We start from the raw sequence: 72,089 nt of genomic DNA, 5'->3' as shown, positions 1-72,089 counted from the left end.
CTAATTAATGGTTATTAAATTGATTTAATATTTTTTGTGATAGCCAAGACTGCTCAGCTTCCCAAAATATTTTAAACCCATTCATCAAACCTTTTTGGTTTTTTTGTCACATGTAAAAGTCCAGAAAAAACACACACTACTGGATATGAGTTTATTTGTCCAACCACTCACGGACTTAATATTATTTATCTTTTTGTGACATCATCCATCCATTTTTGCAGATCATACTTTAACAGATGGTACAATATGTTCTGAAAGACCAGACATTTGGTCCTCCAACATCAAATTTGGATTGCTCACACCAGGAAGGAGGGCGCTTCCATGATTGGATCCGTGAGGCCCTAACTATGACCTCTACACAAATCTTAAATCTTCTAATAATACTTGAGGTATGCCTAAATACAGGAGGTTCTATGAACATTGTGGTGATGTAATATCTTTAAGTAGGTTTTATAATGCATTGGTTCCAACCATGGTGTATATTGTGAAGGGAATGGAGCACAAGCCAATGTAATTGGAGTTCTTTTGGCTTCCTGTGCCATGGATGGAAACAATGACAACAATTTTTTATGCGCAAGTCTCCAATACTTTTACATTGAGGCTGAAGTTGTCATAAATGTAGGGCAAGGATTAAGTGGATTTAAGATGTGCATGGACTGCAAAAGTGTAGATGTGGGCGTTCAGTCGGTGCTAACAACTGAAGGGCTCACATAATAAAGATGGACGGAGAAGCTCAACTTTATAGTTTTTTGACACAGAAGTGGATTTTCACTCCGGTCCCATCCCACTCTTACAGAAAAAAATCCTGTCCCATCCAGTACTGGTGAAAACGACAGAATGACTCCCACTTCCATACCTTTCAAACTATACTACTTCTAATAAGATCAAGTTGTATTTTATTCATTTATTGAATAACTGGTCAACCCATTTCTCCAATGAACTTATTTTTTTGTTTTCATACTGGACAATCCCATGCTTGTCTGCTCCTGTGAACCTTTTTATCCCAATCACATGATTGAAGTTGACTCCCATCCCATGGGAATCCCACAGGATTTTCTTGACCCACGGGATTCCCGAAAAAATTTATATCCACATATAAAATAGTTCTAGGTCCAATTTAAAAAAAAAAACATAAAACAAATCAGATATATGTCGCACATTGGGCATAAAAATTGAGCTGTTGTGTAGACATAGCATTCGTCTCATTTGCGCCTTTGTTAATAAAGTGACAGATAAGATTGCGGTTCACCGATTCATATGCAAAATATTCTGCTTGAAGTCACGTGACATAAAGTGGAAAAACTGGTTTAAAAAATATCTGTTTGTGTGGACATGGCCTTTTATTACAGTTTTAGACTTGAGGTACCTGTTGTTACAGTCAAACAACCATCAGCTCTTTCTCAGTTGAAAAGAAAGAAAGAGCTTTAAAATGCATTGAATCTCCATCACACCATACGCAACCAACAAGCTCACGTGTTGCGGTGTCTTGATTTCACTATGACTGAAAACGGATGGTTATAATTACCACACCAAGAGCAATCGCTTCACAGATCCAGACTGGGGAATACACTCTCGTTATTGGTGGGAAACAAGGCTGATTTTGACAGGAAATGGAAATTTCAGAGACATTGTGGAGCGGCTACAGTTATCAGATTGCAGAACAAAATGAAACAGAACTTATCAGCCTTGGTTGCCGGGGAAATTACTGAACTGGCTTAAAAAACCTGGAAAGTATGGTGAGCAGTGGGGAGGCTTTCCATGTTCGTTTGGATTTCATGGTTTTCAACATGTTATGTTCATCACAGTCAAAATGAGGGAATGAGATTCAAGTCACTTTTTCCACTCTCTCATTACATTGACCTCAGGTTTAGTGAACTAGGGGCCTGTAATGTAAAACAAGATTAGAGTGAAACAGCTGGGACTTGAATAATATCTGGGAGGATTTTGGGGAGTGAAGCTTTCTGTTCTGTAAAACTAAATGAATGCATCAATGACAAAATGCGGATTTAGTGTCATAATTCAACCATGATTTTTTTTTTTGTAAAACCATGGCACCAATGTCTGACAAAACTTTAGTGGTTGAGTCACCATCACTCACCTTCACTATGACCAAAGTGTGATGATGGGACTTCCACAAAAATATGTCCCTATCATTCTCCTCAGTTTTACACAGCTAAAGTAACAACAAGACTACATTGATAAGCACAGTTAAAACGGACCTGTAAACTTACGGAAGGATGAAGGACAAGTCAGGGCCATATCGGGCAACACCTGTGGCCCGATCCACACTGAGCTGTGACAGAGCGTCCCGATGTTTAGGCTTCGCCTCATTCAACTCAACAGCAGATGATTCCCTTCAGGCTATCGGTTGTGCCTACCATGACACTGCAAACTACAGCTTACAGCAGCGTGGGCCACAACTAGTCAGTACATGCCCCTCATCACCAATCTCTTTTATTTTGAAAATAAATAAATAAATAAAAGGATACATAAAAAAAATTATAAAAAAAAATAAAATAAAATGAAATGTTACGTGATGAGATGTACATATAGCAACCACTACTACTGTCTAACATGAGCAGCTAACCTTAGCGGTCCACTCTGGTGTCTGGACTTTGTTTCCTCATCCTGAAGATGCTTGCTAATTTCATGACGACCAATGTTTGTCTCCTGGCTCGAGGTTTCATCATATCTGTCTGACTGACTGCCATAGTGGAATGGAAATAGTGGCTCAAGTGTTTCTGAAGTGCCACAAAACACTCATTTGAAGAGCAGTTATTTTGTTTCTTGTTAAGTGAGCAACATTCGGTTATGACATTTGGGTCAATGCATGCCAATTGAGGTTGTATAGCTATAATTTACTGAATATTTCGTTAATATACTGTATAGTAAATTTTAATAGAAACAAAGAATTATATTTACATAATTCTAAATCAATTTGTAGTCAAGGGATTTTTTTAAATGAAAGAAAATAAAATATTCTTGAGCAGGGGTGAGCAACAAAAATAATGGCGTGCGCCAACATTTTTTCATCTGTGCTACTGAAGGGCCACATAGGACCAAATATTTCCCAACCAAAAATGCTGCTTTAAATAACAAAATACGCACAAAAAAAGGCTCATAATAGATTAAATTTTTTTGTTGTTAGTATAATATTTTCGAATGCATGTATGAAAGATGTACTATCCTACCCCAACAACAAAGGGTTTGAGGCAAACAAGATAAACCACATGCTATGTTTTTTTTTTTTCATTCCAGAACAAAGCGTTCTCTTGCATAAAATTGACACTCAAGGATTGCACAAAATGGCTGAACAAGAAACCAACATTATGCAAGAACTTATTTTGTATTTTTTTCTTCACAAAAATCAACTCAAAGTTTTAATATTATTGAGGGACTATGTTTGTTGTGTATGCCATACCCAGTATGAGCACAACAAAGACATGTCTACCATCTACTGGTGATTGTTGATGTTACAACTTTAAACTACAGTCACAAACAGCCCATGGGCCACCAGTTGCCAAGCCTGCTGTTGAGTATTGACAGCTGCTTTTATTTTTGAAGCGTGGGAAATACCGTGTAGATAAGATTCTGTTTTACAGTTTAAATTTCTATTTTCCTACTCAGCCAATGTGTAACTAGGAGTACCGTGTGGAAGTGGTGTGGGTGGGCCATGGGACAGGGCTTAAACCTCAGGCTAAATCTACTATAAACTACATGTGCATGAGTTCAGGGATGAGAACATGGAGATTAAGTAACCGCTATTGTATGTAGGGTCACTGACCCTCTGCAACCTTAGATTTGTGTATGTAAAACCTCATGAAAGATAATAATGGATAGCAATTAGGAGGAAATCTGGGCTGAAGCAGAGCTGGAGAGCCTCATTGGTGCTTTGAGGTGTGGGGAGAGATTGAAACAATGTTAAGGAGGATTATACTCTGCACTGGGGGCTCATAACATTTGACATTTGAGATCTGGTATTGACATCATGGGATACTGGCCCACACATCGATTGGCTAACCACAGCATGCCTTTAAAAGTTGATTTTGAACTGAACAGGCGGAACAATGTGCATTTCTCGATCACACAGTCATAGTTCTTGAAACAACAAGCCGTTGTTTGAATGCACCAAGAGAGAGTGACCTTGTAGTTTAGTTCAATTTGTGAATATTTAACAGATGTAATAGCTATAATATCTAAATATAACATCATCAATCCACAAATAATTACCAATTGGCATTGGACAGTGATTCTGTAGCTATGAATGAATGATTTATTTCGAACATGTGAAAGTAAGAAAGTAACAACCAAGCAGACAAAATAAATTTTAATAATTTCATAAAAATAAAATAAAAATCATGATTGTACATATTCTAAAAGGAGTAGGAAGAAGGAAAACTTATCCCCCCCACCCCCCTTATATACACTTTTTAAAAATAATATCCAATAAATGCAATACTAATTGGTTAGAAATTTTATATACACATAATTATTCCTCTACTGTTGTGGAGTCAAAACTACGGCCCGAGTGCCATTTCGCCTGGAGGAGGACCCAAATGCAGAAAAAGCAAGGCAGGAGCAACTCAAAAGCGTATTTTAATGTAAACAAAAAGGCAAACAAGGCACTGGGAAAAACTAAAATATCAAAGTCCAAAACAACATGGATAATGTAACAAAACTAAGAAAGTAGCAAAATAACTATGACCTCGACTAAGACTATGAAACACCGAGGAACGGTGGACAGACACTTGACAGGTGAAATCAAAAACTGACATGAACAACTGACATGGAAAATGAACCGACAAGAAGTGAAACCAAACAAGGAACTAAATACAAACAGATTAACAGACAATGAGGAACACCTGGACAAGACACAAAAGGGTTGGAGGGAGCTGATTGGTTAACACGAGGGCTTGGGTAAACGAACACAAGTGGACACAATAAGCATGATGAGACAGAAGATGCAGGAGGGCAAAACATGAAACAAAAATCAAAAACCGAAATCACTAAAACAGATCGTGACAATTTGTGACCGATTGGAAACTTTAAACAATTGCAAACAATCGCTAACATGATGGCTTTGGTTTATTTGTCGTACAACATGCGCAACATTGCTTATTCCACAAGATCAGTCGATCAGAAATATCTACCGAGCACTGCGACATGCTTTAGCACTTACGGGGCAGTTCAAATACAATATCTTTGAGTGTTTCTGTGATATTTGAGAAGAGATTGTAGTTTTCCCCAGTCACAGCAAGCAAAAAAAACAAAAACGGAAAAACACTTCAATTGCATAGCGGATGGATGACATTCACGGGTGGGACTTTTTGAGTGACATATTAAAAAAGCTAAACAAATTAAATGTAGCAAGGCAGAGAAAAAAAATGACATTGACATCATGGAACAAATGCACACTTTCCAGTTGAAACTGGATGTTTTCTTAACTTACTTGGCGAAGTGCCCTAAAAATGTTGGACTTAACCTTTGCGACATTCCATATCGCCCGTCACACTCATGAGAAAAACACTTTTTCAGAATTTAATTTTTTTTTTACTTCTGGTTGTGACTACCAGTATCAGAAGACACTTAAGACAGTTTGGCTTATGTCGGTGTACTAAAATCTTATTTGAGTTGGAATTGAAGATGGACTTCTACATTTAGCAGTAAATCTCTCCACCACTCTGACCACAATACTTCAACTTTCCACCAGAATGCTTCGAACACACACAACTAACTCCTTTCGTCATACCTTATTGACGTTCTGTGGTAGGAAACTGTCTCTGTTTTATTTATATAGGTCATGGGGCAGATATTTTTCAATGGAAAATGGAACACATTGAACCCCCTCCATCACGGATTTGGGGTTCCCATTCCGGGTATTTCGTGGAATATTTTGAAAGTGTTATTAATTTAGTATTTTTGCCGGCATTTTGCCGCGTTGTTTTGGGTTAAAATTCTGCACGTCACCATAAAATACCTCTTTGTACTGACTATGTGAGCGCTGACTGACAGTTGTTTTCTGTCAGTAGACACAGCATGCAGCTCGCCTTGCTGATTCACTTTTACATTTTCCCTTCCTGTATGGAATGTAATGATTGCGGGGAAACTGAGTAGTATGGATACAAGAAACACACGGCCATTGAAAAGAAAAAGGCGCAGGGTCCCCACTAATTACAGCAACTGCATTCAGCGTAATTATGAGTTGTATTTATTTTCATTATTTGTTTGTTTGCTGGTTTGTCAAAAAAATCGCTTGATGTGAAAGTGGTCCATAGCACAAAAACATAAAAAAAAAAAAAAGAGGATTTCTGCTTTACACTAGGTTTTAACCGTGGTGGCTTATAAACTTAATTCCTCATCATATAGCTACATTCTACCTGTGCTTCATTTTGTGCACATTACAAAAGAATATTGACATTTTGGGGGGGAAAAAGTCAGAAGTCTGAAAGGGGAAAAAAAATTCCTGTTCTTATGCCTCTGGATCTCAGTTTAAATGTTGCCCTGCCTATGACCCGAAGTTCTGTTTATTGAAAGGAGGATGAGAAAGAGTCAACTAAGTACTGCCAGCCTTGACAAGCAGCTCCTGTCTTTTGCTGAAACAGAACAATGTAAAGACATAAATCTCTTTGATCGCATGTGCTGCTCTTTCTTCTTTTTTTATTTTCTTTTGTTCTGCAGAATAAAAGAGGCTACAGCAGCATCCATGTCTATTCTCAATTGATGTTGATCTCAATCTCGCAAGTTACCTTTGATTGAGCAAATCAGGGACCCAGACAACAATCTTGCTTTCATGCCAACAAGAGGTCTACAACAACAAAAACATTTCAAGAATTCTGATCATATGTGTGCTTCTCCAATGAAGACATGTTCTTTTCGAAGAAATTGTTTTTTCCCCAATGAACTGCCTTTTTTTGTTATACATATTGCACATGCACACACAGAACTCTAATTTACACAACAAACAAACAAAACACAATCAAATCGATTCAATGGCAAGGGGAGGGTAGAGAAATATCAGCGAAATATTTTCCTGGTCCAGAGGAGACCGTTTGATTTCATACAACAATGACAGTCGTGCAGAAACTTTGTATTTTCATTTGCATATGTCCACATGGGATCAATGCAATACATTGTTGTTTTGAAACTATTTCAGTGTTGTTTGGGCAAGGCTACGTGAGAGCTGCAAAAGTGAAGTGAATAACGCTCAACAATCCCCTGTGGCCTGAACCCCGTTATTGAATGGCGCATTGTCCCTCGAGATGGCCTTGATTTGCAGCCAGGAAACCCAACTGTCCTTGTCCATCAGTGTGACAAACTGAGCGGTAGTCGTCGCCTGTAACCCGACAGAGGAGGGCACATGATTTACAAGTGGGGTGTGCAGAAAGTTGATATAATGCTAGCGTGATGGGGTGCAGAAAGTATTTATGCAAAAATAGAAATATGACACTTTTATCTTTGCTGACTATTTTCACGAGTCGAAGGTTTGAGACTTTTTCCATCGAGTGGTACAAAATCAGGGAACGGATTTTGACACAAAAGGCCCATTTTTCAAATAATGTAGACAAATTTGTCTACACCTGTGTTAATGAACCAAGATAAAGAATCCACCTCACGGGTGGGACATGGGGGGGGGGGGGGGGGGGCACAATAACAGGGCTCTCTAAAAAGTGCAATTTTACAGTTTATATAGTCCCACACTGTGTAGCCAATTATATTGGTGTGAGGCACATCCTGCTTAGGACTCAAGAGGGATTCATAATTAGGATTTGAAAAAGGATTTGTTTGACACTTCCAGAGCAGACAGCCTATCTTGCAAGTAGGAGCAAAGAAAGGTGGTGCATATTTTTTTTAATCAGCATCTCTGGTGACTGTGGTGCATTTAATTTGTCAGTTTTTTTGTCCTTTCAACAAATTGACTTAAAAGCCGACCAACATCAACCTCACAGCCTCACAACATGCTTGTAAAGCGTTATGTTTTTCAAGTCTCCCTATAATGGTTGTCAAGGGTCAAAACAAGACAACAATATATATTATTGTCATACTCTGAAAACACTCATAAAGTCACTTACATTAACAACAGTTTCCTGCCTCATGTACAAAGGTTCCCCTCACTGAACCACAATGGTTTCCTGACTTGTAAGCTTTCCGCTGTTTTGCCAGTTTATCAGTGAAAGCGGGATAAAGAAAGAGCGGAAGGGCTGGAGGAAAGCAGGGTATAGGAGCGATAGAGACGGGCTGATTAAGAGGAACAATAGTGAACTAATGGAGGATGTTGACTCTATATGTATGGTGGTAAAGCACAACACAATAAGTTGACATTTGGTCAATGACTAGACATATTTCTGTGGAAATTCTAAATGATTACCCTGCTTTTGTGTATATGTCCCACCTATCTTTGGGCAATAGGCGGGATACATGCTAGACTGGTCGCCATCCAATCGCAGGGCACACAAACACAGATAGGGGCAATTCAGGGTGTCCAAGAAACCTACCATGCATGTTTTTTGGAATGGAGGAGGAAATCGGAGTACATAAGCCTGGTAACTATCCTGATCATTTGAATCAGGTGTGTTGATGGAGGGAATCGTGTAAAACAGGCTGAATAGGGGGTGTTGAGGAGCGGACCAGACGTGGGAACCCCTGCACGAGCCGATTGGCAAGAGTCGGACGGGAAACTTCGGTTGATGTGGATCCGTGTATGGGGGTTGGAGGGGAACGAGTGCTAAAAATCAACTCCCTACCTTTTCCCTTTTTTTGTATTAAGGAGAAGCTCCTGTGAATGTTTAATTATTAATGAGGGTCTACAGCAGGTTTCCTCAATCTTGTTCCTCAAGGGCCGGTATCCTGCTGCAACACACCTGATTCAAATGATCAGATAATCAGCAAGGTAGAAGCTAGATAACGATCGATGGAAAACAGGCAGGACACCGGCCCTCGAGGAACAGGATTGAAGACCCCAGGTTTACAGATAAGTGTCTGAGCACCCAAAGCTGGAAGTGCGTCATTAAATGATACAACAAAAAAAGATTTTTTACAGAGAATTCATTGGCTGTGTACTATTTGTCCTGCTCAAACAGATATGCATATATGTTGAAACATTTCCATTATAATATTTAATTTCCATTATTTGATTTTGGCCTTATTCCAAGTACCTTCATTGAGCGGTAGGGCGGCGCTATTGAGTCGTCACCACTGGTTGGTATTCTTTCATAGCCCCAAATAACACTTGATTCATTTCTCAACAATGTGGCTTTAAGAAATAAGTTTCCATATTGCATTTTGTCCGTCATTCCTAAAATAAAAGGTGATTTAAGGTTAGCGCAGAAGATGGATTCCCTTTCAAAGATAAACATGGAAAATATGAATGCGACATAATTTGTCTGAACTTTTAACTGCAGATTTATGTACTGTCATTTACTCTTCTATAAACCATTCCACCATATTCATCATACTTGTATGGTTAAGCAACTGATTACAACTTCCAGCATTGGCATGCAACTTTGATTTGTGAGGTATAGAGCCATCAAGTTAACTAAACTTAACTGCAGTTTCAATCACGGATTGGCAGGAAGAAAATACATGACTGTTCAAATTGCGGTTGGAGTGATGGAGGCCAACAAAAAGGATTAACTGCACCGCAATCTTTGTTTTCACATTTTCTGCTTATTTGTGTGCAAAATGTGAAGGGAGAAAACTAGAGCAGTAGTAGGTGCAGTGGTAAAAGTTTTGTATGTGCTAAAATGACTTCTTCCATGACTTACCAAGATATAAAACCGAATGCATTTCGCTTTCACAATGCACTGTAAATAATCACACAACAGTGAATTTCTTGAATTATAAATAATTTATTGACCACTAGAGCCCCACAGCATACCGTATTACAGTACAGTATAGTGGGTCACAATCACATCGTTAAAAACAAAAATACAACTAAAATACAACAGCTCTAGAATGACAAAAAGGCGTGTCGAAAATCGAGAGCGAGTCAGGATGTCCACTGGCATTGCCCAGTTGGGCTGGTTATCCATACTCCTCGTTTGATAAAGGCAGGGGAGGGCGGGTTTAACTAACTAAAATATAAAAGGAGGAACTTTTTTTTTTTTGAAACACATTAAAAATAAAATTAAAACAACATCAGTGCAATTTGTTTTAAAAACTAATGATGGACAGACGAGGGTGAGACAGAAAGTTTATATTGGCAGAAATACAGCATGCCTCAGTGATGACATTATTGTAACCTCCAGCAAAGTGGATCACTTGACCACTGAGTGAATGATACATTTTGTAAAATTCTTGGATGGTAAAACATTTGAAAGGCCTCTTCTTTTAGTAAGTAACATTGCGAAATTGGTCAGATCACACTTTTCATGTGCACTGTCATCACAGCCTCGATTTTTCCTAACCACTTGTGGGCTAAACACATGACTCTAGTGAGAGCATGACATGACACCAATATTCACCCCGTGTGTAAAAAATGTCATCTTTTTATAGTTCCTCCATTTTAGAAAGTTTCTTCTTCTCACTGCAAAATAAAAAAAGGGCTGGAGGTTCAACTTTTAGTGATTCGACAAGTCCACAAACAAAACCACCAAAATTGAAAAACAGTATAAAGAAACTGTCATCAATGGCAGACGCCATTTTTTGTCATTTTAGGAATATACTGCATACTTATTCAGATTTTCTTCCTGAACAGTTTCTTAAAAAACTTTTGAGTTTTATTTCACAAGGTAGGAAAAACGCCAGTTGTTGGTAGCAAACTATTGCAAATGTGTGGCAGACTTTTTCATGTGGCAGTCACAGACAGATCATATTGAATGATTTGCCAGGTTACAAAGGGATGGAAACCCTCATCTAAATTGTGTTAACGTTTCCACATGTTTTGTAAGGGAGGGGTTTTGAAATACCATTTTTAAAATTTCCTTGAGAATAAATGTCCAAATGAACCGGACATTTTCCACAATTCCTACTGTATGCAGGACTTAAAAAAAGATGACACCATCCAGAAATTTTTTTGTGCTTTAATGCAGAGTCTTCCAATTTCTGTGAGGTCTCAACACTTTACCATCTTGAACAGTAATGAGGAATTTCAAATAGAATTAACTTTTTTAGATGCATATTTCAGCTATTTCTAGGTGTTTCAGATTTTTTAGGAAGGTAAGTAAATAACTAATAACTGTTTAGTAATATCGTTGAAAAAAACTGCTTTAATAAGAGAAAGAAATAGACTAGAATAAAAATAAAATTCACGATAGCTCCAGATTTAAAAAAAAAAATGCAACAAATTGTTCCTCTGCATTTGTAGGGGTACAATTCACCAATAACAATTAATCAGCAAAGTTTCAATTTATTCTTATTGATTAATTTGGCGTTTACTCATTTCCATGAATTCCCAAGGAAAGTTTTTATATTTGATTCTGGACTATGCAGGCCTATTTCTTTTGCCGTTTTGAAGTTTCCGCCAAGTTGGCCTACTTGCAATGTTGTTTTTTCCAGAAAAGAAAAAAACCGACATTTCCTGGAACCAACGAAGAACTGTATGTTAAATTGATTGCTGCTTACATTATTTCGGACTGAATAGTCGGAATATCAGTAGCTTCTTCCATTTTTCCATTCGGCGAATGCTGCAGCACTGCCTATAACAGATGTTGGCATGCATCATAATAATTACTTTAATGCCCATATTATCAACATGCTCACAACAAGAGGTGGTCTGAAATATTTGCTGTCTCTTCTTCAGAAATGAAGAAGCTATAGCAAATTTATGTCATTAGGCTTTTAGAATAAGATGAACTCGACCTACAAAGGTCTTGGGCCTGTCCGAAAATGAACCATCTTAAAACTGCTTATTGCTTAGTAATACAAAACAATCATACGGAATAGCCATCTATTTGCTACACTTGCAAACTTAGTTTCACTCCCAAATATTTTTTTGGAGTGACAGACATATTTTATAGAGTGAATTGTTTTGAAAAGAAAAAAAAAAAAAAGGTTTGGAAATCAAGCTGCACCTCTAGAACACAAGCAGAAGCTGCTTACCCTTTCACTCTATAAGATGACAGCAGTTATTTCCCAAACGATTAACATTTTACAACAAAAATAATCTTTAATAGAGCACCTGACAGTTATAAAAAGGTTGGAGAGGTTGCATCATTATACAAACTTAAATGTCCACTTCTCGGATATATTCAGTTTCATGGGTGTAGAGCACCTCAGCACGAACGTCTTAAATAGCAAAACAATGAATACATTAAAAATACAAAGGATACAAAACAAAGACAGATGCAAATGAGGACGTGACTATGAATAAGAAAAAGACGGCTGGCAATTGAGGGCGGATCTGTGTAATTTTCAGAACTCATTTCACATATAGACACTTATCACATAAACTTCCAGTGTTTGCCTTAATCTGTCTCGTGTGACAAGTGCGTGAGGTGATTCATGTTGACTGGGCCTTCCATAGAAGGCGAATGGAAAAAAGGGGGCATATTCACTTGCATATTGTGGCGATGACATTTTGTCATTCCATTACTAACATTAAGAAACTAATATTTCATGTTAAAGATGTTTTTGTTCTACCAGGGTTTTCTTGATTCATTTATTCAATCACCTCTTAGCAGTGTTAAGAAGTTCATTCCCAACCAAGGAGGTTGACATAGCACACAAGTGCCCCGTGAGAGAGCATCAGAGCATCATACCCAATTTCACTAAATTTATTCATTAATTATTGTTTTATTTCTAATTCTGAATATATATTAGTTCATCTATGTATGCCAGTGACGCCCCGTGACAGGCAGAACAATTAAATGCTCTTCCATTAGATGGCAGAAGGTAAAATAAACCATTCCTATTAAACAGCGCAATTAAAAAGACCCAAATTAAGTAAGTTAGTTTGCAACCAGATAACCATTTTTTAGAATTTCATAGTTTTCATGAGATTTTTCTGTTATGAATTGGGTGGCATGGCCCACTGAAGGTTGGGAAACACTGGTCTAGGGTGTCGTATATTGATACACGTCGCGACAAGTCAACAGTCATTGTAATTTCTACCTGTTCTGTTTTGTAAATCAGCTAAATTTGACCAAAAACACCCCACTTTGATCAACTCAAACTTTGCAACTCTCCTAAGCTCAAATAGTAAATAAGGGACAGAACAATAATTGGTTGGTTTGTTATTTTGAGCAAAACCAAGGAAAGTCAAGACTCAGGGATCTATTTTCGTGCCCGGCGCACAAGTATAGCGCAAAGCACAATCTAACTGTGCTCATGGGAGGAGTTTTCTTTCTTCTGAATTTTTTTTTTTTTTTTTTTTTAGAGGCTTCCAGTTAGAAACGGGCAGTTCCCGCCGTTGTGGGTGTGAACATAGCCGACTTGCTTCCTTGCCAATGGAAGCGGCTCCTCTCATTCCCTTTAAATTCTGCGCAGGAGAGGCGCACGGTCTACACGGCTGGAGTCCATCCAGTAGATCGATACCTGTGAATACATTTATAAGGAACTCCATTTGCACCGAAAGTTATCCAGGACAATCACAGATTGCAGCTGTGAAATGGGCACTTGGAGACAACCCCTATAGTTGTGTTGCAGCCAGGGGGGTTGATTTAAAAAAAAAACAAAAAAAAAAAACATAATAATAATGCATTCAATTAACTATGATGATTGAGAAATTTGGATGCACACTTTTGTTATATCTATGAATGAAATTTGATGCCATCCACTACACATGTGCCTGGAGCGCAGAATCGGTATGCATGCAACTAGATCATATTCACAAAATTCCACCTATGCCACAACTTAGACCTGCTTCTCGCAGGTCCACTGGAATGCACGGCATGACAAAGTACAATCTGTCAAAGTCCCATGCTAAACGAGTCTTCCACCAGCAATGTGTGCTGAAAATAGAGCCCTGAGTATGAGTTGATCTCACTAAAACTGCATCACTAATTAATTCCACTGTGTTTCTCTGAAAGGCAGTGGCAATTCATCATCTTAATGTATGGCAAACACCGCACAAAACATGTAACGTCTTTGCCAGTGACTTGTCTCAATATCGTTTCACGGTTGTCAATGTCATTAAGAAATCCTGAGAATTTCTTATTGATCTCGCCTTTCGTTTAGCGTGTTTAGCTGCACGGGAACAATACCCCAGCCTAACTTTGTTAGCACCAAAATAACTGCACTGTTACCCTTCCAGGAGAAAGCGGCTTGATTGGATACGACAGGTTGAATCTTGACATCTGATAGCCGAGAGGGGCTGACGCTTACTTGGAAAGCCAAGCAGGGCACCACAAACTGAAGGCACACTTCAACTTGGACTAATGTTCAGCATCAAAATATTTGCCCAGGAGCCAGATTTGATGTCTGTTAAAGAGCATGGAAAAAAACAAATACAAGGCACATGATGTCAAAGTCTTTATGGAATCAAGGTCTGTGTAGTGTATTCGTAAGAGCATTGCAGTGCCATTTTGGAATGAGGTTTATTTGTTCAGTACCTCTAATCTTGAACACATGACACTGGACCGTGTGAGTGAAAATAGAAGAGATAGCATGGTTGCAATTGGTGTATGTGCGTTATTGTGCGAAGGAAGTTGGGTGTGGTTTGTGCTGGCTTAGTTTCTAGCTGCACTTGCAAGACTTGACCTTCATATTGGAGAGGTGTTCTATTTTCGGCGTCTTGCCGATATAGTACAGGATGGTGAGGGGTTCCAGGTCCTGGGACACACAGCAGGGTGACGCTGACGCGTCAGGGTTAATGCTATTATAAAGGCCCAACACCTGGAGAGACAAGAAGAACAATCAAATGGTCGTCTGTGTAGTTTTCAATGCAATGTAACTTTCTTGCAAACATTCCTCACTCACCATTCATACATTTTGTAAACTACGTATTACCCTTTGTAAACGTTATAATACCTTGGCATGCTGCGTATCGGCACTCCAGAGGTACGGGCAGGCTCCGGCACAAAAGTTGGCCTCGTAACCCTTTGGCTCATGAATCCACCTCCAGCCAAGGTCTTTCTTGAAGTCAATGTAGAGCGTCCTTAAGCAGCAGTTGTCTTGAACATTTCTGCAATCCATATGGGAGAAGATGAGAGGTGTTTGAGAGGATGTTTTTCTTTTTTTTCGTATTTATTATGATTTTTCTTTTTTTTTTTACAGAGTTCTACTTTTATGTGACATTTAAGTCCCATTTAAGTTCCATGGTGAGCTCAAATTAACTCCACAGCTAGGTTTTAAAATCTTTTAAAATCTTTTCACTAAATTGAGGGTTAGCAGGGTACTGCAAAAGAAGAATTGAACTATAACCCAGTCATTCAAATCACATCTAAAAATGGTAAATGTTAAATGGCGTGCATTTACTGCATATAGTGTTTATCTAAAACCAAAAAGGCTCCCAAAAAATTCTTAATTCGTCACAATTCTGAATGTTGCTTTTTACTTCGATTTGTTTCTGCTTTTTTTGAATGCGTTGGACAATAATGTTGCATTTATTTTCACGAAATCCCATGATTGCGGATTGTATGACAAACAATGACTTCAGTCAAATTTCAATAATAAATATACACCCTTTAAAAATCATGATCAGTTTAGAATGGCAACTAGTCAACCAATTTTACAATAATCCAATTAGTGGGTCGTCAATGATAATGCATGCAAAAGATCAACATTCACTGCAGCTAAAGACAAAACTTAAATGGTAAATGAAATCAAATTCAAACAATACATATTTCACCTGACTAAGTAAGCATGTAACGTGTCAAACAGCAAGTTCATTCATATGGTAGTTTTTCTGGTCAATGATGAGCTACTCAGTACCTTGAGCAGTAAGCGGCATCTAGGGCTCTTTTTGTTCGATGTGCTTTGTGGTGAAACGGAGACTCCAGTCGGTAAGTGGGAAGCAGCATGATTAGAAGGTGTGGAGTCCGAGTGTTGTGGCGCAGCCTCTTGAATACTTTTAGATCACCACCGCTGATGAAGCTGTCATCAATACCTAGAGAACAAATACAGAACAAATTGATCTTCGTGGGTCGCAACAGATTAGAATGTAACATTACCCACCGATAAGCGATTGAGACAGTCATCATTATAAGTCCACAAATCTTAACCTAATATGGTTTATGAAGCTTTTAGATCAAATAACCTGCAAATCGTGCCTCCAGCTCCTCGCTCTTATTGGGAATAATGTAGTTATTTGAAGGAACAAAAGTACAGCATGGACAATGTAGGCTGAGCTTGAATCCACTGTTTCTATCTGAGGAGACAGAAATATTGCATCATGCTAATGTCACACGTGCTCCACATCCAGTATGGAAGGAGTGTTGGACCGGTCTCACTCACCTCGGTGGTTCATCCATTCGCTCACGGCCTCGGTCACATCAAAGGTCATCCACTCGCCCTCCGTTTGCGTTCGTACCACTCGGCTGTCAATGTATCGTTGAGTTGGAGATGTCAGGTCTTTGTGTGCTAAAATCTGAGCACAGTAGAGAGGTATGAGACATCAAATCTAAGACAGAAAATACAAACAAGTAAAATAATTACAAAATGTGTATTCATTAAATTCCCAACCTTATTGATACTGTCATGTCTTGGCAAAAGCATCGTTGTGTCGCTGTGGTCTACTTTGGTAATAGCCAGAAATTCAAATGTCTTTTCAAAACTGCCTCACCTGCTAAATATGCAACGGGTCCCAAAGATATGACACAACCATTGTGATTATTTTGTATGTTAGTTCCGATATGTTCTCTTGACTAAATAAAAAAAATACTTGGTTAAAAAAATGCCATTAAGTATTTCCATTCATCCATTATCTGAGCTGGTTATCCTCACAAGGGTCGCGCGTGTGCTGGAGCCGATTCCGGCTGTCTACACCCTGAACTGGTTGACAGCCCATCGTAGCATACAATGCATGATTTTGGAATGTGGTAGGAAACAAGAGTACCCAGAGAAAACCCACGCAGGCATGGGGAGAGCACGCAAACTCCACATAGGAAGGGCGGAGCCAGAATCGAACCCTGCACCTTTGTACTGTGAGGCGGACGTGGTAGCCAGTCACCCACCGACTGGTTACTAATTGATTAATTATTATTAAATGATTAATTGTTTATGAATTGACAGCCCAGTAAAAATGGATCTTCAATATCTACAGTTGTCAGTGGCAGAGAATGAGTTAACCATACCTCATAATAAATGATCTGGTATGCCAGTTGCATGTAAAATAAAACACCCTCAGCCCACCCAGCATGATGCAGAGCGGTCAGCCAAATTCGCAAACACGCTAAACAAGGCTCGCACCGGCACGGAAATCAAGACGCGCTAGTTTTGGACCATGTCTTTCTATGAAGATAGACCAAATTGAGTCAAATAAAGTGTCAAATTGTAATTGTTAAATGACATCTACTATTTACTTTAACTACTGTATTTTTACGGCCATAAGACGCGCTGCATCAAAGGGCGCAACACCAGTTAAGGGTGCTATTTCCGTATTTAATGCATATATTGGGCGGGACGCACTAGTGCCCAAGCTCGCCTCGCGCTAGCTCTGCTCGCGCTAGCTCAACTCGCGCTCCGAACAGCCCAAAAGGGTTGATGGTCGAGAGTGATGCTCAGTCCATATAATGGGCGCGTCGCTTTACAAGGCGCCTCGTTTGTTTTGGGGGAAGATTTGGGACTTTAAAGTGCGCCCTATGGTCCGGAAAATACTGTATTTATTTATCTTAGAAACAACCTCAACATACAGGCATAACCTTTAAAAGCATTTCAGGGGCTCGTCTATTTCAAAACACGTTTAAATGAAGTCTTGTGATTAGCTATGTAGACGTAGACATGAGTAAGTGAGTGTGTGCGTTTGTTGTGTGTTTGTGTGTGCATGATAAATGTGCGTAAGTTGGATGTTATCTGGTCTCCCTCATTGTACCGGTCTGTCCCGTCCTCCCTCACACATTTACAGGCGCTATGTTTTCGTGAGAAGTCTCCCTGTTTGGAGCTGTGTTTAGCCCAGCTGTCATCCCCTTGTCTGGATGTAAACACAGCATGGAAACCGGCTGGTGCAGACAGGCTGATCGACAGCCAGCTCTGGGTGATTACAGAACAAAATCACTTTTCTAAATTCTCCACTGTGTTGGAAACAATTCTTTAAAGAAGTAGAACCACCCGCGCTGTATAAAAGGAACAGGGAAGTTTAAATAATTTATATGTAGTCGATAAAAGACACTTTGTTTGTTTTAAACTATGGACTGAAAGTGCCAACATTAAATAAATTAATACACCATGAAATGTTTAAAGTATCTGGCCAGCCAAGATGACCCATTTTTCACAAACAAGCTCAGTTGATATATTTTTGATAAGGAAACTGAAATAAGTTATCCTTTTCTTTTTTATCAATTCATTTTGGAGAAATCAGTAAATAAGTGACGACTTGAAAAACGCCCATTTTTAATTAGGAATACGGCCACGCCCCCCTCCGCTTGCTCCACGTTTCACTCCAGTCATTGAAAGGACCGATTATAAACTCCCCATTGGAAATCATTGTACTTTCATTGCTTATAGCGTCCAAAAGCGGTGATCAACTGGCAACATAATTCATGTGGACATCCCAACCTATGATCACTTGCACAAATCAAAATAATTAACCTCTCTGTTCGACGCCCACTCACTGTCACACCGAAGCTGGCGACTGCAAGCTGTGTCATGCATGCGACATTTTACTACTGATGTCATTTTTACATGCAAAACTATTATTTTAGTACCAATGTTAAGCTCATCCACGTGTCCCTTTAATTAAAATTGTCATTAATTAATTAATTGTTTCATTCATTCATTCATATGAAATTAAATAAATCACATAAATGATAATTGCGCCATTAAATAATTAAATAAGTGTCATTAATTAAATGTTTCATTTTCATTTCATTCATTAAATATGGAATTTAAATAAACCATTAATGTGTCATTAATCAATTGAATTACCAATGATTATATGTAAAAAAAATATATAATTATTTCTGTATTTATTTACTTATTTTATGGTCCTGCAGTTATTCATGAATTTCTTTGAGCTATCAAACTCACTTATTTCTCATTCCATCCGCTTCTATTAATAAGCAACTAGGTGGTTAAGCATTGTGTCTTGCATCTTTCCAAGTGAAGGTTCCTTTTTGACAAAATGAAACAAAATTTTTACCGAGGCATAATTTTTCCATGGTTTAACCACAAAACGTCTATGCTTATCAAAACGGCATTTCATCAATAAGACGAGTCTAAAAACAAACAACTTCAACTTTGACAACCATTAAACTGTATTGTTCGCCATAACTCCATCATCAGTCCCAACAATTTGAGTCCTCGTCGCAGTATTACCTGGTATAGCTCAATGCGCTGCTCAGAAACTCTTGCCGTAGGATTTTGAAGACGAAAGATTCTCAACTCGGCTTTCACCAGGTTGGAGGCATTCTTCTCCATGGAAGACACATCAAACATTAGCCGTCTGAAGTAAGGGTTGAAGAGCGTGGGAGAAATAACATCTGAAACACAGGAAACAGACCGATTCATCAAAGTGTTTCATGGACAGGAAACTAATAGCTCAAAATAACAATTACAATAGCATTAAAACTGATATTACAGAAAAGTAAAAATCATGTCAGAAGTAATCGTTATTTTTATTTAGGGAGGTTTTGGCATAAATTTTACATTGAGTGGAGGTCTAATAAATTTTTTAAATGCTGTAACAATAGCTTGATACATCCAACCATCCATCCATTATCTATTCCGCTTCTCCTCACTAGGGTCGCTGGAGCCTATCCCAGCTATCTTTGGGCAGTAGGCGGGGGACACCCTGAACTGGTTGCCAGCCAATTGCAGGGCACACAGAGACGAACAATCATCCGCACTCACACTCATACCTAGGGGCAATTTAGAGTGTTCAATCGGCCTGCCGTGCATATTTTTGGAATGTGGGAGGAAACCGGAGTACCCGGAGGAAACCCACACAAGCACGGGGAGAACATGCAAACTCCACACAGGATGGCCGGAGCCGGGATCAAACCCACGACCGATGATGTCTCTCACTGTGAGGCCATCGTGCTAACCAGTCGGCCAACCGTGCCGCCCTAGCTTGATACAAACATAATTAATCAAACATGCCCAGGATAAAGTGGACAACAATTATTTTATCTTGAAAACTCCCAGTTTTGCTAAATGTAGGACAGGGCTGGCCAACCAGTCAGCTGCTGATAGCAAGAATTTCTGCAAAGAGCCAATCATACATGTGGACACACATAAACGGCACCCATACCATCCATCCCCTTCACTCCTTAACTCTTTTTTTTTTTTCTTGCACGTGTTGATTTTAGCCTATGCAATGCTCCAAGCAAGTTGATATTATTGCTTCAAAAATTTTGCAAAGAATTGTGTTTACTTTTCTGCCTGACCTTGCAAAGAAAGCAACTTGTGCTTGTGTAGTTCAGTCCCCTTTGGAGAATTCCTGGTTGGCAACTGAAGTACTGTTGATGATTTGAAGCTGTCAGGCCTGTGGTCTCCACATCCTGAGTCCCACCCTTTTTGTGTGTGTGTGCGTGGAAGTTTTTGCATGTGTGCGTGAATTCACAGGTGTGCTGAAGATGTGCAGCAGCTGCACATAATCAGAAGATGTCCTCTTAAGTCGACTGAGGACTCCCTTGCACCGCCAGAACATCTGCGCTCGACACCGAGTTAGATCTGTCTGACTAATCATATTAACCTTCAAGAAGTTGAGACAGTACTAAAACCAAGCTCTTTCTTGGCCAGCTGCATCCCACTGCCCTCCTTGGCTAGACACCCAGGTTGGACTCATTCCATCCCGCCAGCAAACCTGCTACCTTTGACAAAAAACACGTCATCTGAACTGTGCGTCCTCCTCTCATCTGGGTCTTCCTCATAACCCGCAACCTAACAGAAGCCTTGAAATGCTCAAATGATGCCTTACAAATACGTAAGGCGGAATGAATCTGCTGATTCCCCGTAGCAGCCTACAGAGAATGCTGGTTTTGGTTGATTTATATGGATTTTTTTTGTGTGAGATGGTTTTATTGGTACACCTGTAATGCCAGCAGAAAGAAAAAAATGATAAAATGTCCTGTGTTGGTCTTCATATTTTTGTTTTGCCGTGCATATTCTTTACTCCCATTTAGAGAGCAAACTTGGGTAACACTACTGAACGTTTTTTCCCTGCACATTATTAGAACCAAAGTGCATGCAGGTGAGAAGGACGTTAATTGGTATGAGACTTGCTGTATGCTGAACTCCATGGCACGTCCGGACGATTATTTTTATCACATGCGCAACTGTGTGCCCATATTTTGGAATGCTGACGTAGAAGGTGAGCAAGTAAAAAGCGAGGCTTTTCCCATCGGTTTAGAGAAAACTTTGACAAAATGTGTCTTGCATTGTTATAAAAGAAGGGAGAGGAGACAACCATCCTCGCTCACACCCACACCTAGAGTGTTCAATCAACCTACCATGCATGTTTTTGGAATGTGGGAGTAAATCGGAGTACCCGGAGAAAACCCACACAGACACAGGGAGAACATCCCAACTCCACACAGGAAGGTCGGAGCCAGAATCGAAATGTGAGGCCATTGTGCTACCCTGCTCTAACATAAAATGCTTCAATTCGAGGTAACTTGCCATTGTGGCAGACGTCCGAGAAGTGCTTTGCTCCGTTCATGATACACAATGAACGGGGTTGACAACGGCACGCTGCAAAGTTCAGCTGCATAGGGTTTGGCCAGACCTCGTGGCGCAGAACTCCAGCAGCAGAAGACTTTCCCACAATGACAGCAGCCCTGCACGGTAGCTGACCCCCTACGAACACCACTCGCATGCGCTAAGGTTTGACAGATGTTTCCATTTGAGCAGGGGGACACGTGTAGCACTGACAGCCATACAGCATATGCAGCCATGTCTGACAGATACTCCGGAACACACACATTTTGTCATTACCAGTTTCAGTAGAACTGGAAAGCATCTATAAAACAGAGGAGTGCTCCACAATACAGTGAATTGGAATTCTCGGAAGGCTTGAAGGCATGGCTGCAACGCGAGGCACTCGGTGCGTTTTGAGAATGATCAACCAGCCCTTACCAAATTTCAAATGAAATTTTGATCAACAGTCCACAAAAATTGTACAAACATTGCATAATTTAACTCTCAAACCACATGTATTAATCCATTCAGGGGCGGAGCTACATGGTAGCCAGAAGTGGCTCTCTGGCCACCTTCCCGTCCACCTCACATCAAGGGGAAAATTTGGATAAATGTGACTTGCCTTCCTTCTCACATAGATGCTACGGAGTCCCTTAGGGGACATGGAAGAGAAAAAAAAAATAATTTGCGTTCCCTCGCAAAATCTTTGCGTTCCCTTGCAAAGGTTGCGTTCCCTCGCAAAGTTTGCGAGGGAACGCAAAGTTGTTTTTTTTTTCGAGTGAAAGTTTATTTATTTATTTTTTTAATGCGCGTTTATGTACTTCCGGGTCAGTTTGACTACCCTTGCCTCGAATGCGCTGCTGTTCAAGAGACGACAGTACGTTGGAGGCGGCACTAATCATGGAGGAGGGCTTGGAACTGTCTTTCACTTATTTGAAAACTGTGCTTAATATCCAGAACTGATTTTATTTCTTTGTAATTCAAGACAATTTCAAAGTAAAATTCAATTAAACTCGCCCACGGGTGAACACACTCCATCTTTGCTCCGTTTGTTTACACGGAAGATGACCCGGAAGTACATAAACGCGCATTAAAAAAAATAAACATTCACTCGAAAAAAAAAAAAAAACAACTTTGCATTCCCTCGCAAAGTTTGTGTTCCCTCGCAATCTTTGCAAGGGAACGCAGAGATTTTTCTCTTCCGTGTCCCCGAAGGGGCTCCGTAAGATGCAGTATTCTTATGATACAATTCAATTATATTAATTGTATATTTAAAGAAAACATTTACAATTGTTCTGAATGCAAACGCTAAAATAATCTCTCTTTACTAAAGAACGTTTGATTCATAGTACAGTCAGTGTCAATCAAAATCATTCCTTTCACACCATAAGAAGCAAACAACAAAATTGAGAACTGGGTGTTTTTCAAGTCATCCACAGTAGAAGTTTCATTAAAATACACACTTAACTCTATGTTACACATCTTACCCAAGACAAACAATATTTAAAAATAAAATAAAGAGCAACATTTAGAAATGTGAAGAATGAAGAGATTTTTGTGTCGTAGAGTAAACAGTACATGAAATCAAATGCAAATAAAATGCACTGCAATGGCAAATAAAACGGCATTATACAGAAGTCAGCTCAATTATGATTTTTTTTCCTGGAAATATCAAAACGCAGCATTTTGAATAATATTGTGGTTGTGGAATGTAAATGAAGCACCAAAATGCCACCCGTTTTTGTCCATCTTATGGGTTGGCTATTTTACTACTTAGTGTTAACTGAGAATTACATCTTAGTTGCTCGGGGCTCAGTTAGCGACCATTCACAGCTCACCTGTTTTATGGGTTTGGTTATGTCACATTGACAAGCTGAACCGTGATTGGTCTGAGCCCTGAGCAACTGTGATGTCATTTTCAGTGGCAAAATAGCCACACCTTAAAATGGATAAAAAAATTGAGATTTTGCTTGCTTAGTTCATGCCCAACAAAACGCAATATGTTTTGTCTTTGTGCTCAGCAAAACGTTGCTTTTTATTTAGACGTGATCCTGTTTGTACGCATGCGTTTGAGTTTACGATTGTGTTTGGCAAGGTTTTGCAGATGTGTACATTCAATGTCATAAAATTCTGACAGTCGATAAACTAAACAATGACTTCTCAGTTACAAAAGGGGTTACGAGCATACAAATAATATGCATATGTCACCCCCTTCAATGAGACATTTTTGTCACTGTGGCCACCCCCTGAAACATTTCTGGCTATAACCCTGTTTACATTACTCATTTGTATTGACATTTTGGAAATAGGGAAGGTGATTCATGATCCGATTGAACTGGCCCAGTGTGAGTGCAACCAAACTCTCCTTTTAGCGTGTGTACGATACACAAAATGGATCGGCCAAATTGCAGAGTTGGGGATTGCTGCAAAGCCCATATAATACCATGTTTTAAATCATTTTAATTTGTCATACATTTCTCTTGGATCCCAGCAATCCAATAAGAATAATTACTACTCAAGTGGAATTGAAGTTTCTATGTGGAAGACTGGAGGGGAAAAATACAGCAAAAGAAGGATTTACTGTTACAGATTTACTGATTCAGCTTTGGAGTGTTTGTCCAGCCAAGTCTTGGGTTTCTCACAGCCACCTGAGAAATATCTCTGCAGCCAGAGTGTCCGCCACTCCATGCTGACAATTTCTATAGCAACGCACAAATCTGGCAGCCACTCCAATGGTAATTTTCTTTTTTTTTAACCATTGCTCAATATTTCCACTATCCGGGAAAAGTTAGCAAGCCACAAACACAAACTCACACACACAGTTTTAGTCTCACTGCTAATACACCGTCCAGATTCTTCCAAATGTGTCACGATGATAATCTGTTTTCTAAAAATAGGCCCAACACTTGGTTCTACACTTGAACGGTACAATTGGAAAGTCTTAAGGCAAAGTTTTGCTGTGCCAGCAGTGACACCATTAATGGTTTGTTTGTCCATCAGGCTTTTTCTTGATTAACCTTCAAATGGGTATAGTTTTCCTGTTAGGTGGACACCGGACGTTTCCGTTGATGCCACAGGGACTAAATGAGTCTGTTTGTGATTCAAAAGCATGACCAGTTAGTTTCTTCTTCATCCTTGATAAATATTTTTGAAGAAATTTTCAGGAAGTTATTTCACAGTGCAAAATGATCATCTGTATTGAACTTGAAACCCCCAGAACTGAACCACAATTGACCAAATTGACTCATAATCCCACAGAACTAAATCAAATCAATCATTTAAAATATATCGTTCTTGAATCGCATGAATTGCACTGCATGAATTGACATACCTATTGAATCGTTGAAAAACCATATTAATATACTCACAAGTGAAAAAAAGCAAAAGGTTTCCATACAAGAACAAAACAGATTGCCCACAACTTTGCATGAAACGTCTGGTCAAAGCAGTCTTTCTAGCAGTTTTGGATTATTATATTAATGATCAGGATTGTTATCCAGCTTCTGCAGACCTTGCTGATTGGCTGATCATGAATCAAATATCTTGCAACAGGGAGAGATAGAAAACAGGCAGGACAGCGGACCTTGAGGAACAGGATTGAAGACCCCTCATCTAGAAACACGCCTCTGTATATCTAAGCGCAGTGAACAACAGTGTTCATTGTCCAGTGATTGTAACTGTGCACTTAAATTAGTTACTGGTGATAGCTACTTATCTGGGGATGTAGCTCAGTGGTAGAGCGCATGCTTTGCATGTATGAGGCCCCGGGTTCGATCCCCGGCATCTCCACTCTGTTTGATGGCCGAGTGGTCTAAGGCGCCGCGTTCAGGACCCAGTCTCCCCAGGAGACTTGTGTTCGAATCTCAAATTTCCCCATTGTGGGACTAATAAAGCTTATCTTATCTTACTTCATACATCACTGCACTTGATGTCAGAAGTTGGGATGGGCACCTTCATCCGTACAATGATACATGCACTTGCTCATCTTCATTTACCAAGTCTTGAAGGGCAAGATGACAACATATAACTTTTCTTTAATGCTTTACAACAGTCACTCACAGTCAACACGGGTGACATGTACTATTTCAATATGATCAAGATCTATTTTGCTTTTGAATATTAATGATTTATAATACTTTAAATGACAAAATTTAACATGTTTTTTTTTTTTGAGGGGGGGGGGTTTACTTTGTTGTTGTTTCTGTTCCTATACAATGTCCTCTTGATATCATTGAAAATGGGTGCTTGCGCTCAGTGACCTTAAATAAAGGTTTCAAATGACGGAAAATGAAATGCAAGATATAAAGTAATTTAAATCATAGAGAAACTTCAGTTTTTCAGTCCACCTATAATGTTGTTTCTGTTTGCAATTTATAACCACAATGAACAGTTACTGTTTGAGAACATGGCGTCATTTTTACACAGAGCAGAACATTGAAAATTGGGGCCTTTACCTGCACTAACCCTGAACACAACTCTGCCAGCTTAGATGTGAAATGTGTAAAGCATTTCTTCGCACCCGCTCAAAATCATTAATCCTCGGGTGCTGATCACTTGACATCCGTCACCATTACCGAGTGTGCAGCAGCAGCCAAGACTAATGATGCTCTTGTTCGTTTCCTTCCAATCTGTCAACAGAGCAAGTAAAACTTCCAGCTCCAAGGGGAGCTGAATGAAAACCGTTTACACAAACCGCTTCAGACTCTTGTGAATGAATGTGCTGTGCTTCCACACAACACTGGCTGCATTGAGAAGAGGTTCACAAGAAGGGTTCACCCACACTGATCCACAATGTGGTCGGGGACACATTTTTACATTCGGTAGAAACTCAACATATATAAGCAAGTAAGTGTTCTGTAGCCCCAAAACCACTCCCGCAACCACCCAAAAATGCCCACTCATACTTACACATTTTCTTTTTTTCTCCAAGTACAAAGCCCATACATCTTTTTTTTTTCGGGACAAGTCTTACAGTGCTATCCTGGGATCTGAGGTTGTAGTTTGTGCCATATCATTCAGAAGTGTGGCTTGGTATGAGCATATTGCCGTATTCAGGCAGAATTCTCCTGACCTTTACATTTACAGCCTTACTGTATGTGTGAAATTCTACATCACGCTGACGGGTCTAAGCAAGAATTCAGGCAGGTGACATCACATGACGGATGGCATTGCTACGCCTCTAATAGTTCCTCCCTTTGGGCTGATGTCACTTCAGAGCTGTCACACTGCCGAGGCAGGGCCCCCTGACTCCTGTAATCTGTCACTTCATTACTCATCACTCCCATTACCTCACATACCACTGGTAAAGTACTAAAGCATCTGTTATTTGGCCAAACGTTAAAGGAGCACTGAAAGTTCATCTATTTGTATAATGGCATTGGCAAGAAATAGGTTTTTGGTGTGACACAATACTATCCAGTAATTTATAACAAGAAGAGATTAACTACAGGTGTTGAAACAGATTTTGTATTTTTTTTTAAGAAAAATTACAACACACATGCTCACTCGTGTATTCTAAACAGACAATAAATAATGATAACTTTGGCATTACTCTCTCATTTACTTTTGTCTTCATTAGGTAACCAATTCCCAGGTGGCAAAAAACTCATGATCTATCGAGTTCTCAAGGGGGGTCCTAAAGAAAAAAGGGAAAAAACACTACAGTTCAGGAATCACAATGCAAGAAAAGTAACAACTTAAAATCAATGCAAGGGTAGGAAAAACAAGGTACAAAAGCAGCAAGAAAAGGTACTCAAAAAAAGGAGCATAAACTAAGGAAACACACTAAAAAAAAAATCATGGACTTTTGGTAATATTATAGAAAGGTCAAACTAACTTGACAAACAGAATCAGGACATGGGACAATACAAAACAACCTGACAAAGGATATGGGGCAGACTTTTTATATACAGGTCTTGGGACACAGGTGGACACAATCACATTAAAGAGGAAACGAGCACAGGAAATAAATTGTCGGAAACAAGATGAAATGATAACTACAAAATAAAAGCAAGCAATCAAACTTTTAATATGGGACTAAAAACTGAGAACTTGTCATGTCAGAACCAGCTCTCAGTTAAACTGCGCACCACTCAAAATAAACAAGCATCAATAACAATACTTTAATCTAATACCAATCTTACAGTATTCATCAAAGTTGAGCATAATTATCATTGAAAATAAATCTATCCATCAAATCTATAATCTAAAAATATGTAGGCCCCATTGTTGTCACTTCAAGTTTGGGATGTCCAGCTCCGGTCTTGGAGGGCCGCTATCCTGCCTGTTTTAGATGCACACCTGATTCCAAGCATCAGCTCATCGGCAAGCACTGAAGAAGCCAGTTAACGATCTTGATCATTTGAAACAGGTGTGTTGGTAGTAGGGAGACATCTAAAACAGGCAGGATAACGGCCCTTGAGGACTGGGTTTGGACACTCTTGCTCTAATTTGATTTGCAAGAAACTACCATGACAGAAGGAAAACAACCAAACACAGACCAAAGACATGATTGAAGAGATGTCAACTAATTGATGTGCACTTGCGGGCCTTGCGCTGCTGTCTTGGGCTTCGCGAAATTTGCACAAAGTATAATGGAGTATACACCTCTGGAAATTAAAAAAAAGACAAAGCGCACCAAATGGGCATTGAACTAGCAAACAGAAGCTGGATGAAAGGACTTTAGTCAGCCTAGCTCAACAGAATGAACCTCTTTTGATTTTGGATTGATTTTCATTTGGGTTGGAGCACCACCTCTTGCCTCCACCCTCCACCACACAAAGCCGTTGCTTCAGACAGAATTAACTCACGGCACACTAACAGTCTGCTTCCTGTTGCCCTTCAGCCTGCTGATAACACCAACTCTCCCATTCCTGCGCCGCGGCGGCTCCTGGCTCCCGTTACTGCTCTGCAGTCCTAATTAGATCCTTTCTTGTCCCTCCTGGGAAAGCGTGGCTGTCGTGCCAGTCGGCTGCCCGGTCCATAAAGACCGCCGGGCCAGTCACCTGTTTCTCTGAAGTCACAGTCCCCAGCCACAACCTGATTCGGCTCGAGAAGCGCACATTCTGCAGCCACCATGAAAACCCGTCCAGGCCGACCCGTGAACAGACTGGCCTTCTTTCAGTCTTAGGCCATTTAATTTAATTGTTGCTTGTTGTGAATTTATTCCCAGTGATTATTACTTTGGGCCCTATTTTTGGGGCTTTTTGTTATTGAACAGAAACTAATTTTTGCACCTCGGTCCTGCCTCTCCTGCTTGTGACACTGGCAGAAGCTGTAGTTTTACACTCTTGAAGGGATCTTCCAATACAAATATACAACTTAAGCATTTGGTATAGAGTTCGAGTGACTGCAATTCTATGACTGCATTATTCTTGGAACGCCAAGAAAGTACACTGACACATTGGTTGACTGGTTAGCACAATGGCCTCACAGTTCAGAAGTGCAGGGGTTGATTCTGGCTCTGGACTTCCTGTGTGGAGTTTGCATGTTCTCCCCATGCCTGTGTGGGTTTTCTCCGGGTGCTCCAGCTTCTTATTCCCGCATTCCAAAAACATCCACGGTCGGTTAATTGAACGCTCGAAATTGTCCCTAGGTGTGACTGTGAATGTGAATGTTTTTTCGACCGTGTGTGCCTGCAATTGGAAGACAACTAATTTAGTGTGATGGCCGCTTACTTGCATCTGGAAAAGGATCCAGCACGCCCGCGAGAATAAGCGGTTTGGATAATGGATGTATGGATGGATATTCTATTATATATTATTATTCTTGGGTGAGCCCACAAGGAGGAAATTGTGCCAATTAAGAATATGTTTTAAGTAAAGCAATATTCACCAGACAAATATTATTTCTGTTACTTTTGGACAGAAATTGGTACAAATTGGTATGATTACAGCACTTAAATATGTCTTCAAAAATTAAGTAAGAAAACAGCCCTTGCAAGAGCCAGGGAAACTTCTCTAACCTAGGACTTCCAATAAAGCAAAGTGGGAATCACTGCCAATAATCCAGCAGCAAATACAAAATAATCAAGAATAAATACACAACTGTTTGTGCATTGTTGATTTGTTTGACTATAAAAACAGTACGAGTGAGCTCACAAAACATCCTAAATGAAGGCATGTGAGCATGAACACGCCTAGTGCAATGTTGTGTCTAATATTTAGTCACTGTACTTGTGCAGAGTGCACTACTGTGATGATGAGCCGCAATAATGAACATTGTCATAGCACAGTGTCAGTCAAAACGAAACATTATTTGCAAACCCTTCATGAAGCTCATGTATTGTGCAAATGGTCACAAGTGCTGTGGCTGATATTTGTAGTGTGGAGATTGCATTAATCAGAATTGCTACTTTTCTACTGCACAGTACCCACTTGGCTTAGCTTACAGCGTGCAAGAGTAATGGAGTTAGCACACGTGAGAATGTATGTGTGTATTTTTGTCAGATAAATTCTATTGGGAATTGGTGCTAAAATTGAACTGAACTGAAGCACTGAGGGTGTAGTGATGCCTTCGTTTGACATTTGTGCAGGCCGTGTGGGTTCGGTTCTCACTCAGTGATGGTGTGAGTGTCAATGGTTCTTTATGTACCCTGTAATTGACTAGCAACCAGTGCAAGGTGAATTCTGCTTTGTGCCCAGTGTCAGCTGTTTCCAGCTGCTGGTGACCCCTGATTAGGGTAAGTGACATCAAATGTAGATGAAAATCTTTAGATGAACTTCTGTGTATCATCAAATGTTATAGCATGGGAATGACTGATGAGTGGCAAAAAGTGATTTAAATCACTATTTACAAGAACATTCCTGTGTTATATTGTAGTATCTGCTTTTGGTAGGGTGGTGAGCAGAGTAGGTTCCAATTTAGTGGGAAGAAATATAAAGGTGAGTTTTGGGCTTGAATATAGTATTAAATGTAAAATCCCCACTCAGCCCCTCACCATTTCGTGTTCATACCAAAACTTCTATAAATGAAGTCAATGGAAGTGTGAATTGACAAAGAACTGAAAAACTTGAATCCTGATGTCTTTTCTTCAAATCTGTTCAACAAGGTAAGGGAGAAGTCCATCTAGAACATTTTCTATGTTCAGTAAGTTATCATGTGCAGATTGGATATTGTCAAGTACAAATCAAAATGTTTAGCGAGAGTGTCGTGTCAAGACCACATCACATCGACTGGTACACAATGAAAGCAAGCGCGGTAACACGCTGCATCGTGGCCAGCATCACGCTTGTTCCATTTTGCAGCTAACCAATCTCTGATCTTTTCACACGTCCATGGTTTCTGTGGAATAGTTGTTATTGACCATCTGGCCCTGACTTTACGGGACATTTTAAGTACTGTCAGGGAGCTTGAGTTTGCAACATGAAAGGGTCATTATAACCTTGGCGAAAAGGACACCTGCAGTGGGCAAACATCTGATCTAGAAGACATGAAGAACAATTTGCGGTAAAGCTGTTTCATTTGGAATCTTGATATGAGGATTTAGGCAGCGACTATACTCCCCCCCCTTCAGCGTTTTTATGGACACCAGGCCATGGGAGCATTTTTGTACCATTTCCAGTTTAATTTTCCAAACCTCAGCTCCCCTCAATGACCTGAACAGGTGACAGCCATAGAATTCGGCCCAAACCATGAGTTGAACAAAAACAGATTGAAAGTGTGGGAATACATAAATGAAAACATTTGCAGTGAAATAATTGCGCTGTGATTCCGAGCTGTTAGGAATTGAGCTGTGACTGCTTTCGCAGATGTTTCAAGAAGGGCTGGCCTGAAGAAATCCACATGTGCTCTGTGACTCCTCAGTGCTGTTAGTGGCTTCTGGCCTCGACATCCTGATCGTTTCTAGTCATTTGATCATTGTTGTTATTGTAAAGAGCCATGAAGTCTAATATATAGTACTGAGATACGAACAACAGGTTTTAGCTTATTCTTTTCATTCCAAGATTATCTGTTGTTTTTTCACTAGGCTGGACGATGTGCATGGATTTTGTGATTTACTACCGGAAGCAACTGTCTACTACCTCAGAATTTTAGAATGGAAACAGACTGCATAGTTGTCTGCAAGACTGAAGTTCTGGGAATGACTTGAGTAAAACTATTTGACCTACTTTTGAATATTTCTCACTTCAGTAAGACATGCGCAGAGCTGAGAAGGATAAAGGTGCATGGGTAAATACAGAAGGTGAATTCTGAGTTAAATGTTGATGTGGCTGTATGAGAAATAATTTTAAGCGCACTGTCAAAATGTTAGAACTTAAAATACTTGGATTTAAATAAGATAGCATGCAACACATACAGTAAGCATTCTCCTCACACGGTATTGGGACAGTGAGGCCATTTACTTTATTTTTGTTAAACACGGAAAACATTAGGGTTTGACAATAAATGATAAGACAAGATCAACCACGGTAAGGTGACGGCTTACGGGAGGGGATAGTACAATATGGACAAGAATGTCTTAATGAGGTACAAATAACCTGCTGCTGAGAACAAGCAAAGTGAGAAAAACAGCTGGTCAGATAAGAAACCGATTACAATTTCAGTGAATAAATTGCCTTCAAACCAGACAGGAGAGATCAAAAATCGCAAAGGACTCAGCAGACACTATAAAAGTGATTCTGACAAGCAACAGGGCAAGGAATGAAAGAATGAGAGTGGAAATGACAGGAGCAGACAACTTGAAACGCATAGCTTCCAAGAGGAAATGAAGGCGGATCGACTGACGGATGGAATTGCAAGGCTTGGGTGATGGAGAGAAGGCGGGAGTTGAGGTCCTCAGTGCAAGTGAATACAAGAAAAGGCTGAGGATAAGATGACAAGGGGTCAGGGGAGGAGTTCCCACTTGGCTGGAGCTTTCTCACAGCCATTCACCTGCCAATAATAAATTGAAAACAACTCCACACTGAATCTCAGGTTCTTTCTTTAAGTGACACTCAGCAACACGCAACAAGTACACACAAGACAGACATGAGTTAATCTCTAATAAAACCCTAAATCACTTTGCCTGTAAATCAAACAGTATTCAAGTTACGTGTGGCCTCGTGAAGTAAGGCTGTATTGATTTCAACCCAATCGTTAACACATACAGTAGTTTTTAGAAAACAATCCACAGTAGCAACAGTATCTCAGTTATTAGCAGAGCAGCAGACTGAGGTCATCTTTAAGTCTGTCATTTGCCTGTAAAATTATAGTTATTTATAATTCATTCCACTTCACTCTTAATATGTTTGTGCGTGAATTAAATGTTATGACATTTACATAAAAAAAAAAAATCCAGCATGCAGTATGTATTACAACAGCAATTACTGGCCTGGGAAAATGCACGGAAAATTCGGGTAGAAAGAATTTGCATACACCTAATATGTCATCAGAACATGTAAATACAGTATAAAAAAGCATTTACATTTACAACATGCACACCACAGGTGATTCAGTTGCATGGGCCTCACCAGCATAGTGGACGGACTGGCGGACACGCTTCATGAGCGAATATAATTTTCAGTGTCCTATGCTTGCTACACTTTCAACAGCTGAATGTTTCATTTGGGTCAGGGGAGCCATTTCAAGTTAGCCTTCACCACAAAAGCTTCCGTGACTGGAGGCAAGCCACGGAATCCTATTAGGCCTTCACCACCACATGAGAGGAACACCTGGCATGCTGAACTATGAGCAAGGAAAACAAGTATTTGATTCTAAAATAGTTAAAACAATAAATAAAAATAAATATATATATATATATATATAAATATATATATTTTTTGGGGTTGTCTTAATGTACTTTTTTAACAATTTATTTTATTATTATTTTTTTTAGGAATAATTTAGATTGCATGTATATTCGCGAATGATGCAATTTTTTTTTTTTTTTATATTTTCTTTCTGTGCAAAACCTCAATACAAGACTTCCATGTGTCAAATGCTATTACCGTATCATCCAAACGCAAGAATAAGTGTAAGCCAAATATATTTTAATGGTCCACAAAATACGATTAATGCAGGTGAGTCATCACCCTAAAATACATCCCATCTCTGAAATATAACATGTGGACATAACGAGTCTCTCAGTCTCCAAATAAATCTCCTTTTCCCAAAATTAGATGGATGTTTTATTGGTACGGTGGATTCATTTCAGATGACACACCGTTTGGATAAAAGTATTGGGAAACCTTGCAAATACAAGCATTTTTATTGTTCCAATTTGAAGTATGAATATGACGTTGATTCATGACTTGTCTTCTATAAAGGCTTTCTCCTAGATTTTGGAGAGTTTCTGTGTGAAATTAAGTCAGGAGAACATTTTAGAGGAAAGACACTGATGATCCCAAAAGGTGTTTGACAGTTGTGAGGTGACAAGTCAGTCAAGTTCTTCTTCACCGAACTCCTTTTGCACTGGGAGACATAAACATTGTTCTCTTGGATTTAAAAATGTAGAATTTGACAAAATGTATTGTTGAAATGAAACATACAGATAAATGTGGAGTTTGCCGTTTTTTCTTAAACTGCATGTGAGATTTGAACGTCACTCATTAGGAACGCTTTAAATCGTGAGTGACACACACCATTGTGATCACAGATGCAGCCGGCCCTTCTCAAACTGTTGCATAATTCAAATCTGAGTGGAGCGCTGGCACGGTCAGAAATGCTGCCCAAGATTTTATGTCCACCAGTCATGTGAGCCTCCGCACAGCTGAGCATGTCCGTCATGGACCCAGCGCCGCTTGCACCTTCTCTTCTGTTATGACGATCATTTTACACAAGACGTTGCCACTGCTCGAAACAATGAAAGAAAGTTCTGAACGAGAACTTGTTTTACATTTAACTCATTCAATTGCTCACTTTCTATTGCTCTATTATGTAATGATACTTGGCGGCTGTGGTGAAGTAGTTCAAATGGCAGCAGTGTCCAGGTCTTGCATAAGGGAACAGAAAGTGCGCTCTCCACTACAGCCCACTGGTGACGAATCTCACTCAGGCAGGCTCTTAAAAAATGTTCAACTTTTCTTGCAGCTGGCTTCAAAACTGGAACACTCCAAAGAGTGACCGTGCAATACAGAATCTTAAACAAAAAAATAATAATTATTTACCCTGTAAACTGCTATAACAATGACTTATGTCTCTACCGCTTCCAGTTTAAAACATTCATCATAATTAAGATCAGCACAACAAAAGATAGACGCTCAATCAAAAATGGTGGTTTGTTAACATATTACAACAATCTGATTCACGTTTGAGTTCGTATAAATCTGTTTAATGAAATTACAAATTTGGCTCACAACTAATACGGCACTACATTTCCATATAGAATCGTGACTGTTCGCAGGAGAAAAACTAAAATCCTCATTCGGTGTTATCACCAAACTGCAACAAGACATAGCCTCCATCTTGTGCTTTGAAGCTGTTGGAGGTAACAAAAACAGAAACAAAATAAATAATGGTAGACAATAATCAATCAAGCTCTGTTGCTGCATTCACATAGGTGATTCCCCTCAGTATATATGTGACTGACTACATCATTTGCAAGGGAGAACTTGCAGTTTACAAACGCATTTTGCACACGCCAATCTTGACTTCAGTGAGTCCATGAGAATCAATGTCTTCTTCCTCAATGTCAAGCACTGGTGCGCACTTTCACCACCCTGATTTTAACAGGAATGAAGGGAACACGGTCCGATTGGCCGGGAGTTGGCTCATTTCATCGCATCATGGTGCGTAACGGCACAAATTCCTCGTTACACCCAATTCTATCTCTGCAAAGTCTACCAAAAGAAAGAAAACTCCACCGATGCGCACAGGTTGTGGTTTCAAGGAAAGATTCATGAAGAATTTCTGCAGATCGCTAGCAATACATGAATTTATTATTTCTCATCACAAAAACAACTTTGGGAGACATAAGCCTTTTTACGCAAACACCAAAACAGGTGTGCGGTCTTGACAATGAGTGAAAATAAAGGATTGGAGATTGACTAGTCTGCTGACGCAAGAGACGTTTTCCAGTTAAGTATCTTATGGATTTTATGTCTAATACGCTGCTCCACTTTCATCATGAGCACATATTAAGCTCAGTCGTACTAATCGCACCATTAGGTGAAAGAAAACACATCGCGATGGCTATCCCTCCAGCACTCAAACCTACCTGAGACTGTGTTCTTTCATATGTTTGCTTGTTTTTAAAAGCCTTGCTTTACAAAGCAACAGCTGCCACACGGTCAGGTTTATTTAGAGTGCAGGGGAGATAAACCAGAGTTTTCACTCCACCTAACTAAACATGATCCATCATGCACATGCCCAGCAAACTTCACACAACATACTTTTGCCATTCAATGTTGTCATTGTATGAGGACTGTTCCGCTCATACATGTACCGGTGATTGAAAAAGCTTAATGCTAATGTCATTGATCTACGACAACTCAACATTTCAGGGGTGCTGGAAAATTTGAAGGTGCCCTGATAGTCATAGTGTGCACAGTGTAGGCCATGAAATAAAGTACCATTTATGTGTCCAAAATTAGCATATAGATTCAGCAAGCCACTGACAAGCCTTAATTGTTTGCTTCAACGAACGTTCTCGCACTTCTTTGTTCTGTGATTGGAATTTACCAAGTCAGGACATGGAGGGCAAATATTAACAATATAACTTAAACCCATTCATATATTTTCCAAACATTTTTGGAGTCAATCGCAGCTGACTTGGGTTCAGCAGCCAATCAAAGGGCTGACATATTCATAAACATCTTTTACTCCTACTGGCAAAAATGCAAAAACACAACTTCTCTTCCAAAGGATGACAAAGGATGTCTGAACTGTTGAATGGCAATATATCATGCATATTAGAGGTCCAAATACCCCTGTGAAATGAGGTCCCTGCCTCTTGCCTCTGCCCGACTCGCTGGGCACCAGATCCCTTCGGCCCCTCCCACAGCTGGTGAGCCCACCGGCCGGGCCCCATGGGTGCTGGCGCCAACGAGCCGCACCTCCAGGCCTGGCTCCAGAGGGGGGCGCCGGTGATGGCAAGTGATGGGTGATCCTACCGGGGGAAAAACGCCCCAAACAAGCTAGCTCCTAGGATCATTAGGACACGCAAAATCCTCCACCATGGTAAGGTGACATTTAATGGAGGAGTATGCAGCAGGAATGTTTGGTGCAAAAACAAAACTGGTCGTCACCAAAATAAAATCATAGTTCTAAATACGAGTCCGTTTTAAGACGAAAGCTTTAGGCCATTGCTGGAACACACACACAAAAAAAGATAACAATATAAGCCAACTAGAACTGATGAACTTTATTTGATGTTAGTTTAAGGCACTTCAAATGGGGCCATGTGTGCGCTGATTCCTATTTAATAGACCTTGAATATGATTGTTTTTTAGATTACACATTTTGTACACAAGATAACTCAATGTGCTTCACATAATAAAAGAAAAACACATTTAAAAACGTGAACAAAAAAGAATTTAAAACATTTAAGAGGAGAGCAAAGAAGTAAAAAGTAGCTTATTAAAATTGTTAAATAAACATACACCAGTAAGAACAAGACATATTTTTATTATTTATAAGTCTGCAGTGTACAAATTTGAGCAGCCACATTATCTTAGTTTATTTTTACTTCCCACCCTCAAAATGATTTTTATTTCCTTTTTGAATATGAATATGTTATAAGTCACTATTGGTGGAAATAGATTTGAAATGATGGTCTAATTTTTTCAGATCACAAAGATTTGAACATTTGAACCCAGGTGTGTTGACTTTTACATCCCCACTATGTGTTTTGGACAGTGATGGGAACCCACGTACAAACAAGACAAGAACACACAAAATCGAAAATGTATATCCCAAACAACATCGCAGCAATGCAACTCCGAAGCACCATTATATTGCATTACATTATACCTAACGTTACTGTTTTTTGCAGAACGGAACTCTGTCGTAAATTCTACAGTGATATCCGGCATTTAACGACCAAGCCAGGTGGGACTTTCCATTCATTGGTAAAATAATAATATTTGAAAGGCATGTGACAGAAAAGTGATTTCTTGATGTGAAACGGTACATTGTGTGTATTTGGTACCCCTCTGCATCGTACGGCGTTCCCACACAATATTAGATAAGGGGCACTCAGTGTTTGTGCTTCGCGCTCAAGTCACACAGCTACTCTGTAAACAAAGAGCGCAGCTCAGGATACGACTCCAGACGTATTCCCATGCGATATGCTGTTGGCACTACGTCAAACTGATTTCAATATCAAGCACATGCAATATACACACGTCTCACACGTAACAACTGTCGTATTTTTGTTGCATAATTCCGACTGTTATAACTTGTGCTAAAAGAAAACAAGGTATTGATTCTACACTCGCTATGGCATGCTTTTTTTTTTTCTTTGAGTTTCTCACAGAGTGTATCCTCTTACTGAGGAAGAACCTGATTAGTGTCTGGGCTTAACTTCTAAACGATGTCTCCAAGACACCTTCCTGGGAAGCATTGTGCATTTCAAGGGAATCCAAACCAAGATGAACATTACGATGCACTGTACATTTTCCATTTCAGAGTTCTACAGGCTGCAAATGTCGTTGAACTTCATAAATTTTGACACCAAGTAAAAGCAACCTTAGAGAAAACAGTAAACCCCAAAGCACTATGATGATGAAAGATTAGATGTATTTTGCAGCATCATTTCTCAAGTTTTATGCAAGACAGAACCACAGTTATGTTTATGAATTATTTATCCATCACAAATTATGCTTACTAAAGTTGTTTAAACCATTCCCAATGTAGTGAATGAAGAGCTAATTGGGAGCTAATTACTGCTTTTGAATCCAGCTCACTAAATAATAGCCGACAGAAACATGTGGTAGACATTTGCTCACTACGGTCACCGTGTCTAACAAATATGGTTTCTTTTGACTATTTAAAATGTTGGTCCAGTTTTGAAAGAAGATTTACTGTTGTGGGCAAACTGTGTCAGTGACTGAAGCACTGATGAAGTGTGTCGTGTTATTTAAGTGCATTTCCACGCCACTTCCAAAGCACACAAGAGAATAAACCAGACAACTCATATCGTTACTAACTGTGGAAAATCTGATATTGAAAGGAGGCAGTCAATTCAGCCATGAGGAGAAGTCTTTTGGCCTACAAGGACCGACCAAGTTTTATCACAGTGTCCCACAGAAATATACTCCTCATTTTTGTAGTGCTGTCCAACAATAAATACATTTGAAAAAGCTTTCTGGTGTGATTCCGAGTTTCCCTCTTTAGTGCCGTCTATTTTCGGGCAAAAATACTGAAGCTTCAGTTGCTCCTGATTCATCACTTTGAATAAGTCATTGACTTTCTTTCCAAGGTTGCATGAAGGAAAGTATCAAGGTGTAGAAGCTTTCTTTTCTACCTTCAAGGTGAAACGGAGCTGCATTATGCTGCCAACCTTTTATCTCCTACAATTCCTCAATAACAAGCACATTTTTGCTAAAATTTTCAACAACTTGCAATTATTCTGAGAAGTGTTCGTTTTTCAGTATGTTAACGTCTCCAGGATGAGGGGTCATTTATCTGATGCCTTTATTAAAAAAAAAAAAAAGTTTGCTTAGAAGTTCAGTTGTAGAAGTGCAGGACTGGTTACATCTTGTTAAGAAGGCAACGTAATAAAACAAGTTGAATTAGTCATTTAGATACACGCATACAGTGATTCGCATTTGACTCAACGGATTGTTGGGCACTATATTATGCTTTTGACACCTCAGTAAGTCCAAGTTGAACATCGCAAGGCTGTATAGAGTGCATCGACTCCATGCTCAGTGATACGCATTGACGAGTTCACGGACTGTATAACAGGATCGATCATCCTTTGTGAGGACGTCATCACTCCAGCCAGGACTGCGCGCTGTCTTCCCAACAACAAACCCTTGATCACCCGTAAATGGAAGTTCCTTCTTCAACAAAAGAAGACGGCCTTCAGATGTGGCGATAGGGCGTAGTTAAAGAGGGCATCACCGCTATAATACTGAGTCTGGACGTCACTTTGGCCCTCATTCTGAAAATCGATGATACGGTATAGTTATGTGTGGCTGCGATTGCCTGCTGACCTGTTCAGGGTGTGAGTTGACCCCCACCGCCCCTACACCCACTTCAGTCCCTCAACAACCACCACACTTCAGCGGATCATCAAGTGACACCGATGAGTTGACAAGGTGAGAAGATAGCTGTAGGAAATGCACCAAACCAAGGGGGCGGGACTTGATTGCATCGGTGCCAGGGTCCAAAAGGCTTGCGCCGACCAGCTGTCTGGCTTGTCTTTTTGGGGGTTGCCAACAAAATCTGTTTTATAACAGCCTTTAGTGTGCATGGAACTAGATAGCACCCAAGGGACGTTTAGCACACTTGGGGACACACAGGCCTTAACAAACAGCCTTTCTGTCTACCGACGATCACATTTACAAAACGTCACTGTGTCAACCAGCCAAGACTGATACAACAGAGTCAGCGTATTGACTGCCGGATAAGGACTAGGTTTAAGATGCAATAAATAATTATATGTTGTGTTTTATATGAAAAACAGCAGGGCCACAATCACTTAATGAGGCCAAGTAGGAGGAAAATGTATGATAGAAAACTTTGTTACTGCCTGATGTGTTATTTTACTTGTGTGCTTACACACTCATTAAAAACAATAACTAAAAATAAAAATCCTGATCGTGCAACGCATTTGCTCGGTCACTTATTTTTTATTATTATTATTCATTTATTTATTTATTTTATTTTATTTTGCTTTAACCCACCCATTACACCCCCAAGGAAAAAAAAATCCTAGCGCCGCCAGTGCCCCTGTGACTTGGCGCAAACCTTTGTCCTCAATACCAAATCAAAATAAAAAATTTGGGGGTGCAGTGGCTTAATCTGATTAATTATTATTTCTTGAACGCAAGATTAATCAGAATGTAGTCACTGATGGTGTAGTGGTGCCTGAGTTGTGTGCGGTGTCTATGTCTGCCCTGCGACTGGCTGGCGACCAGTTCAGGGTGTGAAGAGCCTTTCGCCTGAAGTCAGCTGGGATAGGCTCCAGCACCTTCCCGCGACCCTGTACAGGATAAGCGGTGAGGATAATGACATGACGTGACAAGATTCATCAGAAAACCATGTTTAGACTATCAAGGCACATACAACATATTTTTGACTTGACTTCCGCTTCAATGTATTTTTTCTTTGTTAGTTTTACTTTTACACTTGAAGTAGTTCTGCAACCTTTACTTTTATACTTTTAATGAAGTAAAAAGCTTAAGTTGACACTTAAACTTCTTCGAAAATATTTTTAAACCCTAATAGCTATCGTTCTACTTGAGTAATAAACATGAATACTTTTGACACCTCTGCTCAAAACAAACAGTTGGTTTCGCTACTCAATGCCAAAGCAATTAAATGTTTTCCATCCATCAAATTGGAGGACTCAGTCAAGGCTCGAATGGTTTTCTACAATGTTAGAAATGTTGCAAACGACTCGAATCAACAATTTATATAAAGAAGCCAACAGTAAAGATTTGAACAAACAATGAGGTACTGCAACCTGACATCATCCTGTTTTTTTTTTCTTCTTTTTTTTAAGACATAGAAAGCAATGACATCACGGTGACATCATAGTGTTTATTTTGTCACGGTTAACAAAGCAGCTGTGGAGCCACGTAGACCTTGTGTAACTGGAACAATTCCCACTGACAAGTTAACATTTGAGTGTAAAATTACTGGAATTCCCCTTTTGGTTGTGATTTCAGTATCACAGACCTTGCGCAATATTGGTTACCAAGAAGACACTGGGCTCTTGTGAATGCACAAAGAAAATACATATTGCCTACAGCCTCCACACACACATAATATATATATATATATATATATATATAAGGAGAGCCTGCTGGGTTTTAATATCAGACTCGCTAAACAGTACCTCAAACTGCCTCGAGCACAGCCGCTTTTTTCACCAGTTCTGAAAAAGCTGTTGTTGAGCCAAACGTTACAGCCTCAAAAGACTATCTGGCAACCAACCAACCAACCAACCGAATAAGTCCAATGCCCCTGTAAGCCTGTGACATTCACTTTCACAATACTGGACCCACACATCAAATAAAGGAAACCAAATAAACTGAATTGAAGGAGTAGCTACACGATCTTTCTCCGGTAAACATCTGTCTTTGGATGTGAAGACCTGGCCAGTGTCACCAGTTCACATGAATGGCAATCCATTTGGGCTCCTTCCCTCCCTTTGGTATTATTTATACCTGTTAATGCTTTCCTGACTGCACTTGGATCCAGGCCCAATTGCCTCATATTTAAGGTATTTACACTGCAGGAAGAGCTAAGCCTAACATTAAAAGCAAAAGGGCATTCAGAATGTCATGCTAGTTTATTTTTGCTTCAGTTCTTATGCTTCCATTTCCACTATAGTAAGTGAACCCTTGTATCTTTATTTATTCTATATAGTTAAATGAAAACATAGATGAAACCTTTGCAATCACCTGGATTTCTTCGTTCATCATCTAAGTCATTGGTTCACAACTGTGGTCACCCTGGTACGCGAATTTTATTTACATAGATTGAACCCTCATTTGTACCTAACACAAAACGGTCCAACTTTGCGCATGGATGGAGTTTTCTTTCCTTTTACAAGTGCTGGTACAAAGGGACATATTGCTGTTGTGGGAGTGAACACAGCGTGCTTGTTTCCCGGCCAATGTAAGCGACTCCCCTCATTTCCTTAAAATTAAGCGCAGGAGAGGCGCACACAGTCTTCGACATTACGTAAGCAGAAATAGACTCACTAGGAGAATAAGATGCACAAAGTATGTTTATTAGGAACTGCAAGCAGACCTCCACGGGTGGATGGTGTAAAGTTGGGAAGGTCGATCACAGATCACCGCTCTGAAGTGGGCACTTAAAGATAACCTTCCACTCTGATCTTTCATGTCCACGTGTGAATTCTACAATGATTAAAAGGGGACATGTGAAAGAAAATGCCCTCAGTTCGCCGGAACTGAGGAATGAGGTTCACAGTGCTAGTTATGGCTGATACCCTGACAGATTTTCCAACTTTTTGATAGCGTGGAAATCCGAACTCATTCAATGTACCAGCGATTGAGTGTGGTGGGTCGTCGCATCAAGTGCATTTCTGAGGCGGGACATACCAGAGCAAACAGACAGCAAAATGAACCAATCAGCAAAGAGCGGACGTCACGTCGAAACAATGAACGCTAATCAGGTAGGGCGTTATGTAACACATCAGCAAATCACCTGTGGCCTCAGCGTACCTCAGACAACCTCAGTTCGGCGGTATCAAAAGATTAACAATGTTTTTTTGTGGAATAAGATGGATCAGTCTCAACAAGGATTGTTATGGGAAAAAAATGCGAAGCACAAAAAGTTGCTTGATATAATAGGACTCACATTCAAAGAAGAAAGCAGATTTGCGATACACACTGACAGATTTTCTTTTACTATTAACAGTGGTAAATGTTTCTCATTTTCTTTCTTTCAATTCATTTTTTTTTACACTTGTATGACCATTTAAATGTGAGTTGCTTAATTCTTGCCTGGAGAGTTATTTAGATTTAAGTAGTCACCACAAGGACTCGTGCTGTTTGTTTGTGTGGGGTGCGTGGGTTAGTGTGTGCGTGTGTGTGTGTGTGTGTGGTGGTGGTGGTGGGGAGGGGGGGGGCTCAGGCACAGCCAAATGCTTTTTTGTTTCAAGGGTTCCTGAGAATTTTTAGACACGATCCTGACATTAATACTGTCATTACACGATAGTCGCATATCGAGAGGAGAAATTGAATGTTTGAATTACTATGGACAGCTCCAAAACTCATTTAAAGGGTTTCTGGCACTGTTGATGACTGCCCAACATAATGCAGTCTGCTCCTCAATTTATACGCACATTTCTGGCTGGCCCAGACGATGGACAATTACCACTAAAATAAACGTGAACACACATTTTGGGCTTTTTAACTTCATTGGTTGTGTTCATGATGTCGATTTTAGTAAACGGGTCTGTCAGTGTTTCACCGACTGAAATCAAAAATTAAATTTCAAAGCTTTCATTGAGGACGTGAGGGGGCTTTCACAAAATCCCTGCTCTTGTTCTTTGCACCATCAAAGCTGTTTGATGGGATTGGGGTCAAGACTATGTGCGAGGAAACCCAAATTTCACATCAACACGCACCGTTTCTTTTTCACTATTTCGAGTGAATTTAAGGGTGCAAGTCAAACCTGATTGATTCATTTCTCCAAACTAGGCATACATACTTCGGTATATATAGCTTTATAGTTCATATAAAATACACTTACTCTCAGATGGATACATGGGCTGCATTTCTATCTTGTGCACCTCCTTGGCGTAATACTCCTCCTCACTCCGCTGCCGCTCGCACGTTGCCGCCCGTTCATTGGCTTTCTCTTGCAATAGGTCGCGTGTACTGTTATAAATGGCCACGATGTCTCTGGACACGTCTTCGGGCTCGGGAAAGTCTTCTGGGGGATTGGCGAGCTTGAGTTTGCTCAAAATCTGTCCTCGGACAGCCTCGATGCGCTTCTTCTTGAAGTGCTCCATGTCCAAAATGCTGCATGTCGACAAACTGAGCGCAACAGAAACTAAATCCAAAGTGAGGAGAAGGCGAACAAAGCACAGGTTCATCTTTTCTTCAAGAGCTGAAACTACACTAATAAAAATTTACATTCACTATGGTGACATAAAAGACACCAAGAATACACATTTTAGGGACAACAATTTAAAGCTGCTGGCCGCATTTGCGCGCAAGTTAAAAACACCCAGAAATATTTTAAATGGGTTTCATAAATAAAAGCCGACTGCTAATTCATTCAATGAAGCAGAAGTAATAAGTCCGTTACTCGGTTGGAAGTGATCAACACTCATTTAACGGTGCAGCCACATCTAGTGTGCGTAAAAGTGCAGCCAACTGTTGGCTGCGATTGCCTCCATATGAACCTGTCAAAAGTCTGCAACCAATAACAAAAATGAAAAACACCAGTTATAGTTGGTGGACTGTGCTGTTTACCAGCGGGACTCAAGCACACCTTCACCGCATCAGAGGACTCGGCAGCTTCCTAAACGGTCTCAGGCGTCATGGACGTTTACCAGCTTCGAAATGAAAAGAAACGACTCATTCCCTAAAATAGAATCCCAATTTGTTTTGTTGAAAAGTTCTCTTGTACCAGTCTGGTTCCACAGTTCAATCGGGCTTTAAGGTGATTTCTTCAATAAAATCCACACAGACGAAACTTTTACACCTTCCAGTCTGGTAAGAAACAGCGGATCTTCCTCCTGTGCGATGCAGTAGCACGTCTTCCTCACTCACATCTACTTCGTCTCTAACGCGTGCCAGGCAGCGGACCTCTGTGGCCACTTGAATGATATTTATAAGGGACCGATTATACCACGTGCCCCCCTCCCCCCTAAACTCAACCCCACCCCACCACACCGCGCTTCTGTCCAACGTTGTGGTCGTCAGTGGGGAAGCAGAGGCGATTTATTTTTAATAGGAGTGCTCGTTGCAGTGACTATGACGTAGCTGTGAGGTGAGAATGATCCATTGGTCTGATTTGAATAAGAGATTTCAACCACTGGAATCTCATCACGCGCGGCTTGATAGCCTTCCTGTAGTAAAATGTGATTTGTTTCATTCATTATTTTGGGGGATTAACGTTTTGCCTTGTATTATGTAAAGCCGCCTTAGGGCTCATTTCTGCTTCACATTAGCAGTAAAATAGAGCCGTTTTGAAGTTACAGTGCGCGTCTTCTGCGTTGGAGTGAACCAATTATTCCACTAGAGGGCGCCGCTCTCAATCTCAATTTATCGAAATGTGAAGACGAGTAACACTTTGGACAAGGCGCAGGTTTAAATAATTATTAAGACAATATAAGGAGACAGTCTAACATGTGAGGTTGTCGTGTACTGTGTGGTTCCAGAACTAGTAGTTGTTGTTTTGTATTAATAGATCTACACCACAGTAGGGTTAGAATAAAACTAATTCCCAGAGTTGAATATATTTCCATTGGTATCCACGATTTCTGAAACTGATATTGTTACACTTTATGGGTAGCCACAAACTTCCAGGTGATGTGACAAAATATGCAAGAAAAAACAAAAACGCACAAAACACCTGACCGGCTCCATTCGTGTTCATATGCATGTCCTGCATAGTGTTTAGGTGAAACATAGTTTGTAAAATGTACTTTTTACGTTGTTTGAATACTAATACTTGGGTTTCTGGAGTGCCTGCCCACTCATCAAGTGTGAAATCAAGCGATTGCTCAAATCTTTTGTTCACTGCTAATGTGATGTTGCAGTGTAATGATTAATTTGCATAATACTACGTCCACACCAGGCCATACTATAGGGAAGAACTATGATGTCAAAGTCAAAAGGTAAGCAGAGCTGCAGCTATAAGCACATATTAACATTCTAACCAACAGTGTCTACTGGCATTGGCTTCTGAAAAGCCAAAGTGGGAATTTGTGATTGGTGATGTGTCTGCTGCATGCACCAAATTGGATGGATCCCCACACTAATTGGATGAATGGGCAGAGTAAACAGTGGTTTATTTTCACGAGACGTAACCTTCAAAGAGTCGAGGTTAAAATGTACTTGCTTAAAGAGTTTAATTTAGATTTGAGAATGTCTCCATCAAATGAGTTTTTAGCTTTACTATTACAAAGTAAGTCACTGTTAGAGCAGTGACTTAATTAATAGAATTTGAGATTGAGCCAGATGGGGAAGATGACTGAGGCGTCACAAGGTCCTGTGACCTTGGCCGGTTGTATCAACGTGTCGGGATAAAAAGGCGGCATACCAGAATGGCAGGCCACAGTGTTGCCATGACAGACGCAAATGCAGCACAGCAGACAGCCTGACTCGCCGCTTTCCTCCCTCTTCTGTAGATAACACCAAGTGCAAATATTTCTCAGGTTGTGACGACAACGTAGGCCAGACACAAGAAGCTCAAGAGTAAAACAAGTGTCAGCAAAAATACTGGTGCCACGTCACCACATGCAGGTTACTACTGGCAAGATGCTGGAGTTGATCGGAGGGACGATGGATGAATTTGTGTTGGGCATCTATTAAACTATATTTCCATTTTTTTGAAGGAGTGGGGTATTATAATCTCAAAATAAAATACATTATATACAGATTGCCAAATATAAGTAGATATTCTAAATTCAGTTAGAGATTAAACTGATTTTCTGTTCATAGGTTTGCTGCTCCAACACGAGTGGATTTGACATTCAAAAGTTCTTCCTGAAACCAAGGACAGCACACACTTAAGACGCAGTGAGCCAGAAGAAACGCGACTGTTGCTTCTCAGGGAATACATCATGAGCAAAGTAAACAAGCACTCTTAGTCGGCGAAACAGCTTTTTATTTCGGTGGCACTGTACAAAAGTGTGATATTTACACAGATTACACAACATAAACATTTTCTGTACACATAGTCACAAACAATCTCTGAATCATGCAGCTGAACAAAGCAGCTCCGTGGTTAACTTGTACACCATCCAGCTAAAAAAATATTCTGTCCGCTTTTGCATGTTTGTTTCCATGAACACGATTTGTTTCTCTCATATCAACAAAGGACAACATTTCTGGAACTTCTCAATCCATTCTGAGTAGGCCCCAGTCCAATGAAGAATTTCCCAGTATTTTTCATTCACAGAACCAAGTACAGTACTGTAGCTTCCTGAAAACAACAACACTGCCCCCTGTTGATTTCGTTGCCTCATGGCTGCGTGTTACAGTTGCAACCAAATCACAATTAACAAACTACTAAGTCTCTTGGTGCAGGGTGTCAGTTGGAATCATCTCCATCTGCACCACTTCCTGCATGTGCTTTGGCCTCTTCTTCCTCTTTATCCCAGTCTTTCATAGTCGCACCCATCATAAAGTCATCACTGAGGACACTCCATGGTGGTTTCTCCTCCTCAGTTGTCTATGGAAATGCACAAACACAGTAACTGTTAAATTTGGATTAAGGGCCGCATATTTATTCTAGAACAATTTCTGCATTTTAGACAATTTAAAGAGTGCACACATTTCCACTTTCCATCCACAGCTTTAAGATAAAGATGGCCTTCATTAACCCCACAATGGGGAACTTTGAAGCGTTACAGTAGCAAAGATATGCTATAAATAAAGATTTACTATTGATACATTTTATTTTTTGATGTACTCTTTCAATATAATCCATAAACACTGTAGTGTTTAAATCGGTTTTCAGATCGGCTTTGCTCAAGTACACGCCCTCATAATGGTAACAGGAAATAACAGAATAGCCATCTCTGATTAAAATTTGCAGCTGTGTAATCAGCTGTTCTGAATCTTACCTACCCATCCGCACCTCTTGTGCTTTTAATATAACAATGTTACCTAAAACGCCACAAGATAACTCCCAGAAGTCGTCAAGATTATTTGTTTCTTTTGTTTTAAAACAAAATAAAGGATACCGAAGTGTGTTTTTGAGGAGTTGCATGTGAAATAAAATAATCACTTACTCCTGTGTCCTTTTCTGTCTTGACTGTGACTTTGGCACCACCTTCAGTTTTCCTTAGGACATCGATGAAGTCTCTTTTCGAAACCGAAGAAAGTATTTTTGCCTTCTTTCTCTCTGAGCTACCAGCCTCCGTCACCTTGTTGTCAATGTTCTCCTGGTGCTTTCTCACCGCGTTGAAAAGCTGCACAACTCCTCTTTTTGGAAAAATAAACAATTCAATAAACCTTTACAGTCACAACTGGTGGAACAACACAAAAAAGCTCAAGAACACACCTAGTTGCAATTCTCTGCAGAGCTTTCTCAACCTCTCGGTCCTTCGCTACATCAGGTTTCACTCTGCACATCATCTCCCATGCGCGTTTCTTGTCAGTCTGTTGGACATAAAAAGCAAGCACAATAATAGATTTGCAATGTCTGTCCAAAACGTTTGCAATTACCAGTTACAGGCACCTAATTCGACGAGAATTAAGGTGTCAAACTTATATTTGGCATTTATCAATTAACATGTACTATGGTTTATTAAAGATTGATTTACGCATCGAATTATTATTCCGCCAGTTGGTTGAATTTTTTTCTTGTGAATAACAAGCAGGACCCAATTTTACTGCAATGTATCACTTACCAAAAATTTACACAACCAACAATATTATTAAAAAACTGCCAATTTTATCTTAGTTTTGAATAGTGTATCTGTGGACTCACACACACCTTAACTTTATGTATTATGTAAATATGCAATGATTTCACATTCTCCAGTTTGTTTTATTTAGCCTTGTGTTACTCTGCTATTTGCATCCAGGTTGGTATTGCAAATGTGAAACTATTCCCAATTGCCTCACCTGGATAAATTAAGGTTAATCAAAACAAATCAAACTAAGCAAAACAAAATGACATCAGCCTATCAGGCTTGTATTCAGCAAAATTGGAAGAGAAGAGGTCTTTATGTTTCTTGACAACAAGACTGTTGCTCCAGTTCTACCTCTGTTTTGGTGTTTATTGAATGTTAAATTGTTCAAAAGAAGATGAGCAATTACAAGTTTTTACCATTTTTTGGGAGTTAATTTAATTTGATTATGGTTGATCATTATGCGAGTGGGTGAGTGAGTGAGAAATGGATATATCCACGTATTAAAATAATTCTGAAAACAATTCATAGAGGTGCTGAGAGTTTACGTTAAATAATGAGCAGCTGGTTTTCCGTGATATTAAACTATCTCGATGGATCATCAGAAGTCATGCTTTTAAAATCACTTTCATAATTACCTGTTCCTTCTGCTCCGACTGCGCCTGTCTTTCTTTTGCCTTCACCTTGTCAAGTTCTTTGTTTTTTACCAAGATGGTGGTTTTGCTCTTAACAGTTTGCTTCCCCAAAACCTTGGCCATTGCCTCGGCCCAGCCAGCATTGGGATTGCCTTCCTCCTCCTCCTGACCCCCATCTTCATCCTCTGCATCGTCACCGTCATTCTCACCGTCCACGTTTCCGTCAGATTCTCCATCAGATGACACGTGATCATCACTCTCCTCATCTGAGTTATTCAGCTCATTTGTGTCCTCCAAAGGAGACTCGGCATCATCTAGAGAGAAAGAAATACATTTAAACTCATCTGGACAGCAATAACTAGTTCGACGCTTACATACGACATAAATGGGTCACGTAATTGACACGTTCAAACCTTCAAGCGCATTAAATATGATGATACGTAAAAGTGATGTCATACTACTCAGAAAAGTTAGTTTAGTGGTTAATTACAGCAACACATGTTCCAATAACATCACGTTTGTTTAACGTTACGACGCCATTATTAAGAGTCCCATGCATCCCATCTCCATAATAGTCTTTGATGGCAACATTTCATGTATTATCTCGATGCTGTTTTACACGTACTGCTCATTATAAAACGATTGGAAACGTAATTGAAATAAAGTAAACGACTAACTCAAATAGTTACCGATATCTTCCATGCTCCGCACACGCGTACTCGCCGCAGTTGCCATTGGAGAGTAACAAGGAAAAGATTCCGAGTGCAAACACGAGTAAAAGTACCAATAGCAAAAGGTTCCTATTCGCCTCTATTCATTTGAATGGTTAGCAACGAGCAATCACATATATGAATCAATGTTGAGCCCTAATCCGATTTTTATAGCCTATGCAGTAACAATCATCAAATATTATAATTTTGATTTTTAAGTAGAAATATTTGACTGTCTACATTTAGTTACAGTGTTTCACACCACCAGAGCAGATAGATTCACAAAAATATTTAAGCCAGTTTCAGACGGTTATTATGGTGAGCAGTAACACGTTAAATACAAATTTCGAGATTTTTCCAGTGCTAAAACCACTCCATGAGTTACTGTATATAAGTGCTCACTTTGGTCAATAGGTGGAAATACAAGACCGCATTTCAGTCTAGGTTAGTTGACGCTGTCTAAGTGCTCACTGCAATTGTCACACTGTGGAGTGGAACTAGCTTTGAAAACTAAAGGTAGAGCCACCACGCTGCGTTTACTTAAAGGGAGTTAAACACACGTTTTTTTTGTAGTTGTTATAACGCATGTATTGGTTGCTTATTTATTGTTCGTATCATTTTGCCATTCTACTCGCATGACAAATGTTATATCCTCTCAGACAAAAATAAAGCATAAAACAAGGGCAAAGTCACTCATCCATGGCCGCAAAACCGCATTTCACCTCGAGAGATCGCATTCTGCGATTGGCTTGTATAGGCGGCTTGCACGGCTCCAACAGGATAAGTGGTTTGGATGATGAATGGATGGAAGATTGCATTCTGCACAGAAACACCAAATTTGAGTTTTCTCAAAGAAGTTCAAGAAGAAGTTCAGATTTCAAGATTTGCGCTTCTGTTATCGTCATGTGTGTATTTTCATTGTCAGAAATTCTTTTCAAATAAGTCATCGGTGGTGAGAAAGTCAAAATGTGACAAAAATGCACATACCAGAATGCGACGACACGTGCGCACAAGAAACTCAACCGGTATTGCGAGTAGTGGTAGTGATTCTGGCGATTAGAGCATGTGGGTCTGTGAGTGGGCGTGTCCTTGAGTTGCTTCATTACCAGGAGACAAGCTGTCTCTAGTGACTAGTTCGGGACCGGTCCAGATAAAAGGTGAACAAGTCTGGAGGATATCCTCGTTAGTCTTCTGCACAACAAACATGATGACCAAGAAAAAAATTAGTAAGTACATCACCAGTGACCAAATCTGTACGCAATTGGGTCTGAAATTTTGATAACATCTACAGTTTTTCTGCCTGGGGTTAACAAATAACATGTGTAAATTTGGCAATTTGTGGATTCTCTTTCAAGTTTGTTACTTTCCTAAAAAAAAAAAAAACAAGTTTAGTTGAAATAGAATACTTTTAAAACCTTGCCATCATGTCCACCATTATTAACTTTGTGTGGCAGAGGATGTGACTCAAAGCAACATGGGTTATTTGCCGGTTAAACCTGATCAACCAGTCTTGTTAGACTGCAGGGTATGACTGTTGACAAAATCGAAAGAAGTCCGAGCTTCTTTCCCTGGTATGAGCATGATTAAAGAAAATAATGATTAAACTGGATTTGCAATGGAAAAACATTACACACGTGAAAGCTAGACTAACTAAAGCATCATGATCAGGAATCCTTTGTTTTTACCCGGACTCTATTTACAGTCCAATTGCAGAGCATATCTCCGCTCACTCACACCAAATCTAATGTGCACAATTCATATTTTATAGTATTTGGTTGGCTAAAAAAATGTTGTTGTCTTTTTAGAGGAAGCAGCTATTGGATTTGTACTAGGTGCAGTGGGAGGCGCCATCATGGGAGCCACAGAAGACCCAGTTGACAGGACCCTGGCTGCAATGACCTCAACGAGCCAATTGAGACCACTGATCGAAGACATCAGGAAAGTCGGTGCGCTCGGACTTGGCACTCTCATGGGAGCTTCTGCACTGACCCTCGCCATGACCTCGGTTGTAGCTGGCGTTGTCATGGCAGCAGTGGTCGCTTCAGTGTTCGTCACCACAAGGAGTTGTGGGACAACCCCGACGAACTACGCAAACTTGTGGGCAAATGCAGGACTTGCTGGCGCCTTTGGGACCACACTCAGTGGCGCCACACTAGGTTTTCTTATTGAAATGATTGTGAATAATTATGGCATGATTGGTCTCCTGTGTGCACTGTCCATGTTCAGCATCCTCAAACCACCTCTGCGCTTTGTATTTAACGTCCTCTGGAAGCAAGGCGAGGCCTGTTGCACTCAAGGATCTCTGGGTTGGGACACAGAAAGGAAACAGTTAGAGATTTCAGATTTAGAGCAGAGAGAAAGAGTGGCTGTGCAAATAGAAGAGAGGATCCTGACCATAAATAATGGGATGAAGACCACTGACGCAAAGGACGTTACAACATGGGCCACTGAGCGGGAGTTGCGTGAAGGACTAGAGAGGAAGAAGATTGAGGCAGAAGAGGCAGCGGTCAAACAACGGAGCCTCCAAGACTGGATCAAAACTGTAATGATCAAATATGTGGACTTTTTGGCTTTTTCTGGAATTCCAATGACTGTGGTTGCTGTTGTGACGTCACTTTTTGGTCTATTCGGCTATGGCGGTCACCATGCTGTGTTCATTGTACTTGTAGCTTTAGTCGCCATCATTGGCTATTTGATTCTGAAGTCATCTGAATTTAAGTTCTGGATGTTGGTAGGATGCATGGGAATGCTGGCAACGTTCGTTATTGCCATGCTCACCGTACAAGCTGGAGACGAGATCAGGAATCAGAAAGGGCAAACGCAGGGCGTAAGTGGTAACAGAATCAATCGCATGAGTGACCGTTCCTCTCGAGAAGCTTTGAAAACAGCAATTATTGCAGCCAAACTTTGCCAGCTGAGTTTGGGAGCCACAGTTGGGGGGCCGCTAGTGAGGCATGCAGCTGGAGGGGCCAAAGTCATTGTAGGGGCTGCGATCATTTCCGTCCTTTTATTAGCTGGGGTGGAGATTTTATCCCCAGCACTGGGGATGGGAGCGAAAGCCGGGGCATTGCTTGGGGTGGTGGGTACTTCTGGGGTGTCTGTGGGTGCAGTGGCAGCCATGGCAGGGCAGTGTTCCTCGTGGCCACGTACTTTGGGAGCTGTAGCAGGTCTGATGATTGGTGTATTAGTCATGGGTGATTTGCATTTTATCATGCTTGGAGTACAACTTTTTGTTGCCTACGTCTTTGCTATGATGAATGCTTTCTGAAGCATAAGAGGGACACAAAATTGCCTACTGTGAATATAATTCAATTTAGACAGGAAAGTTTGCTTTTCCCGCTGGTGGGATACATTTTAAGTCACTGTGCTACAAAAATACACTTTATGTGAAAAAATAAAATTTACCAAGTTTACATTCTCGTGCCACGTGTCGGTCGGGGACAGACGCAGAGTATTTTATAGCAACATTGAAAAGAGAAGCTGATTAATCCTGTTTACCAAGAAAGCAGTTCATACCTTCACCTGTCAACACCTAATTAATTGTTGTTGATGAACAGAATCTCCTTGGTAGAGAAGATAATATTTCAGTACATTTATAACAATAAAGAATGACAGACATGAATTTTATTTAGTGGCGTGGTTTTCCATGTTGAAAGCAACACCAGCATCGGACTATCCTGTTTTACGAGAAATTGAATCTATTTTGTTTTAAAAAAAAAACAAAAAACAACAGAAAGTGACAAAAAGTAAATGCATACATTGCAGTATTTTATTTTTATTTTAAAAGAAAGGATGAACGTTTTATCCCTCTTTCTGCATCTTGTTTTGATTACATTTACATACATTTAGTTAAATATTATTATTATAAATCAGAATATGTAAAATAATATGTATTATATTCACTGGACATGAATTGGATCATCAATTCAATAAAGCAACCTTCTTAAAGTTTCTATGAACTGAAAATTAATGTCTTGTAAATTTCCACATTGTTCATCTTGTAGCTAACATGACAGCACACTCGTCCCGACAGGTGGGCCATAGGGGACCGTCTCCGCCCACCAAGAAGCATAGATCTCTAAAAGTAAACTTTTTATTTTATTTTTTTTATACAGTAGCTATATTTGTGCTGCGAAATATTAATATTGGGTTTTTCGTCACTAATTTCAAGATTAAAAATATCAAGAAAAATGTGATTTTGTTTGCTTACTGCCCACTCTTATCAGCATCGGCCGATCCCAGCCTTACTGAAAATAATATTATGTGTGCAGGCGCGACAAATACACCAATGAGGCAAGCAACAGTCCCGCAAAAGTTTTCAAAGTAAGTCTTTGAGGTTTTTTTTTTTTTTTGTGTGGCATCTGTAAAAAAATGTATCCATTATTATTTAATGTCACAAATTTCTCTAAACCGTTGGCCATTGGTATGTAGACATCTGTAGTTATGTCCACATCAATCTATTGAAATATCAAAACAATCGCCCAAAAATTTGGGATTTCATGGACCAAGTGTTTTCCTCATGAGCGACACCAGCTTCAGTCATCACTTTGCAATTCCAATACGCTTCTGGGATAGACATACTCAAGTTGGGGTTTATGCATATATGTATACATATGTCCTCTATAAGTGCTGTCTGTGGTAACACTTGCCAGTAGTTGTTGCAATTTGTATGCCAACGAAGACTATTGACAGTGAGTGATAGTGCTGTGAATAGAGTACAGCAGCATAAAAAATATCGAATATATAATATATGTACAGTAAGTACAATCCGTAGGATAAGGCAAATTGAAAAGTAGGATAATTGACCCCATCACATATTTTACGACAGATACTGTTCACTGATTCACTAGAGGACAATTATGGATATTTTTTTAGCCTTCCACACTCGTAATAGAAACTTTTCAGAATGTGTCTTGGTACCGTGGTTCACCACTGAAGGGCAGTGTGCACTGAAAAGCGTTGGAGCATATTGTATTGGCCTTGATCTTCTCTCTAGGACAGACATTTACTTGATGAGACTATTAGCCTCCACGTTCAGTTTTGAAGGGTTGCAAGGTCACAGAGATAAATCCATTTGGATTGTGATGGGTAAACCTCTTTAAGCTTGTTTTGTAAAGACTTCATAATCAAATTGACTTAAAAATTCTAGATTAGCCCCTTCATGCACACAATATGATAACCTACATCTGGATTTTTAAAAATGTATTTATTTATGTATTTATTCATACAGGAGAATGAACCTTTTGGATAGCTGTACACTGTAAGTGACCACTGTCCTGGAAAGGTTGAATTTAATTCTCAATGCCTTTATTGTGTTATGTTTAGAATTAACCATGAAGGGGGAAAGAGGATCCAAGAGCAAGCGGAGTCAGAGATGGCAATACAAGGGATTTATTTTGTCCAAAATCCGGGGAGTGAAGTCAGCAGTGAGGTCGGGCTTAAACGGGCAGAAGGCTTCAAGCAGACACAAGAAAGCACAAAAGTACAGGGAGACAGGTTAGCGTACCAGTCAAACAACACAGCAGAGTAATTGCTGGGAAGAGAAATTTGTGCCGTAGTACCAAAAGGATAGAAAGGAATAACCTGTGCCTAACTCCTGTCATCTTAAATTGAAATTGATCTTAAATTGAGGCCGGATGAGCTGCAGTTGCGCAGGAGCCTGAAGCTGCAGGGGCGTGACCAAGAAGTGAGAGGGAGCCGCCCGAGCCCTGTATGTTGACACAAAAGCTCCAAAAACAAAGTGAAAACTTAAGAACGCCACAAATTACTTGTACATGCGGGCGGCACGGTGGGCGACTGGTTAGCACGATGGCCTCACAGTGCAGAGGTTGTGGGATCGATTCCGGCCCCGGCCTTCCTGTGTGGAGTTAGCATGTTCTCCCTGTGCCTGCGTGGGTTTCTCCGGGTACTTCCGGATGGTCTTGTGCATGCATTACATACAATTGTGAAATGGTCCACCTTCTGTGACATCATAAATGGGCCGTGTTTCTGCATATGGTGTCGACTTGGGAAATACAGTGCCTTGCTAAACAGCACCTCGGCTGAAATTCCCTGTATTTGTTGAGAAAAAAAAATCAGCTATACTGATGCACAATGGCCAATATATCATTGCATTCTCCAATCTTTGATTATAAAATACTGAAATATGAAAGATGATTGGTCAGAACTGGAATTGCACATCTGTAAGATAACAAATGGAATCTTAATGTTACATTAGTAGTGTGATTCTTGCTGTTGGTAAGCTCATCATAACAAATTTGGTGACTCATCAAAACAAATAAAAACATTGAAATAAAATTTAGAGAAACAAACCAGCTGGTTCATTTACCAGCAGCACTTCAATGCAACAACAATTACCAAAGCGCTGCTACTGCAAAATTGTAAGGATCATCAATGGGTAGGTGGCAAAGAAATCTGTATTACACTGATTATAATGTCCAAAGGGAAATTATTCTAACTCTCTGATATATATATATATATATATATATATATATATATATATATATATATACTGTATGATTTATTGCACGCCATGCAGAAAACCAGTTCACTACATGCAGGCATGCCAGGAGAATAATAATAAGGGGTAGACAAACAGTGCTGCGCTTCCTGAGCTGGGGGGTAGCAGTGAGTGGGGTTCAGTGAATTACTCACCTAGCAAGTGAATAGAATCAGAATCAGAAATCCCTTTATTGGCATTGTACTCAGTGTGCAACGAGATTAGAGCGCTCCCGTCTCCAGTGCAATACAACAATAATAAAAACACACTATGTCGCTGTTCTGCAAGGTAAGGACAGTTGTGTGTGCGAGTTCAGCATGGAGATGGCTCTCGGAAGAAACTGTTTTTCAGTCTGTTTGTCTTTGTTTTGATGCTCCTGTAGCGCCTGCCAGAGGGCAACAGGTAGGAACAGGTGTGAGCTCGGGTGAGTATTGTCTTTGATGATATAGAGAGCATTGCTGAGGCACCGGGTGGTGTAGATGTCCGACAGGGAGGGGAGAGGGCAGCCAATAATCCTCTGCGCTGTTTTGACTATCCTCTGGAGCCTCACTCGGTCTGCCTCAGTGCAGCCGCTGTACCAGGTAGAGACACAGTCGGTCTGCAGGCTCTCGATGGACGAGTGGTAGAAGGCCAGCAGCAGCTTCTTGTCCTGGTTGAATTTCCTGAGGACCCTCAGGAAGTACATCTCTAATAATACATATTTTGCCCTACAATTTACAGTGTTATATAATTTAGAGTGAATGTTTCATCATGCTATTATTATCCTGGCAAAGTGTTAAGCTACTTTTGTATCCTTCACGTCATCAGGTAGGACGTGTTTGATTCTATTTATAGACGTTTACTTGTTCCTTGCGCCGACCCATTTAGGACGAACCCGCTTGTGACGCTTGTGAGCGCCAAAAATTGTTATTGTGGAGACGGAGGAAGGGAGTCTTAGGCTAGGAGGTCTAGTACTGAACACTTTAGTGGACACACTTCTCGAAACTAAGTAAGCCCGGGTCTGCGAGAATTCTGGACAGCTCTTTTTCCCGCTCTTCCTTCCTAACGCCGTCTGAGCTGTGGCGCATTACACCAGTTGCACGGTAGATATTTACGCCCCTGGTGCTAAGTGTGCTCAGTTTATCAGCAAAGTGTTGATTTGGGAACACCGTGGCGCTGACTTGGCTCAAGTTTATTTGGCAAGAGAAAAAGTGTGATGAATTGGTGCATTTTTGTATCTCCCATGAGTTCAGCTTGACTTGAAATGAATGAATTTGAAATGAATTTACAGCATCAAACATGTCCTTTATCTTGTGGTCCTGTCCCTGGAACTGAATGCTCAAGACACTGAAAACTGTACTTCCTATATGTCAGCCACATACACCAACCTGCGTTTCCACTTAACATTTCACAGAAGTGTGCATTCTTTTCATGTATGAACTGACGGATTTTTTTGATAAGCACAAAAATTCTATTCAGGACTTAAGTAAGCCACCGCACACTTTGAATCTGAGGTGATTTATCTGGTTATAATTGATATTAATTTGATATTATAATATGAATATGAATTAATTTATACTTAATTAATTAATATAATTAATATTGATATTATTTTATAATATTAATATTAATTATATATTAACAATATACATATTTATTGGCTTTTTAAAGCAGTGGATCAACAAGGAGTACAACCTAATCTAGCTCAAGTGTTTTTTTCAGATAACACAATAGCTAGGCAGATAATTTACGCATTTATCAGCATAGTCAATAACACGTAACACTTCACAACTAGTAATCTTCATGAACTCACTTATCCTTCCTTTCCCAGGTACCCCAAAAATGAAGAGAACTTAAAGTGTTACAGATATGTGCAAAATATCAACACAACATCGGCCTGCTGATGACATACCATCAGGAGCAACGGTGAGCTCAGTATCTAGCTCAAGGATACTTCACCATGGACACAATGGCCGGGAATCGATCCCTCAATGTCCTCAATTATTAACTCATTCACTACCAGCCGAGTAAAAAAAAAAAAAAAAAAAAAAAAGAAAATAGATCTTTGACGTATTTAGCCGTCATTGGTATTGAATGAGTTAAATTCATACTGTTAATTTGTACTTTTTCACACTTTTAAAGAGACTTATACACAGTGTATCTTTATGGTGTTAGCTATGGATGATTTAAGGCTTTGTCTCTCAGTCTAACTCTCTGGGCTTCCTATTTCCTAATCTGTTCTGTTAGAGGGGAAGTGGTCTATATCCACCCCCGTCTTTCCCACGCAGCCCCCTTTTGGTCCGCCTGAGGTCAGTGTGGGTCAACACCCTTTTGCCTGCTGCCATCATTCACAGATGAATCCACAAAGGAAAACACCAAAAATGCTGAGCCATACACGCATCTTTTCGATGTATGTGATCACAAGGGCTAAAACATTTACAACAGAGGCTAAGAGCAACCACGGCCCTTTGAAGTGTGCAACGCAGTGCGGGACAGCAATCGTGCATTTCCTGAATCACAACCAGCAGGTACCACATTGTGTTATTTATTATCCCCTAAATCTATACTGTGTCGGAAGGTACAGTGTATTGTATGTCAAAATATGACCTTTAAGAAACTTCACAAATGTTTTGGGAAGCTAATATTACGATATTAGACCCATCAACCATCATATGGAATCTAACGTAGTTTAACAGGGCAACAATTACGACATTATGGGTTTATTAAAAAGCTAATTAAGTAACTTAAAATTTTGAAAACAAACCATAGCCTTTTAACCATCCAAACATTGACGTGAATATCTATTTAATCGGTCCAAGCATTCTGTAGATCGATCTACCTCCCTTTTATACTTCCTTTTTTGTTTTATTTCTACTCTAGTTGATTTCTATTCATGTCAACAGTACGGAATAAAAAAATACACATGAACCTTCGCACAGAAAAAAGAGGAATGGCTTTTACAGTGCACAGGAGTCTGAATTAGGAGTCACATATCTTCAGTGGAACAAGATGTGCTGCAACATTTCAGGCAACGCTTAGGTCACTTGAAATAGATGCAAGAGAATAAACAGCAATATACATTGTTTTACTCCCTCTTTATTTGGTTTTACAGTCAATGGCAACAAACCAACTTGTGCCAGTGCAATGCAAATAATAATTTGCGTTAATTTCTGTTAGAAAATGCTTGCCCTGTATCAACCTGCCCCCCATAAAGTGTGTATATACTGTACATATTATAGTGACACTCAAAGTACTTCACTCAAGCAAAGACACAACACCTCTAAGCATTTACAAACATGTCAGTTAAAAACGCCCAGCCGAGTTAATAGAAAAGTATCTTACATAAATGACCAGAAAGTAAATTGGCATCATTTCAACATAAAAACAAAAAACTTTAAAAAACATGAAAAAGTAAAGTAAAAAAACAAAAGTGGGTTTCTATCACAACAAAAACAAAAAAGATTGTAAACAGTGCAGTCACTTCTGTCAATGTGGAATTAGAAAAAAAAAACAGTGATGAATCTGGTTGGCTGTTTAAGAGGCCAGTGGCATGACGTCCGAGTTCATGTCCCCTGAAGTAAGTCAGCTGATTCTCACCGAATCTTACTGCTTGGGAATTTGTGTTTCCCAAGATCTTGAACGTCTCCAGTTGACATGGGATTGCTGAATGAAGTGATCCTGAGGACATTGTCGTCATGATCTTGAGCCATTCAACTTTGGACCTTATGCACACTTGTCACGATATCAATGGCTGGAGTGTCCTCTGCAGAATTTTTATGTAGTCAACCCCAAAATGTGTTCCATGCACCTCCACTAGCCTAAACACGGCATTCTGATTAATATTGTGTTTGTGGAATATGAGTTAAGCATACTAGGACTCGACAAGGACACATTTTTATGAATTTCCATTTTTGGGAAACAATAAACAAAACTACCAACACCAACAACAAAAACCTTCTAAAAATCAGGTTTCCTCTTTAGTACTTTGGAACTGTCCAATAAACATTATGCCCTTCCTGATACACATTTTGATGACCAGCTCATGATATCTGATCCAAAACTTCCCTACTGGAGTTGAAGATTCAGTTGCTAAAATGCAATTCATTCGATTTAGTGCCACTAATATGGCATCCCTCTCCTCCCAATTTTGCTCCCTGACCCTTGCAACCCTGCTCTCTCATGCAACAGTGCACTCACAGTGAGTCTTTGGTTCCCATTCAGCATGAGAGAGTGCACCATCAAGGATGAAAGGCTGGTTCTCCAAGAACCACCTGCTGTGGACATGACATGATGTAATGCCTGCCTGATGTTGTCCTACATCTGACCTTAAACTTGGTACCGCAAATCTAGTCAAAGTGGAGCAGCCACTGGAGACGTAAGGATGATGAGTCTCTGCTGACAAACTGCACGCATGTTCATTCTGTTATAGTATAGAAAAAGATCTCTGGGGGAAAAAAATGATCAAATATCTTATTTTCATCTTGTGCCTCAAATATTGTTGGTTTAGTTATATCATATTCAATCAACTCTTATCCAAGGGATGATGTGGGACCTCAACCTAGAAAACCACTGACAACAGCTAACATTCAGGACTTGACAGTCAGCACGTACAACCAAACCAATTAACAGTTTCAAATAGCTCATTATATAAGTAATTAGGTTGCACAATCAGCAGTTGCATGCGTAACTGGGCATGTAGCAATCTCAGATTAGGCCTGTAATATGCCCTCTTTCAAGGGCAAAATCTGAGTCTGGCTTTTTTTTTCTTTAAATAAAATACTAGGTATATGCATTTCTGTCATAGAGTATGAACTTTATCTTTGACCTGAATGTCCTATGCTTACATGCGTGGAAGAAATTGTTGCTCTCATTTTATATTTTGTCATGATACATAACATTTTATGATGTCCCACTTAAAGAAAGAAATTGAAAAGTGTACTCGATTACCAGCTCACCTAGATAGTACCTAAACAGCAGAAAGTGACTTTTTATAGTGGATGCACTATAGTAATTTTTATATTTGTTTTTTTTGCGGATTTCATGGTATTTCTTCCTGAAATTTATATTGGCTTTATAGCGTACTTGCCGCCTTGTGAAGATAAGTGGTTCCTAAAATGGGTACTGTCATAAGAGTAATTGATACTTGTAATAAAACAGCCACATCTCGTTGAAGTGTAGCTATGGTAAGTGATATTTTTAATCATTTGTTTTTATTTTGGTCTTTGAAAATGTCTTCACATGAAAAAATGATCATTTGCATTAAAATGTTTCTCCTGCATTTCTTTAAAAAAATGTGTGTACTATGTGCATTGTTGAAAGTTCACTGCTAAATAAATACTTCTACGAGTGATTTACTGAATGAGTGTAATTTGTCAATACGACAATGAGAGATGAAGAACACTTAAAAACACCCGAACAAGACTGCAGTTTGGCATCGAAAGTAATAGCGATAAATTAAAAACCTTATTGTCTGAAGAAAAGAAATTACTAATTATTGTTTACGACTGTTGAACCCAGATAAAAATAATAGTAATACAAATAATAAAATAAAATAAAATAAAATAAAATAAAATAAAATAAAATAAAATAAAATAAAATAAAATAAAATAAAATAAAATAAAATATAATAATAATAATAATAATAATAATAATAATAATAATAACAATAATAACAAAGCATCAGATTTATATAGATTAATAACATTTTGATCAAAAAGCCCCGAACAGATAAATGAGCTGCAATGTTCATGTTTTTTTTGTTTTTTTCATTTATGTCAGAGGAGATGTTGCAAACATGTAAAAATAGCATGTTAGACTATTTTCAAACTCATAGTGTGGTGATTGCCGATCCACTCCAAAAACCTTGATTGCTCAAAGTCTAGTAAATTTATCGTAATCTATTGTATTGATATATCCGGGACAACAACGTCACACGTGCATGTTTGTCATCTAGTGTCAAGAGTTGCTGTTTTGGCACAATCAGTACCAGGCGAGGGGTTTTCAGCCTCCAAATGGGGAAAGCATGAGCGAGACCGCCCACCCCGTGGAGACACCGTCGACAGTACACCACCCAAGCTCAGGGTCCAAGGGTCAGAAATACAAAATTAAGATCTGCTACAAAGGAATCGTTAGGTTTTTCATCTGGAGTAGTCAGACAAACCAAGAGCATTCTTTTACTTGTTTGAGCACAGTTCAAAAACTTGTGAGAGGTGTAAAATGATTCTTACTGCGATCTGTGGTGCGGCAGTTTAAACATGGCTAATAATTCAACACACGGCTTGTTATGGAAAAAAACAACTCTTATGTAACTTACGTTAGAACTCAGCAGGAGGGAGAAGGTGTTCCCTTGGTCCTTTTTAAGAGACACTCTTCTGTTTCTCTTGCCAGCTGGCTTTCATCTCCTGGCGATTCATGTTTCAAATAATCGACAGCAGCTGAATGGTCACTTCACTCCTGAAGATAATTAAAATATAAACCTTCAATATAGGTTGCTCAACTGCCAGGTTTTCTTCAGATGCTTTGGTTTTGTAGTTGCAGTGGGGGGAGTCATTTGATGGTCAGGCTTGTTGATCACATGGCCAGGAAAGATGTTGCAAAGACTGAATGTTCAACTGATGTTTTGTGACAAAATCTCTTCTGTGATGATACTAATCATGTTTACTTTGGATCAAAAGTAAAATTATTACACATCTTCAAACTGAATAGCAAACTAGCAAAAATGAAATAATAAAACAAGGACGAAAGAAAATTAATTGACACAAAACATCCATAATAAATTCAATTATTTACATCCTTAGTGCCGCAGAGCATCATGGGAGACTGGAAACTCGATCAGACTCTAGCTGTCACACGAGGCAAATTCATGTATGAGCTCAGACCGGGGTCGGACGGTAGACACGTCTGTATTTTTGCATTTTTTCCCCCTTTGCTGAAATTAAATGCAACTTATGATGCTTATTTCGACTCTCAATTGCTTCTTCACACAACTACGCCTATCGCTTCCGTGTTTTTGCATAGTCGCAGTGCTGTCGCACTCTCCCTCTCACTTGCTCTAACTCACGCACTCTCAACTGAGCTGTCAGTTAAAGGGCCAGTACACACAACCGACCTTACAAGATTTCATTCTGCTCCGAGGCCAAATAATTGAATTCTATACAGGTGGTACTTGACCCAGATAGGGACGATGACAGAGACAGACAAAAAAAATCCTCTTCTGCCCTTGCTTAGTCCGTCCTTTTAAAAAAATATAACTTTTGCTCCCTCTCCTGCCCCAAAAATAGACTTTCATGTCTAATTCCATGTCCCAGCAGCCCAAAAGTTAAAATTGTATCTGGAATTTATGAAAATAAGAGATTATTTTTAAACAATGTGTATCGTTAACATTTTTTATAGCTTCATTTCACTGATTTGTAATAAATGCATCTTATCAAATTTAGTATCAAGATACGTGGGAATTCTTCGCTGATGTCATTTCATAAATTATTTATAAAGTGCACATATCAATAGAAAAATAGCTGAAAATACACCATAACATGACACTCCAGTATGAATCAGATGAATCAGTCTAATTCTGATTCAAACAGAAAAGGAATAAATAAAAATAACTTCCGAGTAGGAATCAATGTGAACTTCCTACCTTATTGTTGTCGAGAACTAAAATATTGACCTTGCCATCGGGAAGTAAATGAAAGCAGAATTGCAGCTGCTGTGCGTCCCTGCCAACCCCAGTTATGATTATAGCCTTCATGATAACAATGGATTGTGATTTAGTCATTAGTAACGTGGTGAAAAACGTACACTATCTTAGCTTTGATCACATAAAGCGGATGGTTACAGTCATTGTGAACTATGCCAATGTCAATTGCATCGTTCTGCCTGGCAGACATGTTTTTTTTTTTTAAGTAAAGCTTCCTTCTCAGAAAATAACAAACTTTGCATGGTAAAACTGTCAACATTTAGTCAACTTTTGTCTTCTTTTGGTGGAAGTAAAAAAAAAATAATAATAAAAAAAAAGGACTACTCCCTTTGTACCTTTTGACTGCGAGGAAGCGTGCAGTTTGGTGTTTGTTGTGAGGCCCTCCCTTGCCAAGTTAATTACCAAGTAGATAAAGGGATGGCAGTTGATAAAGTGTCCCAATCTATCATAAATTACCTACACAATCTCTTCAGTAATTTTGGACTGTGTGTACAATCTGTTGACTATGGTAACTGCACGTCACAAAATAAAAATAGTATATGTAAAATAGTTTAATGTTAAATTACTTGTGTTGGAGGACGCCTCACAACGTCATGATAAAATATCATTAAATTTGTCACAGGCCACACCAAATTTGTACCTGATTGGTGTTTTGGCTAGTTCAAGCAGCGCGGAAGGAAAACTTGAGTTTTGACTCTCAATGAAATTGCTGAATGTGATTCAGAACATGTCTAACTGCCATAAAGGAGCACGACTCTCCAGATTCTGTAACATTTCCATTTTGAATGACTTTCGCCGTCTCCATTCCGTTGAGACATCCAGGATAAGATACAGCAAGGCAAAAGTACCTGAATGCTCAGAAAGCTCCATTTTGTGATGATCACGTTGTTGAAATTAATTTGGCTGATCCAGATAAAAGAAAAAAAACCTTTGTGAACTTTCAATTGTGCCTTTAATGTTTTCTGTCAACATTAAGACTGCTGTAACTTTTTCAGTTTTAGAGGTACTTCCATGTATTATAGATAAATTTGAGGGGAATTAAAAGTAGGCTTAGAATATATCACTACAGTGTATTTCAATTCAAACCAGATTACATATTTGTATTAAGTCAACCTTGTTTGGATGTTTTGCGACCCCCCACTTCTCTCCACCAAATCGATTTTCGCATAGCTGGAAAGATATTGCGCTCGCATTATATTGCGAGCCAATAACCCTCCGAATCTGACGAACATTCAAAAAGGCCCCGAAACCTCAACTACTGACGGGCGTAACATTGTTTCCCAACCTTCTCCGTCCGACATCGCCCATACTAATTATAATGTTGGACAGACTATAAAAATTGTATTCCACAATAAAAATGACAAATTCATTTTTTTCTCCAGTGTTATTTTTTTCTTGACAACGTGCAGGAATTAGCACACTTTAAAGCACGCAACTTAAAATCAATATCAAGTGTGACGTTATTAGAAAGAAAAGAGAGCCTGAAGAGGGCCTCAAAGAGGTCACATAAGGACATAAAAAAGGGGGTGTGACCCAAAATAACCAGAGCATTTCAGTCCTGTCCAGACTGCAGCATGAACATGTAACAGGGGTATTGCCAAACCTCGGTGAATGAAAAGCATCAGCATGACCCTACATGAAAAGAAAAAATGCTCAAGCACACGCCTTGGACTTGTTGGTCTTCAATTTCAGGTAAAGTTTGGTAATGATTGACTTTTTTGTCCAGGGTGGGGTTGTGGTATGCATATGCTGGATACAAATAAAGACTGTAACAGCATGAGTTTCTAATAATGACAGACTGTTACAGACACCAGTCTTTTCCCAGGAGAGTGCCAACTAGTCCTAAAAAGTGATTCATTTCGGGATCAGAGATCAGATCTCATTAAAAGAGTCTTAAGATGACACTGTTAAATAATAAACATGATCTGGTTAAAACATGACCAGTAGATCAAGTACTGAGATTTCACATCATCTTGCTTAGTCATAGTGTACAGTGGTAGTGTTTCAGCAAGACCTCAGCTCACCACTGCAAATTTTCAGACTGCAGTTAACTTTAATTACAATGCATCATTTACTTTCTATTTAATTATGCAAAATTTATAGTAATGAATTCATTTTTTGATGCTTTCTGAAATTAATAACTACAATTTAATTACAAGCCTGACAGAGTTGCGACAGGATGACCAATAGCAGTATTTTTAAGAGATGAATATATATATATATATATATATATATATATATATATAGATATTTACACTGAACAAAATGCTCATTGGACATATTGCTATTCATCTTGCAAATAGAATTAAAAACGTAAAATAGCCCAAGACAAATTTCATTCTCGCAGCGTATCCGAATGGTTGGTTACAGAATTACAAAGTGGTTTGATGATTCACACAGATACTTACTCATCTTTTACAATTGTACGTGGCCACAATGATTGGATCCGGACAATGCTGTCCATATTTTAAGAATGAATCGCCAGTTATTTTGAGACGATTGAATGGGCAACTAAAGTAAATTATAGACCATTGTGTTCCTATTTAATTTCTCTTACACGCTTATCCCAAGGCTCTCCAACATGGTTCGCTTATTTTACATGGAAATTAGAGGCATAGAGGAAGTGCCTCTACTGTCTAAAGCCTAAAATTTGTTATAGCAAAGTGAAGTGACATGGATGGCACTTATCCATACCAAACATTTTTGGGCGGGATTGTGGTAGCCCTGAGGGTGCCTCGTCGTACGGAAGTCTGTTCATGTCTTCTTACTGACAAGCCTATATTTACTGTGCCACTGGGCACACACAATTTCCTGCAACCAGTGTTTTCCTTGTTGAAGTGCCACCCACGCAAAATGGAGCTCCACCAATTTAGATTCAAATACATGGTTGCCTTTTGAGTCAAACCAGTTTAGGTTTTGAGCTGCTCGACATGGAAGTATTCTTATTTTTATAACAGCTTTAGAGTTTGGCAGTTTAGCTCTAGTGTTTCCTTGCAGGTCCAGAGATGCCAAGAAACCAGATAGGGCTGGTGACTGCCGCCGCATGCTGACCAAAGCATCAGAACTCGACTGTGCTCTCACGCCCTGCGCGGTGGGCAACAAATGTTTCCATGAGCGCCTGATCACGTCAAGCCACTGGTTTTGCGGCTATGCAAAATTTGAGTATGGTGACATTGCAAATTACAATCAAAATGCACAGAAGCTTTCACACAGGTCAAAAATACATTTCGGGGTTTTACAAGAACGAGGCACAGTCGCTCAATGCCAATCCAAAAAATACATTATACATGTATTGTGTTTTACAATAACACCTAACCATGTTCGTAATTTCACATGTACTATACTTGTCAATATACTAGTGAACTACCAATTCAATCGCATTCCTATGGTAAAAGAAACCGAAAGAAGTTAGGTCTGTGCAAAAAAATTCTAAATTCAGGAATGATCGCAAAGATAAAAAAAAATCACAAGTCCCTTTAACAAGCTTAACATCCCTGCTCACATACCAGGTTTTTGTGATGTAAAAATTAATGTAATATAATTTAATTAAACCTGGCCAACTTGATTAAAATAATGGACATCTTTTTGAAAGGGGAAGCCGAAATAAACACTTAAAATAATTTGTTTTCACACTTTCTTGGATTGTATTGTAGAACTCAGGATGTGTTGATAATTAACCAATCACATTCAAATGACCGGAAATGGGAGTCACTTCGAGCCGCCTATTATGTGAAGTTTCTCTGATTTCCTCATAAAATTCAGCTATTCCATACATTTTCTTGTACAAGTCATTGTTTTTAGTAATTTGTGTAGATACTCAACAGTAGTTCACCTGATATACCAATATCATGGTAATTAAAAAAATGCACTCTATTGTCTGATAGTAGTTTATGTAATATAATAACATCTTGTCACTCAATTTCTTTATTTTCTTTTTAACTCTCTATTTCCGTGTAGTACGTGCATGTGCATGTGCATTCCGATCTGCAGCCAACAACATCAATGCCATCTGCTATAATTGGGAAAATGTTCATTATACCATTAATGATAAAGTAAAAGCATGTTGCCTCCCTACCCTGTGTCTCGGTTCTGTGGTAGAAGGTAGTCTTTCTTCTTTTACATCAACGTAGTGCTTCCCTATCCCATAATGCCTTTTCTGCAAGGTTCATGTAAAGCACAATGGTCTAATCCACTATTTATTATGATGAGCTAATTAATGTGATGAAAGTCCTTTTTTGTCCTTCCAACATGTGTTTGTTCATATGTGTCTGCAAAGTGGTTCTTTTCTGTTTTGCTGAATTTCATTTTAGCACTGCTTACTGTTCCATCTCTTACGACATCACGTACTTTGGCAGTGCTCTCCTGAGGAACAAACAACATTAGTCCTTCCACATCATCATGGGTTGAAATTAATCAAGCTGCTGTCACTGCCAGCAAGTACAGCCTCTTTTTTTCCCGACTATTAATACAAAGTTAATGACGCATGTTTGATTTGGGAGACAGTGAATCCCTGAACTTGCCTCAGGCCATGGTCAATAGACTCGATAGGTACCGTACAGTATGTCTGTGACAGGAGACGATGTTACTGAGGAATTGAACAAAGGTCTCTCTCTGTGTGGTATTCATGCTCATACATAATCTGTTTGCACCTTGAATATAGGACAATAGATAGCTTTTTTCCCCCCAGTGTGAATGAACCCTGGCCAGTGACGTGTGGAGTTCTCTGGATGTTGTTCGAATGTGACCTCCCGCATGAGTCAATTTTGGTTGTCCAACCACTTCCAGGAAGGTTCTTCTCTGTAGGTAGCATTTAGGTGACTTTAATAATTTTAATCATTCCTGGCTGTTACAAGAGAAATGTACACACTTTAATTGTAAATTTTTCCACGTACGGCCGTATATGTTTGGATTTTTCCATCTTTAAATAATTTCAGCATATTCTGATTTAGAAACTGCATATTTTGATTAAATTGGGTTAAAGTAGTGGGCTTTTCCTGAAATTTTTACTTTAGCAGAAGTATGAAGGTCTTCTTCGAACACTTAAAAATATTTGGAACTGTTCATAATTCCCGCCACCTCGGAAAAGGTGAAAAGAAAAACAACCCCAAAGCATGATGATGCCAACACAATGCTTGACTTTCGGCATTGTACTTTTTTGGTGATGAGCAGCATTTTCTGAAGCCCCAAAAAAAATCATCCAGCACATTTTCAACGAGATTCCCCAACATTTGATTAATTTGAGAAGAGGCAAAGGTTGAGGCAGCTCAACTCTTGGCTGCTTCACCATATGTCAGCTCACAATGCCCCTGATATCTGACAGTTCTTGGCTGAGAAGAACATCCACGTATTAGAGCAGGTGTGGACAAACTACGGCCCAGGGGCCACATGCGGCCCGTTAAACGTTTTAATCCGGTCCGCCAAACTTGAAAAAAATTAAATGAATAAACCTTGTTAATGTTTTATTCTCTAAATACTGTCAGGTGTCAAAGACATATTTTTTGTCATGCTTTTTTTTACTTTCTTTTAAAATTAAATGTTTTTGTTTTTTTACTCAGATGAGGTGAGGTTACCAAAACACTCCATCCATCTGCTCCTGGTCCGGCCGCTTTGGCAAATTTTAGAACTCATTGTCGCCCACCAATCAAAAAGTTTGCCCACCCCAGTATTAGAGGAACCTGTCAATTGGCCGAAACTTAAAGTAAAGTAAACAAACAACAAATCAAACTCAAATTCTCTGGAAATATGTCAAGAACCTCATGAGTAAGCTCCCAAGAGTAGTTAAACTACAAGTAGGCTTTTACACAGACTAGATCTCCTTACCACCAGCCTCCACAAAGGACTTTATTCTTCTTTCTTTCTTTCTTTTTTTATCCTTCTTCCCATGTTAAAACCGGAGTCATCAAGGGGACACTTTTTGAAGATATGGACGACATTAAGTTGGTCGCAGAGCTGCTGAGGATCCTGAAAGAATCCTTGCAGGAGTGCAGGACTGTTGAGAAGGCTGGGACAGTGCGTTAGACACCAGGGGGGGACATGTAGTTTGTTGGATTTGGAATGTCGTGGACCCCCTCACACCCATGGTTTGGCACCAGTCGATTTACCAAGTCATCGATGTTTGAATGTTTGTTTCATTTTTTTTTGTTTTTGTTTGCTATTGGCCTGCCGGCTCTTTCTCTATCCCCCGCGACTAGCGGGAGTCTACTGTATATATCATTTGTGACACCAGTCCTGGGACTTTTCTGACACACCTTTTACTGGTGTTGTTTTTCATGTGTGCGTGCTTTCGTGTCACATAACACAGCTCTGTTTCTAGCCAACTCGCCATGAAAAACATCTTGGATGCGTCGGCTATGAGACTGTGAGATCTCAGTGCTGAGAAAATGACCCTGACCCACAGTCCATAAATATCCTTAGCAGGTCACCTATACTTGGCATTAGGAATTTGAGTTTGGGGAGGAGAATAAACTAGCTTACAGGCATTTATCGGGATTGTACAAAATAGTGGAACATGCACTTCTGCAGTGACAACATTGGATTATGAAGGAGGGCCGGAGTTAAGAGTGCAGTTAATTTAGATTTTGTGGTGGTCCACGAGAAGGGGTGGGCTTAGTGAGATCATCTTGATTCATAGCAGGATCACAGCTGGTGGACTTCATAGCATGACTGAGACAGCCACAGATGGTTCAAAAGAAAACTTTACTATCTTCTTGTTACTTATGTTAACAGCTACATCATAAATAAACACCAGTCAGGCCATTCCATCAGTAGCCAAAGCATGTCTATATCATAATGCTGCTTACATAACATTGGTCAACAGCGGGTTTTAATGAGAGATGGATTTATTTGTCCCTTAATGTATTTTGTTTTTCTGGCACATCAAGTTTTTGAGATATTGATAATTTGACCTATAAAAGGTTTGAGCAATACATATTTTTACAATGCATTGTAATTTATAGCGATGATTACTATAGTATATATATAATAATAATAATAATAATATGTAAAATGATATAATTATATAATAATAATAATAATAAGAATTATTATTATTATTATCACCTCACAAATGAAAGATAGATACGTAAGTCTTTTCGGTGACTCTAATACAAGCTATTGGTTTAATTGTTCTAAAGCTATTCAATTCATGTAAATGGGAGGCTCTTTAGATGTTTGTGGCCAAGTGTAATGAGGTTTTCTAATACTTGAACATTACCAGTGGTTTGCACCTTGTAATAAATCTGCACATGACAATGTTGTGTGCATACATAATATTTTCTTTTCAAATTTGGTCATCTTCGTCAATTTGTATGCTTTTATTCTGTATTGAATGATGAATTGGAATTGTGAAACCCCACTGTACTTAGAAAGTAATAGTGGTTTGAATGAATGCTACTTGAATCACGGAAAATGCACAGGCTAAACCAGACCAGCAGTCAGGACAGTGTTCAAGTGTAAACATATATTCCCGAACTTTGCTTTCTATTGGGTTTTCATTGCCCTTCACTGCGCACTTGTTAGCATCATAGGGTAATTCTAGTTGCCTCTCTTTGGCACAACCTGCCATTATTCTAATCTGTTAAATGGCATTCTCAAGAGAAAGTAACTCACTTTAAAAGTGCTTCAGGAAGTTTACGCCTCAAGTACCCAGCAACATATGTTAGGCATTAGCTCTGTACCATTTAGGGTGGTACTAAAATATTCCATGACAAACTCACTGAACATTCAGCTCAGTGGCTAACCT

The 72,089-nt window shown here is 39.5% G+C and overlaps 3 protein-coding genes and 1 non-coding gene across 5 annotated transcripts; 2 read left to right on the top strand and 2 right to left on the bottom strand.

Annotated features, from left to right (window-relative positions):
• Positions 1–14,393: 14,393 nt before the first annotated feature.
• tgfb2 (transforming growth factor, beta 2) lies at positions 14,394–45,079 on the bottom strand. Its single transcript, XM_088307084.1, has 7 exons — positions 43,987–45,079; positions 19,348–19,511; positions 16,330–16,462; positions 16,133–16,243; positions 15,808–15,982; positions 14,905–15,058; positions 14,394–14,769 (listed from the first exon to the last, which is right to left on the bottom strand). Exons 1-7 carry the CDS (start codon positions 44,330–44,332, stop codon positions 14,611–14,613), a joined length of 1,242 nt encoding a protein of 413 aa, XP_088163210.1. The 5' UTR covers positions 44,333–45,079; the 3' UTR covers positions 14,394–14,610.
• On the top strand, positions 25,387–25,458 carry trnaa-ugc (transfer RNA alanine (anticodon UGC)). The gene has a single exon. It is a non-coding gene; the product is annotated as a tRNA-Ala (tRNA).
• A 1,976-nt stretch (positions 45,080–47,055) lies between the features above and the next one.
• On the bottom strand, positions 47,056–50,266 carry LOC148329454 (RRP15-like protein). 2 transcript variants are annotated; one of them, XM_088307086.1, is made up of 5 exons: positions 50,154–50,266; positions 49,468–49,778; positions 48,478–48,575; positions 48,206–48,398; positions 47,056–47,643 (listed from the first exon to the last, which is right to left on the bottom strand). In XM_088307086.1, exons 1-5 carry the CDS (start codon positions 50,197–50,199, stop codon positions 47,503–47,505), a joined length of 789 nt encoding a protein of 262 aa, XP_088163212.1. In that variant the 5' UTR covers positions 50,200–50,266; the 3' UTR covers positions 47,056–47,502. The 2 variants fall into 2 exon arrangements, with proteins under 2 accessions (XP_088163212.1, XP_088163211.1); XM_088307085.1 differs by having other exon boundaries at positions 50,142–50,233.
• Positions 50,267–51,276: 1,010 nt separating this feature from the next.
• On the top strand, positions 51,277–54,125 carry LOC148329453 (uncharacterized). The gene is made up of 2 exons (XM_088305791.1): positions 51,277–51,400; positions 51,980–54,125. The coding sequence occupies exons 1-2, from the start codon at positions 51,379–51,381 to the stop codon at positions 53,440–53,442; spliced, it is 1,485 nt and encodes a 494-aa protein (XP_088161917.1). The 5' UTR covers positions 51,277–51,378; the 3' UTR covers positions 53,443–54,125.
• Positions 54,126–72,089: the final 17,964 nt, after the last annotated feature.

Source organism: Idiotropiscis lumnitzeri, chromosome 10, assembly GCF_059441095.1.
Source record: "Idiotropiscis lumnitzeri isolate Australia: NSW breed Sydney's pygmy pipehorse chromosome 10, RoL_Ilum_1.0, whole genome shotgun sequence".
Lineage (NCBI taxonomy): Eukaryota > Metazoa > Chordata > Actinopteri > Syngnathiformes > Syngnathidae > Idiotropiscis > Idiotropiscis lumnitzeri.
Note: the sequence above shows the minus strand (reverse complement) of the source record. Positions and strands in the feature narration are given on the sequence as shown.

Bases quoted from the DNA above. Each gene is read 5' to 3' on its own strand.
- LOC148329453 (XM_088305791.1), top strand. From the start codon at position 51,379: ATGATGACCAAGAAAAAAATTA. The intron at 51,401-51,979 runs GTAAGTACATCA...TTGTCTTTTTAG, and splicing joins GATGACCAAGAAAAAAATTA to AGGAAGCAGCTATTGGATTT.
- tgfb2 (XM_088307084.1), bottom strand. From the start codon at position 44,332: ATGAACCTGTGCTTTGTTCGCCTTCTCCTCACTTTGGATTTAGTTTCT. The intron at 19,512-43,986 runs GTAAGTGTATTT...CCTGTGTTTCAG, and splicing joins GCCCATGTATCCATCTGAGA to ATGTTATTTCTCCCACGCTC. The intron at 15,983-16,132 runs GTTATTTGATCT...TTTGTTCTCTAG, and splicing joins GCTGGAGGCACGATTTGCAG to GTATTGATGACAGCTTCATC.
- LOC148329454 (XM_088307085.1), bottom strand. From the start codon at position 50,199: ATGGCAACTGCGGCGAGTACGCGTGTGCGGAGCATGGAAGATATCGGT. The intron at 49,779-50,141 runs GTTAGTCGTTTA...CTTTCTCTCTAG, and splicing joins AGATATCGGTAACTATTTGA to ATGATGCCGAGTCTCCTTTG. The intron at 48,399-48,477 runs GTGTGTTCTTGA...TTTTCCAAAAAG, and splicing joins CTGCAGAGAATTGCAACTAG to AGGAGTTGTGCAGCTTTTCA.